General features: G+C 43.7%; 1 protein-coding gene across 1 annotated transcript; it reads left to right on the top strand.

Annotated features, from left to right (window-relative positions):
* The first annotated feature begins 7,232 nt into the window (after positions 1–7,232).
* On the top strand, positions 7,233–35,990 carry LOC132394801 (carcinoembryonic antigen-related cell adhesion molecule 3-like). The gene is made up of 8 exons (XM_059971208.1): positions 7,233–7,245; positions 14,080–14,226; positions 19,219–19,334; positions 19,429–19,609; positions 24,595–24,984; positions 25,414–25,569; positions 34,606–34,637; positions 35,535–35,990. The coding sequence occupies exons 1-8, from the start codon at positions 7,233–7,235 to the stop codon at positions 35,631–35,633; spliced, it is 1,134 nt and encodes a 377-aa protein (XP_059827191.1). The 3' UTR covers positions 35,634–35,990.
* The last annotated feature ends 16,681 nt before the right edge of the window (positions 35,991–52,671 follow it).

Consider the following 52,671-nt stretch of genomic DNA (forward strand, 5'->3'; position numbering starts at 1 on the left):
GAACTTTGTGTCAGGGATTTGGGATGTGCGGGAAAGCAGATAAATGCAAGTTATGATGTTTGTTTATTAGATACACTCCAGATGATGTATCAAAGACCTAGTGTACTTGTAGGCAAATTGATGAAGTTTAATATAGGCGGAAAAATACAAAGTGGAACTCGCATACTTTAAAAACTCGCAAATGTCTCCAATGGACACATTTCTTACCATTGCAGATTCAGATGAGGTGAGCGGATAGTAGCAGTTTTCCCTGGTGCAGGAATGAAACAGAACAAAAGGCGTGAGTTCATGTTTGGAGCCGGGTTCTTCAAGGTTAAAAGTCTGCAGGATGGACTCAGCTGCTCGGCCTGCATCTATGGAGGCAGGTCGACGTTTGTTTCTCTCCACACGGACTTCTCGGCCTCACCCCGGATTCCAGCATCTCCAGTTGCTGTGTTTCTATTCAAACATTAAGTAAAAAGCAGTTTTTTGACACAAAGCTCTTGAAAATCTAGAAGAATTCCATTAACCCCATTCCTGCCAACATAACCCCTCCCCTCTCCACACACACACACACACACACACACACACACACACACACACACACACACACATACATGGAAACACACACGAGCATACAAGTGTCTGCCAGTGTTTCTCTGTCAGACAGCTGAACATCCTAAGGTCCACTTCTCTTCATGTTAATTATGAATCTCGAACAATCTGGACCGGCAGGGATAGAAAGAGGGAGACACCCAAAATACACAAGGTGCAAAATCAGCATCCCCCAGAGAAGGAAGGATTCAAATGGGGGACAGGGGCCACAGTGATTGACAAAGGAAGTCAGAGATTGCATAGCATTAAAAAAAAGGAAATATGACAGAGCTAAGGTGAGTGGGAGGACAGATGATTGGGAAGTTTTTAAGGAACAACAGAACTTAAATAAAAAGACAATACGGGGAGGAAAAAATGAGGTACGAACGCAAGCTAGCCAGGAATATAAAGGAAGATAGCTAAAGCTTTTTCGGTATGTGAAGAGAAAGAAGATAGTTAAGAAAAATGTTGGGCCCTTGAAGAATGAATTGGGTGAAATTGTTATGGGAAACAGAGAAATGGCAGAAGAATTTAATGTGTACTTTAGATCTATTTTCACTAAGGAAGACACAAGCAATCTCCCAGATGTATGGATGGGCCAAGGACATAGGGTGACAGAGGAAATGAAACAGAGTGACATTCAGAAGGAAACGGTGATGAAAAGACTGACGGGACTGAAGTCTGACAAATCCCCAGGTCCAGATGGTCTGCACCCTAGGGTACTAAAGGAGGTGGCCCTGGAAATTGCGGATGCATTGGTAATCATTTTCCAATGTTCCTTACATTCAGGATCAGTTCCTGAGGATTGGAGAATGGCTAATATTATCCCACTTTTTAAGAAAGGAGGAAAGGAGAAAAACAGAGAACTATCGAACTGTCAGCCTGACATCGGTGGTGGGAAAGATGCTAGAGTCCATCATTAAGGATGAAATAGAGGCATATCTAGATAGCAGTGATAGGATTGGGCTGAGCCAGCATGCATTTGCCAAGGGTAAACTTTGCTTGACTAATTTGTTGGAGTTTTTCGAGGATGTAACCAGGAAGTTAGACAAGGGAGATCCAGTGGATGTAGTGTACCTCGATTTTCAGAAGGCATTTGATAAGGTCCCACATAGAAGATTGGTGGGTAAAATCAAAGCTCAGGACATCGGGGGGAAGGCATTGACATGGATAGAAAACTGGTTGGCAGATAGAAAGCAAAGGGTAGCGGTGAGTGGGTGTTTCTCGGAATGGCAGGTGGTGACTAGTGGGGTGCCACAGGGCTCGGTATTGGGACCACAGCTGTTTACCATTTACGTTAACGATTTGGATGAAGGCATAGAAAATAACATCAGCAAATTTGCTGATGATACTAAGCTGGGTGGCAGTGTGACATGTGATGAGGATGTTAGGAGAATTCAGGGTAACTTGGATAGGCTGGGTGAGTGGGCAGATACTTGGCAGATGGCGTTTAATGTGAATAAGTGTGAGGTTATCCACTTTGGGAGTAAGAACAGGAAGGCAGATTATTCCCTTAACGGTGTAGAGTTGGGTAAGGGAGAAATACAAAGAGATCTCGGAGTCCTTGTTCATCAGTCACTGAAGGTGAATGTGCAAGTCCAGCAGGCAGTGAAGAAGGCTAATGGAATGTTGGCCTTTATTACAAAGGGAATTAAGTACAAGAGCGAGGAAATCCCCTTGCATTTGTACAGAGCCCTGGTGAGAACACACCTGGAGTATTGCATACAGTTTTGGTCTCCAGGGTTAAGGAAGGACATCCTGGCTGTAGAGGAAGTGCAGCGTAGATTCACGAGGTTAATTCCTTGGATGTCTGGACTGTCTTACGCAGAGGGGATAGAGAGACTGGGCTTGTACATGCTGGAATTAAGGAGATTGAGAGGGGATCTGAAGATTATTAACGGATTGGACAAGATAGAGGTAGGAAATATGTTCCAGATGCTGGGAAAGTCCAGTACCAAAGGGCATGGTTTGAGGATAAGGCGTAGGTCATTTAGGACAGAGTTAAGGAAAAACTTCTTCTCCCAGAGAGTTGTGGGGGTCTGGAATGCAGTGCCTCGGAAGGTAGTGGAGGCCAATTCTCTGGATGCTTTCAAAAAGGAGCTAGATAAGTATCTTATGGATAGGGGAATCAAGGGATATGGGGACAATGCAGGAACCGGGTATTGATAGTAATTGATCTGCCATGATCTCAAAATGGCGATGCAGGCTCGAAGGGCCGAATGGTCTACTTCTGCACCTATTGTCTATTGTCTATAAACTGCAGATGCTGGGATATGAACCCTTAGAATGTGGTGTCAACCAATCTGGAAAGTGTAATTGGGAGAAGGTTCTAAAGGGAGCCAAGTGCAGACAGATTTGTGACAGACACTGGCGGGGATTGTGGTGTTCTTGGCGGGAGCTGTACAGCGGTCAGGACGGAAGATTGCTGAGGATACCATGGTAGGTTGAGTCCCCGTTACACATGGTGCTTTGTGCAGGTGAATAGTTTCAAAGAGGAAGGGCCAATACTCCAGAGAGAACGCCCGTATGTTCGAGCTGAATGGCAAACAACGTTGGGCATGTGGTTAGTAGTGACTATTAATGTGGTATTAACTATTGTTGTTAACAATCTGATTTTTAACGATCCCATCTGACCGGTACAGCCTGACAACACAGTCTGGCATTTATGGACTACCTGGTAAGCAGATTATTGCCAACTACCCAGGACGCTACCTGTTGCGTCTGATCTCCAGTTGCGGCCGTTTCATTCAGGCAACTTAAAGTTCTCAACGAACTCCGGGTTGGAGGAGTTCCTCGGAACCAACATAGTTAGCAAACTGTGTGTCTGTCAAAATCCAGAAGAAAGGGCGGTTAAAAATGTCCAATGGTGATTTAACCAGGAATATTAAGAAAAGATGGTTAATGTACTCAGCAGGTCATGCAATTCACGTAGAGAGATGAAGATGTACAGTTTCAGGTCGACAATTGAAACATCAGGAGCCAGGCCTGGAGGCAAAAACTGAACTAACGTCTCAGGTCAATGATGGATAAACTCAGCAGGTCAGGCAGGACACATGGAGAGAGAAACTGTTAAGCTTTCAGGTCCAGAGGGGAAACAGACAGGAGTCAGTTTGCAGAGTGAAACAGAGTCAAGTCTCAGGTCAACCTCAACAGGTCGGGCAACAACTGTGGAGATAGAAACAAGGTTAACGGTTCAGGTTCACCACACTTTAAGAGAACGTTTCTTGGACATCAGCAGAATGGTCTGTCAGGTAAGCAAGGGGGAGAATTTTTAGGGACGGTATACTGATGTTGTAAATTTGCATATTCGAAAAATGCGACCCCGGGTTCCAGCAGTACATGGTAAACTCCCAGCGAAGGGATGCTTTCCTCTTGCCACTCACTTTCCACGTCTTGGCGCTGGTGGTCTGGGAATCGGGAGGAAGTTACAGCTTGTGATTCTGCTGGGAGCTCAGAGAATTCGACCGTTGTAGGTAGGATTTAAGCCTACCTGGTCAATACCTGTGGAGGAGGGGGACTGTGCAGGCACGAGTGACGTCAGCGTCGAGCGCGCACTTTAAAAGACAGGACTTCTCTTCAGAGCGGGCAGCGGAGTCCGTGGAAGCAGAGTCCTGGGCTTTGGCTAAGTGGGCTTCGGCGTAAGGGGACTTCAGTAAGCCTGTGTGATTGCTCGCTGAGGGGTAGAAGGTAAGGTCGCTCTGTGCTTTTTAGACTTCTTCTATTAATCCAGTTCAGGTATGGGGGAGACAGTCAGAGCAGTGGTGTGCTCCGTATGCAGTATGTGGGAAGTCAGGGTCAACACAGTTGTCCCGGATGACCACACCTGCAAAAGGTGCGTCCAGCTGCAGCTCCTATCAGCCCGAGTTAGGGAGTTGGAGCTGGAGCTGGATGAACTACGGATCATTCGGGGGGCAGAGGCAGAGATAGATAGGAGTTATCAGGAGGTAGTCACACCAAAAATCCAAGAAGACGACAGATGGGTGACGGTCCAGAGAGGCAGGGGGAGCAGGCAGAGAGAGCAGAGCACCCCTGCGGCCATTCCCATTAACAATAAGTATACCGTACTGGATACTGTTGATGGGGATGACCTACCAGGAATGAGTTGTAGTGGTCCTGCCTCTGGCATAGAGGTTGAACCCTCAACTAGAAAGGGGAGGAGGGAAGAGAAGAGAGCGATAGTTTTAGGGGATTCTATAGTCAGGGGGGCAGATAGGAGATTTTGTGGGGCAGATCGGGAATCTCGGATGGTATGTTGCCTCCCTGGTGCCAGGGTCCGGAACATCTCAGATCGGGTGCAGGCTATTCTTGAGAACGAGGGTATGAACCCAGATGTAGTGGTCCATGTAGGGACCAACGATGTAGGTAAGGTGAGTGAGGGGGTCCTGCTTAGAGAGTTCAGGGAGTTAGGAGTGAAGCTGAAAGGCAGGACCTCCAGGGTGACAATCTCGGGATGGCTAACTGTGCCACGTGCGAGTGAGGCGAAGAATAGAATGATTATGCACATTAATACGAGGCTGAGAGCATGGTGCAGGAAGAAGGGTTCAGGTTTTTGGATAATTGGTCTTTGTTCCAGGGACATTGGGATCTGTTTCGAAGGGACGGTCTACATCTGAACTAGAGGGGTACTAACATTCTTGCAGGAATGTTTGCCAGTGCTGCTCGGGGGGGGGGGGGGGGGGTTAAACTAGATGCGCAGGGGGCAGGGATCCAGATTACGAGAGAAAATGATATGATGAAGGATAAGGGACAAGTGGGGAATACACGTTTCCCAAATATTAATTGTGTAAAGGAGAAAGGTGAGACAGAACATGTGTTGTAAAAGTTACATGTACAGAGGGTTGGTCAAAAGGAGCATGGGGTTAAATGTGTAGAAGGTTTGGGTGATCTTGAGAAGGTCATCACAATTCAAGGTGCAATTAGCCCGATGGAAGTTCAAGGAGCTGGGTTAGGTACAATAGACAGTGTTTTAAGCAAAGAGAGGAGGAATGGGCTAAGAATTCTATACTTGAATGCACGTAGTGTCCAAATAAGACAGATGAGCTTGAAGCTCAGATGAAAATGGGGAACTACGATATTGTTGGGATAACGGAGACATGGCTGCAAGGGGATCAGGCCTGGGAATTGAGTGTACCAGGGTATACGTGCTATCGTAGAGACAGAAATATGGGAAGAGTGGGTGGGGTGGCCCGGTTGGTGAGGAATGAGATTCAGTCCTTAGCAAGAGGTGACTTGGGAACAGGGGAAGTAGAGTCTGTGTGGATTGATCTGAGGAACAGTAAGGGTAAAAAGACCCTAATGGGTGTTGTGTACAGGCCCCCAAACAGTAGCGTGGATATTGGGTACAAGTTGATTAGGGAGTTAACATTGGCATGTGCTAAAGGTAATGCAGTCGTTATGGAAGATTTCAACATGAAGGTGTACTGGGAGAATCAGGAAGGTGCTGGACCCCAGGATAGGGAGTTTGTGGAGTGTCTAAGGGATGTATTTTTGGAAGAGCTTGTGCTTGAGCCAACCAGGTACGAGGTTATTTTGGATTTGGTGATGTGTAATGAACAGGAATTGATAAGTGATCTTGAAGTAAAGGAGCCATTAGGAAGTAGTGATCATAACATGATAAGTTTTTATCTACAATTTGAGAGGGATAAGGGCAGATCAAAGGTGTCAGTGTTGCAATTAAATAAAGGAGACTACGGAGCCATGAGGGAAGAGCTGGCCAAAGTTAAATGGGCGGATGCCCTGGCAGGAAAGACAGTGGATCAGCAGTGGCAGATATTCTTGGGGATAATACAAAAGATGCAAAAGCAGTTCATTCCAATGAGAAAGAAGGATTCAAAGAGGGGGAAGGGGCCACAGTGGTTGATAAAGGAAGTCAAAGATTGTATAGCATTAAAGAAAAAGAAGTATGACACAGCTAAGGTGAGTGGGAGGACAGATGATTGGGAAAGTTTTAAGGAACAGTAGATCTTAACTGAAAAAGCAATACGGAGAGAAAAAATCAGGTATGAGCTCAGTCTAGCCAGGAATATAAAAGGGGATAGCAAAAGCTTTTTTAGCTATGTGAAGAGAAAGAAGATAGTTAAGAACAATGTTGGCCCCTTGAAGAATGAATTGGGAGAAATTGTTATGGGAAACAGGGAAATGGCAACAGAATTTAATGCATACTTTAGATCTGTCTTCACCAGCAAGGGCACAAGCAATCTCAAGATGTATGGAAGGGCCAGGGTCATAAGATATCAGAGGAATCGAGACAGACTGACATTAGGAAAGAAACTGTGATGAGTAGACTGGTAGGACTGAAGGCTAATAAATCCCCGGGTCCAGATGGTCTGCATCCGAGGGTTCTAAAACAGGTGGCTCAGGAAATTGCGGATGCATTGGTAATCATTTTCCAATGTTCCTTAGATTCAGGATCAGTTCCTGAAGATTGGAGAGTGGCTAATGTTATCCCACTTTTCAAGAAGGGAGGGAAGGAGAAAACGGAGAACTATCGCCCTGTTAGCCTAACGTCAGTCGTGGGGAAGATGCATGAGTCCATTATTAAGGACGAAATAGTGGCACATCTTGATGGCGGTAATAGCATTAGGCCGAGCCAGCATGGATTTATCAAGGGCAAATCATGCTTGACTAATCTGTTGGAGTTTTTTGAGGGTGTAACAACGATGTTAGACCAGGGTAAGCCAGTGGATGTTGTGTACCTGGATTTTCAGAAGGCATTTAATAAGGTGCCACATAGGAGATTGGTGAGTAAAATCAGAGCTCATGGCATTGGGGGCAGGGTTTCAACATGGATAGAAAACTGGTTGGCAGATAGAAAGCAAAGGGTAGCAGTGAATGGGTGTTTCTCGGACTGGCTGGAGGTGACTAATGGGGTACCACAGGGCTCTGTATTGGGACCACAGCTCTTTACAATTTATGTCAACGATTTAGATGAGGGCATTGAAAACTATATCAGCAAGTTTGCTGACGATACTAAACTGGGTGGCAGTGTGACATGCGAAGAGGACGTTAGGAGAATACAGGGAGACTTGGATAGGCTGGGTGAGTGGGCAGATACTTGGCAGATGTCATTCAATTTGAAGAAATGTGAAATTATCCACTTTGGAAGCAGGAACAAGAGGGCAGCGTATTGTCTGAACGGTGTAGAGTTAGGTAAGGGAGAAATGCAAAGAGACCTAGGAGTCCTAGTTCATCAGTCAATGAAGGTGAATGAGCAAGTGCAACAGGCAGTGAAGAGGGCAAATGGAATGTTGGCCTTTATTACAAGGGGAATTGAGTACAAGAGCAAGGATGTCCTTTTGCATTTGTACAGGGCCCTGGTGAGACCACACCTGAAATATTGTGTACAGTTTTGGTCTTCAGGTTTAAGGAAGGACATTCTGGCAATTGAGGAAGTGCAGCGTAGATTCACTAGGCTGATTCCTGGGATGGCAGGGCTGTCTTACGCAGAGAGATTGGAGAGATTGGGCTTGTACACACTGGGATTGAGGAGATTGAGAGGGGATCTGATTGCAACGTTTAAGATAATTAAAGGATTTGATAGGATTGAGGCAGGAAATATGTTCCAGATGTTGGGAGAGTCCAGTACCAGAGGGCATGGATTGAGAATAAGAGGTCAGTTATTTAAAACAGAGTTGAGGAAAAACTTCTTCTCCCAGAGAGTTGTGGAGGTGTGGAATGCACTGCCTCGGAAGACGGTGGAGGCCAATTCTCTGGATGCTTTCAAGGAGGAGCTAGATAGACATCTGATGGATAGGGGAATCAAGGGATATGGGGACAAGGCAGGGACTGGGTATTGATAGTGAATGATCAGCCATGATCTCAGAATGGCGGTGCAGACTCGAGGGGCCGAATGGTCTACTTCTGCACCTATTGTCTATTGTCTATTGACCCCATCTGTGTAAAAAAGGTCTCGAGATAAAGGTTACTGTGTAATGCTACGCTGGCAAGGCTCCTCAGCATGGGAAGACAGAGCAACTATACTATTAATATCGATCAGTGGAGCACAGAAATAAACTCTTCGTCTCACAATGATATTCTCCAAATATAAACAGGGCCACTGCAGCGCATCCACGCATTAAGTATGAATACTGTATATAAATTTTACTGGTATTTGAAATATGTGACAGTTTTCCTTCAGAAAAAAAAGATTCTACGAGTTTATGGGATTTCGCCTAGAAATTGGTAAATGGTCTGTTATTGTCACATATACCAATAAACAGTGAAAGGATTTTATTTTGCATGTCGTTCACCTGATCATTCCATACTTAAATACTGTATGGTCGTAAAAAAGAAAAACAACAGAATGGAAAATACAGTGTTGCAGTTACCGAGAAAGTGCTGTGCAGATAAACAAGTAACTTGTAAAGATGAGGTAGACAGAGCGATCTAGGGTACATTTTTAACAGACAGGAGTTCCACTCCAGAGTCTGACAGCAGCAGGGAAGAAGCTGCCCTTGAGTCTGGTGGTATGTGTTCTCAAGCTTTTATATTTTCTCACCGATGTAAGTGGGGTGAATTGAGAACGCCCAGCGTAGGGCGGGCCCTTGATTACGATGGCTACTTTACCGAAGTCACGGGAAGTGTAAAATCGATGTAGAGGTGAATGGTTTTCGGAACAGTTTAGAAATCCAAATAAGCGAAGATTTAAATCGTGCTGGTGCCTGTATTCTGCGAATCGGAGGTCCAGAGCTGTGTAATTTAATAGGCCCCTGCTCCCCTTCCCTACTCTATTGTCTGCTTTGCTTTACTGTATGGGGAACACCCGGGCCTGAATCGCGACCTTGCGATCCGGAGAACGTTTCATCGCCTGAGATGAACTGGAATGATCTTGCAAGTTCCGCCTATAAGACCATAAGATCATAAGATATAGGAGTAGAATTTGTCTATTTGGCACATCAACCTGCTCCGGCATCGTATTATGGCTGATTGAATTATCCAGCACTCCCAATCTCCTGCCTTCTCCCCGTATGCCAAACAAGAATCTATCAACCTCTGCCTCAAATATACATAAAGACTTGGCCTCCGCGGCTCCCTCTGCCGAAAAATTCATTATGTTTCCACCCTAGGGCTAAGGAAATTCCCACTCACCTCCGTTCTAAAAGGACACCCCTCTGTTATGGTTTTAGACTCTCGAACCAGAGGAAACATCTTCTCCACATCACTCTATTAAGACCTTTCAGTGTTTGATAGGTTTCAATGAGGATACTCCTCATTGTTCTAACGTCAACTGAATACGTGCCCAGAGGCATCAGACGCTCTTTATATGACAAGCCATTGAATCATGGAGTAGATTTTGCGAAGTTCCTTTAAACCTTCTCCAGTTTCAACACATTGTTTCAGAGACAAGAGGACCAGGCCTGCTCACAATACTCCGCGAGACCTTACCAGTGCTTTATAAAGTGTTCACATTACATCCTTTCTTTGACATTCTTGACCTCTTGAAAAGAATACCAGCATCGTATTTGCCTTCCACGTCACAGGCTTAACTTGCAAATAAACCTTTAGGGAATTGTGCACAGGGAATCCCAAGTTCCTTTGCGTCTAAGTATTTTTGTGTATTTTCTCTCCATTTAGAGAATGGTCAAGCGTTTATTCTCTTCTTTCAATGTGCATTACCATACACTTCCCTACACTGTATTCCGTATTTTCTTTATCAATTCTAATCTGTCCAACTCCTGCTTTAGTCCCTCTACTTCCTCAAACTACCTACCCCTCCACCTATCTTCATATCGCCTGCAAACATTGCAACAAAACCATCAATTCCATCATCCGAATTATTTACATATAACGTAAAAGTAATTGGTCCCAACACACACTCCTGTGGACAACCATTATTCACCAGCTGCCACTCAGCAAAGGCTCCACTGTTTGCCTGTGCTAATCAGACACTGATTTATCCATACTGCAATTTTTCCTGTAATACTATGGGCTCTATTTTGTTAAGCAGCCTCGTGTGCAGCATGTTGTTCAAAGGTCTTTTGAAAATCCAGGTACAGTACACTAAATCAACCGAGTCTCCTTTGTAGATCCTGTTTGTTACTTCTGCAAAGAATTCTAACAGATTTGTCAGACAAGATTGTCCCTTCAAGAAACCATGCTGACTGAGGCCTATTTTATGATGTGCTTCCAAGAACTCTGACACCACATTTTTATAATCGAGCAACCCACATAAAATGCTGTTGCTTGGATTTGTAGCATCTGCAGGTCGTCTCTTAATTGTCCTTTGTAATCGAATCCAACATCTGCTCAGCTACTGAAGTCAGTCCTTATAGTTTCTGTTCTATTGCCTCTATCACTTTTTAAAGTATCGAGTGATATTTCAATTGTCCAGCCTTCCCGAACCATTCCAGTATATTGTGAGGCTTGAAAGATCATTACTAATGCCGCCACGAACTCCTCAGCCACCTGTATCAGAACTCTTGCGTGTACACGATCTAGTACAGGTGAATTATCTACCTTCAGTTATGGTAAATTCACATACTTCTTACACTCTGGCATCTGAAACTTCCATCATAATGCTAGTTTCCTCCACAGTGAAGACTGGTGCAATATACTTAATCAGTTCATCCGCTATTTCCTTGTACCCTATTACGACCTCTCCAAAATCGTTTTCCAGCAGTTCAATATACACTCTCGTCTCTCTTTTACACTTTCTGTATCTGAAGAAACTTCTGCTATGCAAGCTAACTTTATCGACTAGCTGACTTCCGTATTTCACGTTTTCCATCTTAATAAATGTTTCATTGCCTTCGGTTTAAAAGGTTCCCAATCCTCTAAGTTCCAACTAATGTTTCCTCTATTATATTCTGTCTGTTTGGCTTTATGTTGGCTTTTTCCTCTCTTGAGTTCCATGGTTGTATCATCTTTCATTTAGAATTCTACCTCCACTATGGGATGTGTATGTCCTTCTGAAATGCTTCCAGATATTCCAGCCATTGCTGATCTGCCGTCATCATTGCCAGTGTTATTTTCCAATCAATTCAGGCCAACTCTTCACTCATGCCTCTCTAATTCCCTTTATGTTACATCCGAATGTAACTTCCCCTTCTTAAGTTTCAGGGTGAAGTAGATCTTATTATGATCACTTGACCCGCAGATCGTACCTTAAGCTCTCTAATCAATTCTGGTTCATTGCACAATACCCATTACAGAATTGCTGATCGTATAGTGGGCTCAACCATTAGCTACTCTAAAAGCCATCACGTAGGCACTTTAGAAATCCCTCCTCCTGTAACCTAGCACCAACTTATATATCTGCATATCGAAGTCCACAATGATTCTTGTAACATTGTCCTTTTGGCATGCATTTTTAAGCTCCCTTAGTAATTTGCAGGCAACATCCTTACTACTGTTTGAGGGATTTGTATACAACTCCCGTCAGGGTCTTTTGCCCTTAGAGTTCTTTAGCTCTATCCGTAGTGATTCGACACATTCCGACCCGATGTCACACAGCAACGCATCCCTGTCTGCCTTCTTGACTGTCTTTTCGATATAATATGTATCCTGAGGCATTCAGCTAACAACTATTATCTTTAACCCATGATTCAGTAATACCTACAACATCATACCTGCAAATTATACCTTATTTCATACACCGCGCATATTCAGACACAACACCTTCATTCCTGTGTTCTCCCTTTTCGAATTTGCCGAACCATGCTCAACTTTTTGATTCCTAACTTTTCATGAACTCTTACCAACATCGGCCTCCAAAAACGTTCTACTAAGTTTCCGAGCACTCTGGTTCCCTGTAAATCAAGTTTATCTGATTTCCCACTACGCAGCATTAACAAATGTGGCCGCAAGGATGTTAGTCCCCCGCCAATTCAGGTGCAAAGAAGGAGAGACCAATGATTCAAAATTATCACCCTCTCCTTCCTAGACCAATTTCTTAGTCATTAAACTGTATCATTTTCCTAGTATTGACCTCACTAGCACGTGGTCTTGCCCTTTGATTTAGCACCGAACAACCTGAAGTCCTATGCAAGACATTTCACTTGTCTTTCCCATGTCATTGGTCCCTACATGGATCATGACTTCTAGTTCTAAACTCTGCCTCTTAAGAACACTAAGGTCTCGATCGAGATATCCTGGGTCCTGGCACCCTGGATGCAATATACGATCCCGGAGTCACGTTCTCGCCCTCGGAAACTCTTGTTTAACGAATCCGCTATCACCATAGCGTGCCTCTTCTTCCCGCATGCCGTCTGAGTCACAGAATCGGTGCCAGAGAATCGACCACTGTGATTTTAGTCTGTTAGGCCATTTGCCCCAACTGTATCAAAAGCGATATACTTGTTCTTGAAGGGGGTAGCCACAGGAGTACTCTGCACAGGCTCCTTAACTTCCTTTCTCTTCCTGACTCTCTCCTAGATTTCTCTATCCTGCAACTTCGCTGTAACTGCCTCTCTTTGCATCGAATCTATCACCCCATCAGCCTCCCGAATGATTCGGAGTTCATTCAGTTCCAGCTCTGACTCCTTAATCCGTTTTGTTAGAAGCTTCAGCTGCATACACTTCACACAGTTGTAGAGGTTGGGGATACTGGAGGTCTTACTGCCTTCCCACATCCCACATGAGGAGCATGGCACTACCTTGCCTGTCATTTCTACCTCGCTGAGCAAATACTGTATAAACAATAGAAAGAAAATAAAGTTGAGCTTTGCTTTCTCTGAGTAAAGCCTCTCTCCGCAAAAGCCTCGACGAGCTAAGGCCGTAAGATGAACACTGACTATTTCCATTCCGGCGAGGGCCACAGCGAAGGCGGCACGCTGCACATGCCCCAGCCTTCCTTTAATTTGTTCCTTCTATTTAATCCCAAACGCCGGTAAACCGCCGGTCAAAGCTGTTTTCTGTGGCCACGAACTACTTCTGCCTTTTATCCTCGGACGGTGGAACTGAAGTGTCCTCCCCTCCAGACCTCCAGTGTTCTGATTGGCAACTATTCAAAGCACCATGTGAAGTTAAAACCTGGTCCAGAGTGTGTTGCATCGAGTGCACCTATCCAACTCTTCAATCTGTCTTTTCCACAGATTACGTCATTATCTTATTTTTTTTCGGGAGTCGGTAGAGAAAGGTGTTCTTCTCATTATCTATGCTGATGAAATATCTCGGTCGGAAAACACAATTGTTTTTTCCCTTCCTTAAGTTCTTCCTTGATTGTTGAGCTCCTCCTGTATTGTGTGTGTGTGTGTGTGTGTGTGTGTGTGTGTGTGTGTGTGTGTGTGTGTGTGTGTGTGTGTGTGTGTTGTTATTCTGTTGGAGTCCGTGGAAGCCTTGTTACTGTGAGCGTCCGTGAGCGAGAAGTGAACGGCATCGTTGGACAGTCTGCCCTTCTCCCCGGTTCCTGCTGCACACCCACCCTCTGCTCCTTGCAACAGGTGGAGTGGTATTTGTACCCCGGCCAATCCGCGCTTGTGCAACTGACCAGACAGTGCTCTCCACTTCCCGACGGACCCGGTTGTAATTGTTCAGATCCCCCCCCGTTTATCACTCCTTCCCACAAAGGACGAGTCCACCTCTACCCCGACAATGGATCCTTGTTGCTGTGGGATTTACGGTCCAGTGACAGCGGAGTGTACGTGATCACCGTTTACTGCGGTGGGAACAACACCGTCAGAGACAATGTGTCATTAACGGTCCACAACGGGGCAGGTAAGAAACCACTGAGCAGGGTGAATGAAGTAACAATTCTAAATTGTAATCGGGCTAATGAAAATAGATTATTAAATGGAGGGTAAAGCAATCGGAATCCCCTTTGGTGTCGATTCTATCATAAGCCTGATGTCGAAATCTGGGCGCTGAATACCAAGAGGTAAAGGGGCGATAGATGAGAAAGCGCGAGTTTTACCCCATCCATTTTCACCCCGTCGAGGCTATTGACCGAATTAACGAGAATGTTCGGTAATTGATGGAGTTTATCAGGTAAATGTGTCGGCGAACACATTACGAAATTGGTTAATTTCCCGTTACTAATGTATTATCATCGCGAAATCTAACATAAATTATTAAAGTAATTCCCCGTTAGTGGGCCTTTGGGTCGTGTTTATCAGGATAATTTTATTTTTAATTCAAGGAAAACGCAATATAAAAGCAAGGAGATAATCCTGAGTCTTTATAAGACACTAGTCACGCTACGTTTGGACTGTTGTCAATAGTTTTGGGCCCCATATTACAGAAAGGATGTGTTGTCATTGGACAGAGTTCATGAGGATGATTCTGGGAATGAAGAGGTTAACATATGAGGAGCGTTCGGCAGATTTGGGCCTGTATTAACTGGAATTTAGAAGATTGTGGGAGGATCTCATTAGAACCTACTGAATGTTGAAAGACTAGACAGGGTGAGTGTGGAGAGAAAGTGTTCTATGCTGGGAGTACCCAAAACTAGAGGGCACAGCCTCAACATTGAAGGGTGATTTTTTACAACAAAGGAGGTTTTTTTAATGGAATTCTCTGCCACAGAGTGTGATGGAGGCCAAGTCCATGGGTATATATATGCTAGAAGTTGATAGTTTCCTGATGAGTCAGAGAATCAAAGGATATGGCAAGAAGGCAAGTTTATGAGGTTGAGTGTGATCTGGGATCAGCCATGATGGAATTGCAGAGCAGACTCGATGGGCTGGATGGCCTAATTCTGCTCCTATGTCTCATGGTATTATGGTCTACCCCATCTGAAATAACAGTATGCTAACACAGGCTGATCCTTAAAGACTAACTGAATTATTCCCAACTGTCCCAAAAAGAAGCTACTCATTGCGTCTGATCTCCAAATGCTGCAGTTTCATTCAGACAAATTAAGATTGCCAACTAACATCAGGAATGAGAAAATACCCTTCCTCAGAACCAACATAGATAAAGAACTATGTGTCTGTACAGATCCAGAAATGAGAGTGGTAAATAAAAAGTGGGAAAGTATATATGGAACTGGAGGAAATAGCAAAAGTACTTAATGAATACTTAATCGATACTATGTAGTGATGATTTGCAGCAGACTGAAAAACTTGAGCATGTAGATATTAAGAAAGAGGATGTGCTGGAACTTTTGGAAAGCATCAAATTGGATCAGTCGCCGAGACTGGGTAAGATGTATCAAAGGCTACTGTGGGAGGCGAGAGGGGTGATTGCTGAGCCCCTGGTGATGATCCTTGAAACATCAACAGGGACGGGAGTGGTCCCGGAGGATTGGAAGGTTGCGGATATTGTTCCTTCATTCAAGAAAGGGAGTAGAGATAGCCCAGGAAATTATAAAGCAGTGAGTCTTACCTCAGTGGCTGGTAAGTTGATGGAGAAGATCCTGAGAGGCAGGATTTATGAACATTTGGAGAGGTATAATATGATTGTGAATAGTCAGCATGGCTTTGTCAAGGGCAGGTCATGCCTTACGAGCCTGATTGAATTTTCTGAGAATGTGATTACACACATTGATGAAGGAATAGCAGTAGATGTGCTATATATGGATTTCAGCAAGGAATTTGAGAAAGCAAAGAGGCATGGGATCCAAGGGGACATTACTTTGTGGATCGAGAACTGGCTTGCCCACAGAAGCCAAAGAGTGGTTGTAGAGGGGTCATATTCTGCATGGAGGTCGGGCACCAGTGGTGTGCCTCCGGGATCTGTTCTGGGACCCTTACTCTTCGTGCTTTTTTATGAAAGACCTGGATGAGGAAGTGGTGGGATGGGTTAGTAAGTTTACACAAAGATCGGAGGTGTAGAGGGCTGTCAGAGGTTACAATGGGACTGCTAGGATGCAAAACTAGGCTGAGAAGTAGCAGATGGAGTTCAACCCAGATAAGTGTGATGTAAACACGAGGAAATCTGCAAATGCTGGAAATTCAAACAACAACACACACAAAATGCTGGTGGAACACAGGAGGCCAGGCAGCATCTATAGGGAGAAGCGTTATCGACGTTTCGGGCCGAGACCCTTCGTCTGGACTGGTCTCGGGTCGAAGGGTCTTGGCCCGAAGCGTCGACTTGTGTGTGTAAGTATGATGTAGTTCATTTTGGTAGCTCAAATATGTTGGCAGAATATAATAAGACCCTTGACAGTGTGGAGGATCTGTGGGATCGTGGGGTCCGAGTCCATAGGATGCTGAAAGCTGCTGTACAGGTTGACTCTGTGGTTAAGAAGGCGTATGGTGTATTGGGTTTCAGCAATTGTGGAATTTAATTTAGGAGCCCAGAGGTAATGTTGCAGCAACATAGGACCCTGGTTAGACCCCACTTTGAGTAATGTGCTCAGTTCTGGTTGACTGACTACATGAAGGATATGGAAGCCATAGAAAGGGTGCAGAGGAGATTTACAAGGATGTTGCCTGGATTGGGCAGCATGTCTTGTTAGAATAGTTTGAGTGAACTCGGCCTTTTCTCCTTGGAGCAACGGAGGATGAGAGGTGACATGATAGAGGTGCATAGAATGATGAGAGGCATTGAACATGTGGATAGTCAGAGACTTTTACTTAGGGCTGAAATGGTTGCCACATGAGGACACATGTTTAAGGTGCTGGGGAGCAATTACAGAGGAGGTGTCAGGGCTAAGGATTTTACTCAGAGAGTGGTGAGTGTGTGGAAAGAGCTGCCAGCAACGATGGTGGACGCGGATATGATAGGGTCTTTTAAGCGACTTTTCGATAGGTACATGGTGCTTAGAAAAATAGAGGGCTATAGGTAAGCCTAGTAATTTCTAAGGTAAGGACATGTTTGGCACAATATTGTGGGCCAAAGGGTCTGCATTGTGCTGTAGGTTTTCTATGTTTCTAAATGCCCAGCCGTGACTTACCCAGGATTTAATAACAAAAGATGGTGGGAATGGTCCGAAGGTCAGGTAATACATGTGGATAGAGGAGCTGTTATTTTTTCAGGTCAAGAATAGAATCATTCAGGAGTCAGATACAAAGACAGAAACAGAATTAATGTGTCAGGTCAAGTATGGATATAATAGGCAGGTCAGGCAGTATGTGTTGTAGGGAAATAGTCAATCTTTCAGATCGAGAATGAAAACATACAGCAGTCAAGTGAGCACAAAGAAACAGACAATGTCTCAGGTCAAACATTGAACATCTCAGCAGATCGGTCAGCATCTGTGGAAATAGCAACGGGTTTATGGTTCAGGTTCGCCACGTTTTAAGAAAATGTTTCTGGGACATCAGCAAAATGGTCAACCAGGTGAGGAGGAGAACGGATTTTTATGGAGGGTCGACTGATGTTGTAAGCCTGTACATTCGAGAAGTGCGACGCTGGGCTTCAGCCGTAAATGGTGAACGTCCAGCAGGAGGGGTGTCTGCCTTTGGCCACACTTGCTCCAAGTCGGGGCGCTAGTGGTGTGGGTATTCGGAGCCGGATTCGTCTGTGTAAGAAGGTTCTCTGAAGAAAGATTGCTGTGCAATGCCATGCCATCAAGCCTCCCCGGCATGGGAGGATAGAGCAAGTATGCAGCTAACATAGATCGGAAACAGCCCCTTCGCCTCATAATGATTTCTACAGAGATAAACGAGCCCCCCTGCAGCGCACCAACGCGTTAACTGTGAATATGAAAAATATTGCCGGTATTTGAAATGTACAGCAGTTTTTATTCAATGTTTGTGGGATTTCCCTGGTAATTGGTAATTAGTTCGTTATTATCACATGTAAAGATAAACAGTGAAAAGCCTTTGTTTCGCTTGCCATCGACGCTGTCAGATCAGTCCATAAACAAGTACTTCAAGGTGATACAAAAGGAAAATGACATACTGAAAAATATAAAGTTACGGTTACAGAGAAAGTGTGGTGCTAACTAATTCATTAAGTTGGAAACACCATGAAGAGGTGGAATGAGAGACGTAGAGTCCATTTTTAGCCGGAAGAGTTCCACTCCAGAGTCTGAATAACGGCGGGGAAGAAGCTGTACTTGAGTTTGGTGGTTTGTACGTGTTCTCCGACTTTTGTATGTTCTGAACAACGTAAGCGGAGAGAAGTGAGAACGGCTAGGGTAGGAGGAGTCCTTTATTGTGTTGGCTGCTTTCTCGCGGCTGCTGAAACTATAAAGTCGATAGACGGGAAGCTGGTTTTCATATAGGCTAGAAATCAAGACAGGTGGAAACTTAAACCGGGCAAGTGTCTGCATTCTACAAAGCTGGGGTCTCCTCCTATGTACCCGACAAGGCCAGAGTTTCCCAGTCCCCATTCCCACCCCCTTGGTTTATTGTATAGGAAGCACTCCGGACTGTACCGTTACTTTGTGATCTCGGGAATATTTCACAGCCGGAGATGCACTGGTTATGTAAAGTTACAAATTACTCCCAGAGTAACTGAATGCAGAGAATGCACCTGCCCAACCCTTCTCCCTACACAAACCTCCACACCACCCTTTCCATGGGCTGTATTTATTATCTTATTGTTCGGGGGGGGGGGGGGGGCAGCATGAAGGCGTTCTGCTCTTCATCTGTTCGGATGAAGGATCTTGGTTGGAAAAGTTGACTGTTTATTCCCCTCTATAAATGTTGCCTAACTTGTTGAATTTCTCAGTACGCTTTGCGCGTTATGTGTTGATCACAGATGCTGTCTGTGATTACAATCAGACTTACCCCTTTGGGAAAGATGGGTTCTGGAGCTGGGGTGGCCTCGTTTAGTGTGAGTGAGACTCATTTATGGGTTGTTATTCTGTTGCAGTCTATGGAAGCCTTGCCACCGTGAGCGTCCGCGGGCGAGAAGTGAACGGCATCGTTGGACAGTCTGCCCTTCTCCCCGGTTCCTGCTGCACACCCACCCTCTGCTCCTTGCAACAGGTGGAGTGGTATTTGTACCCCGGCCAATCCGCGCTTGTGCAACTGACCAGACAGTGCTCTCCACTTCCCGACGGACCCGGTTGTAATTGTTCAGATCCCCCCCCCGTTTATCACTCCTTCCCACAAAGGACGAGTCCACCTCTACCCCGACAATGGATCCTTGTTGCTGTGGGATTTACGGTCCAGTGACAGCGGAGTGTACGTGATCACCGTTTACTGCGGTGGGAACAACACCGTCAGAGACAATGTGTCATTAACGGTCCACAACGGGGCAGGTAAGAAACCACTGAGCAGGGTGAATGAAGTAACAATTCTAAATTGTAATCGGGCTAATGAAAATAGATTATTAAATGGAGGGTAAAGCAATCGGAATCCCCTTTGGTGTCGATTCTATCATAAGCCTGATGTCGAAATCTGGGCGCTGAATACCAAGAGGTAAAGGGGCGATAGATGAGAAAGCGCGAGTTTTACCCCATCCATTTTCACCCCGTCGAGGCTATTGACCGAATTAACGAGAATGTTCGGTAATTGATGGAGTTTATCAGGTAAATGTGTCGGCGAACACATTACGAAATTGGTTAATTTCCCGTTACTAATGTATTATCATCGCGAAATCTAACATAAATTATTAAAGTAATTCCCCGTTAGTGGGCCTTTGGGTCGTGTTTATCAGGATAATTTTATTTTTAATTCAAGGAAAACGCAATATAAAAGCAAGGAGATAATCCTGAGTCTTTATAAGACACTAGTCACGCTACGTTTGGACTGTTGTCAATAGTTTTGGGCCCCATATTACAGAAAGGATGTGTTGTCATTGGACAGAGTTCATGAGGATGATTCTGGGAATGAAGAGGTTAACATATGAGGAGCGTTCGGCAGATTTGGGCCTGTATTAACTGGAATTTAGAAGATTGTGGGAGGATCTCATTAGAACCTACTGAATGTTGAAAGACTAGACAGGGTGAGTGTGGAGAGAAAGTGTTCTATGCTGGGAGTACCCAAAACTAGAGGGCACAGCCTCAACATTGAAGGGTGATTTTTTACAACAAAGGAGGTTTTTTTAATGGAATTCTCTGCCACAGAGTGTGATGGAGGCCAAGTCCATGGGTATATATATGCTAGAAGTTGATAGTTTCCTGATGAGTCAGAGAATCAAAGGATATGGCAAGAAGGCAAGTTTATGAGGTTGAGTGTGATCTGGGATCAGCCATGATGGAATTGCAGAGCAGACTCGATGGGCTGGATGGCCTAATTCTGCTCCTATGTCTCATGGTATTATGGTCTACCCCATCTGAAATAACAGTATGCTAACACAGGCTGATCCTTAAAGACTAACTGAATTATTCCCAACTGTCCCAAAAAGAAGCTACTCATTGCGTCTGATCTCCAAATGCTGCAGTTTCATTCAGACAAATTAAGATTGCCAACTAACATCAGGAATGAGAAAATACCCTTCCTCAGAACCAACATAGATAAAGAACTATGTGTCTGTACAGATCCAGAAATGAGAGTGGTAAATAAAAAGTGGGAAAGTATATATGGAACTGGAGGAATAGCAAAAGTACTTAATGAATACTTAATCGATACTATGTAGTGATGATTTGCAGCAGACTGAAAAACTTGAGCATGTAGATATTAAGAAAGAGGATGTGCTGGAACTTTTGGAAAGCATCAAATTGGATCAGTCGCCGAGACTGGGTAAGATGTATCAAAGGCTACTGTGGGAGGCGAGAGGGGTGATTGCTGAGCCCCTGGTGATGATCCTTGAAACATCAACAGGGACGGGAGTGGTCCCGGAGGATTGGAAGGTTGCGGATATTGTTCCTTCATTCAAGAAAGGGAGTAGAGATAGCCCAGGAAATTATAAAGCAGTGAGTCTTACCTCAGTGGCTGGTAAGTTGATGGAGAAGATCCTGAGAGGCAGGATTTATGAACATTTGGAGAGGTATAATATGATTGTGAATAGTCAGCATGGCTTTGTCAAGGGCAGGTCATGCCTTACGAGCCTGATTGAATTTTCTGAGAATGTGATTACACACATTGATGAAGGAATAGCAGTAGATGTGCTATATATGGATTTCAGCAAGGAATTTGAGAAAGCAAAGAGGCATGGGATCCAAGGGGACATTACTTTGTGGATCGAGAACTGGCTTGCCCACAGAAGCCAAAGAGTGGTTGTAGAGGGGTCATATTCTGCATGGAGGTCGGGCACCAGTGGTGTGCCTCCGGGATCTGTTCTGGGACCCTTACTCTTCGTGCTTTTTTATGAAAGACCTGGATGAGGAAGTGGTGGGATGGGTTAGTAAGTTTACACAAAGATCGGAGGTGTAGAGGGCTGTCAGAGGTTACAATGGGACTGCTAGGATGCAAAACTAGGCTGAGAAGTAGCAGATGGAGTTCAACCCAGATAAGTGTGATGTAAACACGAGGAAATCTGCAAATGCTGGAAATTCAAACAACAACACACACAAAATGCTGGTGGAACACAGGAGGCCAGGCAGCATCTATAGGGAGAAGCGTTATCGACGTTTCGGGCCGAGACCCTTCGTCTGGACTGGTCTCGGGTCGAAGGGTCTTGGCCCGAAGCGTCGACTTGTGTGTGTAAGTATGATGTAGTTCATTTTGGTAGCTCAAATATGTTGGCAGAATATAATAAGACCCTTGACAGTGTGGAGGATCTGTGGGATCGTGGGGTCCGAGTCCATAGGATGCTGAAAGCTGCTGTACAGGTTGACTCTGTGGTTAAGAAGGCGTATGGTGTATTGGGTTTCAGCAATTGTGGAATTTAATTTAGGAGCCCAGAGGTAATGTTGCAGCAACATAGGACCCTGGTTAGACCCCACTTTGAGTAATGTGCTCAGTTCTGGTTGACTGACTACATGAAGGATATGGAAGCCATAGAAAGGGTGCAGAGGAGATTTACAAGGATGTTGCCTGGATTGGGCAGCATGTCTTGTTAGAATAGTTTGAGTGAACTCGGCCTTTTCTCCTTGGAGCAACGGAGGATGAGAGGTGACATGATAGAGGTGCATAGAATGATGAGAGGCATTGAACATGTGGATAGTCAGAGACTTTTACTTAGGGCTGAAATGGTTGCCACATGAGGACACATGTTTAAGGTGCTGGGGAGCAATTACAGAGGAGGTGTCAGGGCTAAGGATTTTACTCAGAGAGTGGTGAGTGTGTGGAAAGAGCTGCCAGCAACGATGGTGGACGCGGATATGATAGGGTCTTTTAAGCGACTTTTCGATAGGTACATGGTGCTTAGAAAAATAGAGGGCTATAGGTAAGCCTAGTAATTTCTAAGGTAAGGACATGTTTGGCACAATATTGTGGGCCAAAGGGTCTGCATTGTGCTGTAGGTTTTCTATGTTTCTAAATGCCCAGCCGTGACTTACCCAGGATTTAATAACAAAAGATGGTGGGAATGGTCCGAAGGTCAGGTAATACATGTGGATAGAGGAGCTGTTATTTTTTCAGGTCAAGAATAGAATCATTCAGGAGTCAGATACAAAGACAGAAACAGAATTAATGTGTCAGGTCAAGTATGGATATAATAGGCAGGTCAGGCAGTATGTGTTGTAGGGAAATAGTCAATCTTTCAGATCGAGAATGAAAACATACAGCAGTCAAGTGAGCACAAAGAAACAGACAATGTCTCAGGTCAAACATTGAACATCTCAGCAGATCGGTCAGCATCTGTGGAAATAGAAACGGGTTTATGGTTCAGGTTCGCCACGTTTTAAGAAAATGTTTCTGGGACATCAGCAAAATGGTCAACCAGGTGAGGAGGAGAACGGATTTTTATGGAGGGTCGACTGATGTTGTAAGCCTGTACATTCGAGAAGTGCGACGCTGGGCTTCAGCCGTAAATGGTGAACTTCCAGCAGGAGGGGTGTCTGCCTTTGGCCACACTTGCTCCAAGTCGGGGCGCTAGTGGTGTGGGTATTCGGAGCCGGATTCGTCTGTGTAAGAAGGTTCTCTGAAGAAAGATTGCTGTGCAATGCCATGCCATCAAGCCTCCCCGGCATGGGAGGATAGAGCAAGTATGCAGCTAACATAGATCGGAAACAGCCCCTTCGCCTCATAATGATTTCTACAGAGATAAACGAGCCCCCCTGCAGCGCACCAACGCGTTAACTGTGAATATGAAAAATATTGCCGGTATTTGAAATGTACAGCAGTTTTTATTCAATGTTTGTGGGATTTCCCTGGTAATTGGTAATTAGTTCGTTATTATCACATGTAAAGATAAACAGTGAAAAGCCTTTGTTTCGCTTGCCATCGACGCTGTCAGATCAGCCCATAAACAAGTACTTCAAGGTGATACAAAAGGAAAATGACATACTGAAAAATATAAAGTTACGGTTACAGAGAAAGTGTGGTGCTAACTAATTCATTAAGTTGGAAACACCATGAAGAGGTGGAATGAGAGACGTAGAGTCCATTTTTAGCCGGAAGAGTTCCACTCCAGAGTCTGAATAACGGCGGGGAAGAAGCTTTACTTGAGTTTGGTGGTTTGTACGTGTTCTCCGACTTTTGTATGTTCTGAACAACGTAAGCGGAGAGAAGTGAGAACGGCTAGGGTAGGAGGAGTCCTTTATTGTGTTGGCTGCTTTCTCGCGGCTGCAGAAACTATAAAGTCGATAGACGGGAAGCTGGTTTTCATATAGGCTAGAAATCAAGACAGGTGGAAACTTAAACCGGGCAAGTGTCTGCATTCTACAAAGCTGGGGTCTCCTCCTATGTCCCGACAAGGCCAGAGTTTCCCAGTCCCCATTCCCACCCCCTTGGTTTATTGTATAGGAAGCACTCCGGACTGTACCGTTACTTTGTGATCTCGGGAATATTTCACAGCCGGAGATGCACTGGTTATGTAAAGTTACAAATTACTCCCAGAGTAACTGAATGCAGAGAATGCACCTGCCCAACCCTTCTCCCTACACAAACCTCCCCACCACCCTTTCCATGGGCTGTATTTATTATCTTATTGTTCGGGGGGTGGGGCAGCATGAAGGCGTTCTGCTCTTCATCTGTTCGGATGAAGGATCTTGGTTGGAAAAGTTGACTGTTTATTCCCCTCTATAAATGTTGCCTAACTTGTTGAATTTCTCAGTAAGCTTTGCGCGTTATGTGTTGATCACAGATGCTGTCTGTGATTACAATCAGACTTACCCCTTTGGGAAAGATGGGTTCTGGAGCTGGGGTGGCCTCGTTTAGTGTGAGTGAGACTCATTTATGGGTTGTTATTCTGTTGCAGTCTATGGAAGCCTTGCCACCGTGAGCGTCCGCGGGCGAGAAGTGAACGGCATCGTTGGACAGTCTGCCCTTCTCCCCGGTTCCTGCTGCACACCCACCCTCTGCTCCTTGCAACAGGTGGAGTGGTATTTGTACCCCGGCCAAATCCCGCTTGTGCAACTGACCAGACAGTGCTCTCCACTTCCCGACGGACCCGGTTGTAATTGTTCAGATCCCCCCCCGTTTATCACTCCTTCCCACAAAGGACGAGTCCACCTCTACCCCGACAATGGATCCTTGTTGCTGTGGGATTTACGGTCCAATGACAGCGGAGTGTACGTGATCACCGTTTACTGCGGTGGGAACAACACCGTCAGAGACAATGTGTCGTTAACGGTCCACAACGGGGCAGGTAAGAAACCACTGTGCAGGGCGAATGAAGTAACAATTCCAAATTGTAATCGGGCTAATAAATAAAAAGAGATTATTAAATAGACCGTAAAATATTCGGTATCAACTTTGGTATCGCTTCTATGGCAAGCATGATGCTGAAACGGTGGTGGTGAATATCGCGAGGTAAAGGGGCGATAAATGAGACAGCGCAAGTTTTTCATATCAGCGTTGTACATTTTCACTCTGTCGAGGTTATTTAACCGAACTAACCCAAGTGTTCTTTAGTTCAGGGAGTTTATCTCCTAAATCCATTCTCGACCACATTACCAACCCAGGCTCTTTTCCCTTTACTAATGTATTTGCCAAAGCGAAACCTATCGTAAATTACTGAAGTAGTTCCTCGTTACTCGTCCTTCTGGTCGTGTTTATCAGAGTAACTTTACTTTAGAAAAGGCGAATTCGACTTCCTCAACTACTAATGGACAACTTATGACAACGGCAAAGGACTGGAGGCTTTTCCATCTGTACAGAGCTGCGCTGTTTTTCCTCGTCATAATCCTCTTCGTGATCTCGTTGGTGCTGTCGATGACAAGGAAACAAATGGGTAAGTGAAGGATTGCGCGATGAAGCTATCAGAAAGTGATAAAGAACGAAAGATGATACTGGGCGATAGGAATGGTATGGAAGAAGGCGAATGGTAGGTCTGTGGGAAACGGGAAGGCAAGCGGCGAATTGAAGACAGTAGGTTCTTATTGTCCAGTGATGAATGCAGTAAACGGTATTAAAGTACAAACAAGAAGGACGAATTTAGGTTATTATTGAGGTTTGAATATTGATCTGTTTCTGGTATCAATCTGATTAGATTAACCAATGATTTTGAAATAGAGTTAGGAGATATTGTGGCCGCAAGACCATTAAGAGATGGGGTATTCTTAGTGCCTTTTAATGCTAGTAAGTAATACAAAAGAGCATTTGGATCAAAAGTTGTGGGAACCAGGAATGTAAAGCGCAGGATTACATTAAACGGCAGTGGTGTTGGGGCATAATGTCTGCAATGCCGTTAAATGTATCCATGGATCATGTTAAAAATAATTCAGTCGGGGGAAAAGCTCAGAAGGGCTTCGTGGTGGCAAAAGAACAAATAGTTTATCGCTTTTGATTTAAAAAGATGGGCAAAAGTCCCCTGATAAGAGTGAAGTTAGGCTATACGAGTAATATGGTTTCAGACTATGTGTCGCCCATCTGAGAATTTTTAATTGTAGAAGTGTGGCTATGTAGCAGCTGTGAGAAATGGTAAAAAGCCACGTCGTGGAGAACATGATTATGGTAATTGTGGAGCTGGAATTAGGCCAAAATGTATCAAAGGTGGAGGAGAGCTTTGCTTATGCAGGGTGTCCTGTATATGATAAACCTCGAAAAGTGCAGCGTGGGCATATCATATGCAGAAGTTCTTCACAAAACAGGTGTCAGTGGCAATAGGATCTATTAACATCCAGAATACAGATAGGTTACAGTCAGTATCTGAAGTGCAGGATTTTATAACATTGGATTCGTTGACTCTTGATAAACTAAAATTAGTTAATTTATAGTAGATGTGGTATATTATACTGCAGAAGCTAAAAACTGGTCAAAAAATAAATTTACAGCGGCAGAAGTACCTGAAGATGAAAGACTTAACACTAAAGATTATTAAAAGAGCTTAACCAGGAGTGTTAAATAATATTCAGTTTCAATGAAGAGATCATGATGATCTCTGTTTTTCGGTTTTAAGTTTTTTTTTTCTTTTTCCTTTTATCAGAATGGAATGCTATAATCTGGTTAGGTAATGGTCAGCGCATTTTAATGCTCATTGTACTATGTGGGGTTGTAGTGACACAATTCTGAAAGGGAAGTTGGAGGAAGAATTTCTGCAAGAAAATTATTTGGTGTGCTTGAATGATACTCTTATTTCTATTTGTTGCGTCATGATTTTCTGCAGTCACAAATGATGGTGTCTGGCACAGCGGGCCAGGGAGCATCTCTGTAAGGAAAGGAACCGTCTCAGCCCAAAAAATAGACAAAACATTTCCCCCATAACTGTTGCCTAAGTCACCAAGATAGTCCAACATTTTGTGTGCATTCATCTAGATTTCCAGCGTCTGTTGTTGCTCTGTATCATCGCCTTCTGTAGGACTTGTATAGGATTCACTTAGTTTTCAACTGAAACACTGCACAATGTCAGAAGAAATTCTGCTGATGACTAAACTGTCTTGCGACAGGTTGTAAAGCAGACGCAACAGAAAAGATTGACCATTCTAATGGAGCTTCACGCGAAGAGCTGGATGAGGTAAGTGGGCAATGAACTGGAAAGTGGTCAAATCACTGACAAAAATATAATCTGCATTTCACTTGTGTCTAGTATTTTGGCCATTATTGAAAGAATCGTGTCTTCATTCTAGGCCCCAGTTTGCGAGATGGACTAGTTTAGTTTCGGAAAGTCTGAAAGGTCTTAAAGTGATACGGCAGGAAAACAGGCTTGTCACCAACCGAATCTGTAATGACCACAGACAATCTACATTCGTCCCAGTTTGTTTTCTCTGTCCATATTCTCATTAACTCTTCCTCCCTCCACCCACTGTCACTCACATACATATGGGGAGAAATTTATTGTCATGTTCTGGTCCAAAGTCCACATTCTGGTTCATGGTTCGGTCAATGGACTCTGGACTCCGGGTGCTCCGGCTGTCCCTTGTTTCAGTTGGACTGAATCACAAGCACCTGAAGTTCATCTTGGGGGCTGGGTATATAGGTGGCCCTGGGATTGACTGTGGTTGGGGGGTCGTCTTGTCAAGACTCCCTGGGAACAAATGGCCAGTGGAAGGCTAGAACAGCCACTTGCCATCTTTAGAAAAGCGTTGGAGAACCATTGCTTCTTGGAGCCTTGCTGTCGGTAGTCGGAACGGTCATTGTGGTATGGATTCGGCTGTTTCCCGGGCCAGCTGGGTGGCCGTCAGCCGCTTCGAGCTAGGTAGGGATCCGGTTGTTTCCGTAGCTAGCCAAGTTTGCTGGCCGTAACTTCGACTCGGAGCAACCCCGATGCGGAGATGGAACTGTCTGTCATTCTTCGGTGTTTGTCTCTTCCTGTCCTCGCCTCCGCGGGGAAAGTCAGGCCGTTCTGCCGTTACCCGACGGATGGACCTGCCTCACCTTGGTGTGGAGTGAAAGTTGAGTCCCGGCTTGACGAAGGATAAGTCCCAGCTCTATGTCTATGTACTACCCAGTCTCATGTTAGCGTCTTTTTAAAAAGGAGTCCCGGCTTGTCGAAGGATTAGTTCTGGCTCTATGTTGATGTATAGTTCCTAGTCTGCCTCCAAGCTCCAGACTCTGAGTTACCCAAGCCTTAAGCTCCAAGAACCCAAGCCTCAAGCTCCAGGAACACAAGCTCCAAGACCCCAGCCTCAAGCTCCAAGACCCCAGCCTCAAGCTCCAAGACCCCAGCCTCAAGCTCCAAGACCCCAGCCTCAAGCTCCAAGAACGCAAGCCGTAAGCTCCAAGAACACAAGCTTCAAGACCCCAGCCTCAAGCTCCAAGAACCCAAGCCTTAAGCTCCAAGAACCTAAGCCTCAAGACCACAGCCTCAAGCCTCAAGACCCCAGCCTCAAGCCTCTGGCCTCCAGACCCCAGCCTCTAGCCTCAAGACCCCAGCCTCAAGCCTCAAGCCTCAAGAACCCAGGCGTCGTCACGTCTTTGCCTGGTTTGAGGTCCGAGCCCGAGTCAAGAACCAGGTTCTGGGTCCTTGTCCAATCTCAGGCTCCTTCTTCCCAACCCTTGGCCCTGGTTCTTCTTCCCTAGCCTAGTCTGCGACCTGCCCCGTCCTTTAATTTTGTCCAGTCCTGTTCCTAGTACTTCAGTGTCTGGGTCCGTGCCCAACGCCCCCTTATAGTGGTCAATATAACCAGCCATCTACACGTCTTTTAGAATGTGGACTAATGGCAGGAAACCAGAAGTATTGATGGAAAACTATGTAATCATAAGAACATAAGAAATAGAAGTAGGCCAAATGGCTCGTCAATCGTCCTCCGCTATTCAATAAAATCCTAGCTGATATGACTATGGACTCAGCTCCACCTAACTGCCTTTATCCCATAACACATAATTCCCAGCTATAGGTTTAGATTATGTTTTGTTAATTACCAAACACAAAAGATATTCGCCATATACGTTTGCGTGTATTAGGAATTAGGTAGCCTCTACTGTTCCCCTGAGCAGAGAATTCTATAGATTCACTTGAAAAAACAGTTTCTTCTTACTTCCATCCTCCATTGATTTCCATGATATAATCTCTCTGCATTGGTTAACGAATCCTACATACATTAGACCTACTGCATACAATTTTATCTTAAGGATAAGTTTTTTTAGGTGACACCTGATGGAATGCCTTCTGAAAGTCCAAGTATTCAAAGTCCATCTGTTCGCTTCAATGCATTCATTTAATCCTCAAAATATACTCCAGTAACTTTGTCAAACAGGACCTTTCCTTCTATGATGCTATGGTCTTAGAGAAACGTTTGTATCTAAACATCTTGTTATTTCATTAATGATAGCTTCAAATATTTTCTTGACTACCATCTATAGGCCAACTGGTCTATAGTCACCCTCCTTTAGCCTACATACTGTTTGTTAAACGGTCGTGTGACTATCACTGACTTCAAATCTTCCAGAACCTACCTGGTGTCCGGAGAATTTTGTAAAATTCCCTCAAACGTCTGCTATTAATCCCGCCATTAGTTTCAGCACCATAGGATTCATCCGTTCAGAACCAAGGCACGTATAAACCTTCTGGCCCACTTGTTTGTTCATCGCCTCCTTAAAATGACAGCAATTGTATTGTGGTCTTGCCATACAATCATATCCATCACATCTCCTTTGGTCATGTTTGATGCGTCATTCCCTGTGAAGACTAATACAAAGAGAAAGGCAGAAAGAACATGGAAACTCCACACCGCAGAACTGAGAGAGGGGTGGAGACAAGTGGACTGAAGCTTTACAGCTGCAGCATTGTGCCACCCTAAACCAAATCCCAGTGCTCTTCTTCCCAATGTGAATGTCAACCCTGGAGAAATCAACACTGATGCTATAAAGGAACTCTTTAGGCTTCACTTTTAGCATGTGTGCATTCTGGTCATCTCACTCCAGAAAAGCTTTAGAGGTGTTGAAGAGAGCGCAGAAATAGTTTACTAGCATGCTGTCTGGATTGGAGGACACATGCTACTTGGAGAGGTTAGACAGCTTGACTTGCTTTCTCTGGAATGTCAGAGGTTTATAGGAGTTTTTAAAGTTATAAGAGGCATATATCAGGTAGGTGCCCAAAGTCCGTTTCTCACACCAGAAATGTTAATTTCTGGAGGGCATGCATTTAAGGTGAGAGGGAGAAAGTATAAATGGGATATGAGGGGCAAGGTTTTACATAGAGAGTGTTTGATGCCTGGAACTCTGGGGCGTTATTAGGTATCAGCTATTTTAGTGATGTAGGAGGCCGTTAGATAGACAGGATAATGTGCAGAAAATGTGCTGGGCATGAAGGAATTATAATATACAAGAGACCATCAAACCCGAATGAGTCAACGGCGGTGGAAGTAGACAAACAATTTGCTTTGTTCTTGCCATGTGGCTAAAGAAATGGAGGGTGCATTTTGAGAAGCAGCTCCGTAAATTCATTTTTTTTTCCAGCTGTCTAGTTGACTGCTTTTGGAATAGTGCTATATAGTGAATGCCCTGATGCTCCTAATAACCTAATGAACTAGAGATTATTTCCAAATGAGAAGGTATTTTTGAGCTGTTTCTTAGCACGAAAGGACATATAGGTTTATGAATATGAGGAGTCTGTGTCTAACCTGACGAACTCGAGCATGGTCCTGGCTGATTCAGAACAACAAGGCATTGTTGTTACCTGCAGAAGAGTAACGATTCGATGCTTGCTTGGACGAGTATAAATGGGAAACTGATCTGCATTAGCAAGTTAGAAGAAAGCGAAAGAGTTAGAAAGATAACGGTTGAACTGAAAAGGAAAGAACATAATAATGAACAGCTTCAAATTGAAGGCGGCAATAACTTCGAATAGGTTAGGGGCCGGGAGATGAAAGGCCAATCACTTGCCACGGAAGGTCACTAATTAATGTATAGAGAGGTTTCAAAGCGGAGGAGTGGTTTGAGTACGCATGGTTACGGAGGAAATAGTGGAATTCGTGCTTTCTGCTGTTGACCTGTTTTTAACCCGGTTACCTTGATATCAGTTCAGAGATGATAAAGAGCAAGCTTTGATTACCCAAGAGTTGCGTAGTGTATTGTCTAACCTAGACAGGTTGATGATTGGTGAAGAGAATGCAGCGTTCCTGGGTGCTCTTCAGAAAAGCATAGAGTCTTCGTATTCTGTTGAACACCCACGGGAACAGGAGGCTATTTAAATGAAAAAAAAGGAAAGGGCAAGAAGAACCCAGGGACTCGGAGAATTGGAGATATTGCTTTCACATTTTTTGAGAAAATGGCCAGATTAGGACAAGTGTATAGGAAAGGTTGAAAGTAGAGGATGAGCAACCCTGTGCATGTCTTGTGGAAAACAATTAGTGAACCGAATCCAAAGGAATTAGAAGAGATCTGAAGGAAAATAAAAGTTATAATGAGATGAGTGCTGCAAATCAAATTGAAGTGCAGAGAGAAAACCAGAAACTGATAGGAGACATGTGTAAGTGGATGGGAAGAGTTTGCTGGAGGGGAACCAAAGAGCTGGAGAGAGAGAGATGAGAAAATAAAATAAAATTCTGATGGCGCATATTCAGGCAAATTGAATGAACGTCAGTCAGTTTCAGGTTCATTGTGAACACGTCAAACGAGTAAATGGGAAACGTGAAGAGGACTGTAAATAGAGCACTCAGAAATGTAAAGGAATGGAAACGTCAGTGTTAGGATTTACCGATTGCTATGAATGCCGTGGAACTATCGGTGCTTGAAGAGAGAGGCCGTGCACCGTTCTTCAAACAGATCGAAAAGCTGAAAGGTGAACTGTCAGATCAGAGAGGAGAGATGTGTGTATTTGCTCTGGGTACGGACGGTGATAGTGATGTAGATTGGGGTGATTTTGCTTATGAAGGGTCATACTATAATAGTTAGGACGATGGGGAAAGTGGCCCGCCACTCACTGGATTTTTCCATGATGGTGTCCGTGGTAACAGGGAGAGTTCTGGAGACATCAGAAACATGGGAACCGTTTGGAACACCGTATATTACCCGTTTTGACGAGGTAGAATTCAGTGTTTTAGCTGCGAATATTCCAAAATGCGGACTGAGCGATGATCCTCTAGGACATCTCCAGTGCATCAGCAGCAAAGGATAATACATTATAACGCACAGATTGACAGCAGGGGTCCCATTGTGTAGCACGCCTATTATAGGACGGAATTCACAGAAGAGGAAGCCTCTCTTTGACGTGCAAACAAAACAGAGGGAGTTGGAAATGGGACAAGAGGTTATGAGTTCAGTACACCAGCCGAGACCTTTTACAATTCCGAGATTTGTAAGTCTATATGATGTTGTCGGTTGAGCCAGATCATCAATTCATCGAATTCCGACAGTTCTAAGTAAGTTAGGGTGATATCATAATAACCTGCGTAAACCTTTTCAAGCCAACTCGAACTCCTCTGGTAGTTGTGGTCTATAAGGCTCTTTGTCATAGAATGCACTGGGTGGAGATGTCGTTTTTAGATTTATATTTGAGGCAATTGATGGTTATGAAAATGAAGTGGCAGTTGTCCCGTCAGATGGGCAGCCGTTTTTAGTTTGCACCTGGAGGCTAACGATAGTTCACTTCATACTCAGCATCGAGGAGGGAAGGTTAAGAGAAGTCTTTCTCTGCATCACCTAAGTCAAAGCAGAAACAATGGATAAGAAACTGGTACGAAACTGCATTCATCACCAGGTGTTCTTGAAACAAAGCGGGAAATTGCAGGGTTAAATGCAGAGGAGATATCTGATAATTAGGTAAGTACGGAAGCTGCTCTTGATGTTTTTCTTTCCAGGTATTCGGGAATAACTGGTGTTGGAATGCAATTATTGAGTTTCCTCGTGAGTATCGTGGCTCTATTGAAAGTCGCATGTACAATAAAGTGTATTACGTGTTGCCTATTTGTATATTGAGCTGGATAAATGAAAGGTATGAAGACGATGGTGGCAACAAATGGTCTATTCTCAATATACACGGAGAAGTCTATTTCCATTCAATCAGATGCCATGGTGATAGACTGCGTGAATGTGGGAGGTGAAATTCGCAAATAAATTTGTGATGAACTCAGAACAGATTTTGTAAAGGAAATGAGACTGATATCTGTTTATAATCGTGGTAGAGTAACGGGAATATGACGAAAAGATGGGAGTACTAGGATAACGGTGGGAAGTCATATTTTTTATGGTCTTGCTAAAGTGGGAAAAAGCTAATATCTCAAACACGTGCATTATGGTACTGTTGAAGTGGAAACAAATCAGAATGAGATAATTGGTTAGCATGTGCCATAGGCCATTCAATCCCAGTTGCTCTGGAGCGCAAAGATCATCCCTATAAACTTTACGCGATGATGCAGTCGACCAAAACTGATACCACAATCATTGCCGTGCCAATTGTTAATATTCCTTTGTTTGGTGAGATTCAGACGGTTGTAAGGGGAGCAGGACTTATATTAGGAGAACTGTAGAACAAATTATTCTACTAGCTCTATATAGACATCTGCACGAATTGCTCAACTTGACATCACTCCAAAGTCCCAGCTGGTGTCGAATAAGCCTTTAGGATTCTTTCTAACGTGCATTAATTGATAATTTTTACTCACTCTGAATTTAAAACACGAGAGAAGCAATGAGAAAGGCTTATTAAACTCATGGGATTAAGAGACACAGCTGGAGTTTACACTGTAAATACGCTAGAGAATGCAGAGCTGATCTCACAATTGTATTCTGTGCAAAAATGAAAACAACACATTTAAATTGGAATTATCAGTATATGGGGAGAGTTAGCAATTACGGTCGATAACAAGTGTATGTAGTTTAAAAATGCTCCAACTTTTGTGCCCCTTGGGAAATGTGAAATTTCTGATTATTGGCAAGAGTGCACAATAAACCAATCAGCACGTCAAGAATGCTGTTTGTACAAACTATGCTTCTTGGTTTCTTTTAAATTGGAGAACATGGTACAATTAGAGATTCGCAGGGTTCCCAAATGCATTTCGAATGAAGAGTTAAAGAAATGGTTTGGTACTAACACCGGGCTCTCACTTTCGGGGATTCACCTTGACAAATCACCTCTGTGGTAAATGTAAAAATAGGTCTGGAGCACTGTATATTGGAGCTTGCCTTCATATTCCATACCACAGCAACAACCGAACAACACATTATGCAATGTTCATAATGTTGGGAAATATAATTAATTGAGTTTATATTTCACTTACTAATCCTTTTACGTACGCTATTAAGTAGAGATAATCTACGAAGGGGGCAAATCTGGCTTCCTGTCATTACAAACAAGAATATGGATTTTGCCCGGAGGATTTAGTTGAGATTAGAGTAACCGATTGTGGGTTTGTTTCATATAACAATTATTCTCCATCTATTTTGACAGGCAATACCAGGACGTTCCATAAAATTTCTTTGGTGAGTGATACTTATTAAACTGCTACTTCTAGCTCTAATTACAAGAGGTGTTATTTAGTTTGCAGTTCGATTACTCGAATGTTGTGGTTTGCAATATTTTGAAAAATTGCATTTTGACTGGGAATGTTAACCAAACCATTGTAAAAAGAAAAATGTATTCAACTGAATGTACTACATACAATATGTCAATGATACTGCAGATGGCTTACATAGATATAATCCTATTGCTCGTTAACCTGTCACTTATTCTACTGCAGAATAGTTATGAACCAGAATGCAGTTGTTATCAAACGATGGGATGAACTATTCAAAACTATTAAAGATCAAGTGGATTTAGCTGATGTTGCTTTGCAGAATCTATCTTTTTGGTTCAAATTTTGGAACTGTGGTCTAAATATTATTGTAGGAGTCGTATTATTTTACATGTTATTATTATTCTTCTCTTCGTTCTAAAGATTATTCAAAGTATTATCCTGATTGGTTTTCGATGGTAACTTAAACGGCGTTAGTGCTTTTGTGTAAAATAACATTCCCCATCAGTCTCTTGTAATTTTTTTCTGACATTATACCACGATGTTATCTTTGAGTATTATGTACTTCTATCTAATATTTTATTAACTGCTGTTAAATGCCCAATATATGCTATGAAATTAGATATACTTTATCATGCTTCTTTGATACGTTTTGTACTGGTAATATATATTTAAATATGCTAGAAATTTGATGTTACTTTTTAATCTAATCTTTTTAGTCTAAGGTATTTTGTTAGTATGTTTATCAGTATTATTTAACACCCATAAATGAAATTAGAAGGACGATGATGCCCAACATCTTCGGAAGCAACTCTATTGCTCTCTTTGATATCTCTTTTTTTCCGTTTTCAATTCTATATTGAAGACCTCGTGTTACATGCTGACCTCGGACCTCGGTGCTCGCTCTCGGGGCCTCATGACCGACTGCTTTTCGACAAGCCAAAGATCCGACCTTGAAGACTAGTACGCCTTCAGTGTGCCTGAGGCGGGCGGATTCAAGGTCGGTGCCGACACCTGATACTTCGTGGGAGACGGAAGATCGTAGGCAGCCAGCTGGCTGCTGGCTGTGTGCCCGGAGACCCGAGTTCTTTGGGGACAGATTACTGAAAAAGCGACGGAACACCATAAAGCAGCGAATTGCTTTGTCTCCCCTGTCACTGTGAAACAGGGACACTTCTTTTTTCCCTTTAGAATAGAGAGAGAGCCTGCGGAGGGTCGTATTCCGGTGAACGTGTAATCTTTGGGGTACTGCAAGTCTGTGTCTTTGTTGATGATTTGCTGCACGCTTGAGTGCTCGATGGGACCTGCTGATGCTTTTTTGCTGGTGGGGCAGTTGCTGCTGCGTGTGCGTGGAGTGGGGGGGGAGGAAGCTGGGGGAACTTTGGGTTTCTAATATTTAACTGTCTTTCATTCTTTGGGGCTCGCCTCCATTTTTGTGAATGTTTGCGAAGAAAGAGAACTTCAGCATGTATATTGCATACATTTTCTTGACATTAAATGTACCTTTTGAAGCCTATTGAATGCTATATATTCCTTTTATACTGTATTAACTCAGACATATAAACAACAGTGTGATTCCCAGAAATATCTGTCGATTAAATAGGTGGAGGCGAGAGAGATGTTAGCCATAGAGAAATTAAAATTTGGAAGGAAGCATCAAATTGAATGGGTAAAGAACAATAGAAGCAGACAAAGTAGATGTTCTTTCTGTGTGTTTGGAAAATCGTGTTTGCCATTTTGTGAAATTACTCTGTACACTTAAGTTTGTGAACTGTTTGATGAACTGACTCTTGCTCTGGTATAATTTATTCAAAGTAATTCAATATGGAACAAGGAGTTTCTGCCAATGATCTGCTAAACTTAATACACCTGCTCACCTAACACCCATCAGCCTCCACGTCCAGCACATAATTTTCTGTAATTTCCGCCTTCTCCACAGGGATCCCACCACGGTGCACATCTCACGACTCCCCACCCTATCTCCCTATCACGTTCTGTTTTCCACGGGGATAGTTCCCAACGTCACTCCCTTGTCTATTCGCCCCTCCCTAATGATCTCCCTCCAGGGACTTATCCTTGGAAGCAGATTAAGTGCCATACTTGCCCTAACACCTTTTCCCTCAGGACCATTCAAGACCTTAAGCAGTCCTTCCTGGTGAGGCAACGCTTCAGCTGTGAGTCTGTTGGGGTACAGTATCAGGTGCTCTCGTTGTGGTTTCCTGTATATGGGAGGGACCCGACGCTGATTGTAAGACCACTTCACCAAGCACCTACGCTCTGTTCGCCAGAAAACAACCAGGATCTCCTGCTGGGCATCTATTTCACGTCTACTTCCCATTCCTATTTCTACATGCCAGTTCCTGGCCTCGACGACTGTCACAATTAGGCCGCATTCAATTTGGAGGAGCAACACCGTATATTCCTACTGGCTAGACTCCAACATTATGGCATGAACATCGATTTCTCGAACTTCCCGTCATTTCCTACCCCTCCTTCACTATTTTTCATCCCCATTTTCCTCTCTGACTTTATCTGCATGCCAGCCTATCCCATGCATATGGTGCTCCTCTCCCTTCCCTTCTTCCACAGCCTTCTGTTTTGCCCTATCGGATTCCCTCTTCTCCAGCACCTTTTCTCTTTCACCTTCCTGCTCCATGCATTACCACTCCCCCTCTCCCGGTTTCACCTAGTACCTACTACCTTGAACTTTTTCCTTGCTTCATCACATCTTTTTAAACTGACCTCATTTATTTTTCCAGTCCTGAAGTATGGTTTCGATATGAAACCCTGACTTTTTATTCGTTTCACTAATCTGACCTGCTGAGATTTCCAGCATTTTGTGTGGATTAATTTGATGTCTAACAGCTGCAGCTTTTCTCCTCTCTATTGTTCAGAATTAACCTCTTTATCTCCGCCCAGTGTGTGGCTGACCTATTTTGACTGGTTTGAATAGAACTAAAAAAAATCCCCAAAGCAGGAACGTTTGTAGCCAGTCAAATGATGTCGAGTCAATGAGATTAATATGCAGCATTTTTATTTATAAGGTAACAATAAGAAATTTAGTCGCTTCAAATACAAAACATCGAGATCTCCGGAGATGAGCAATCGCAAGAAAGTCACGCCTTTCAGGGTTTGGCAGCAGTATGATCAGCCAAGAGGACAACGAGTGATCCGTTATTTCAGTGTTATAAATTGGAGAAGTGGCCTGCTTGAGCATTGGTACAGAGGAAACAGTTGAATTCATGTTTTCAGTTAGTGGCACAGGATCAACATAATTATTTTGATATTTGTGCAGGGAAAATAAATTCCACACTGGGATTAATTAAGCATTGCCTGACCTCGAACGACTGATGTTTGGTTGGCAAGATAGCTCAGGTACCTTGGTGAGACACACACACAAGTTGCGAAAGGTGTTTGCTGACTGTTCAGCACGCCAGATATCTGCATGTATACTCGTTTTGGGTGTCTGTATACTAGCATACTTGATTTTGAGAGTGTTTGTGCATTTGTACGAATAAGGCTGAATCTTTGGGTAACAGATTTTTATGTGGAAGCGATTACAATAGGCATAAGAGACACAAAAGTGTAAGATTGCAGATACATACTCTGTGTCTTTTAAGTTTGTACTGTTTAATGTTTAACCATTTTTTACATTTTTTTCTGCAGATTGGGAATTAGTGTGGAGATATTTGAGTGAGAGGTTATACTTAGATATATCTCCTATGATCATACCTGTTGATTTCAGACTGCTTCAGGTCGACAATCCTGATGACGGACCCTGTCGATGATGGTATTATTACGTCCACAAGCCATTCATCATTGTGATAAAGTAGAGAATTTTGGCTGAGCTGCCCTCAAAGTCACTTATGGGAATTCAAAATTTGGGTCAAATTGATGTAATGATTGAATTTCGCCAGGTGCACCACAGTGATATACATTAGTTCGTTCAAGTGAAATGCCCGAGGAAAATATGGGACTGTCCGGCCCAGTGGGAGTACGATGCTACATGAGCAACTACTAGGAACGCTTCTTTAAGGAGAAAATGTGGTAGCGACTTGGAATGGGAGATGGGGAGCGGTGAGAGGCAGTGGAGAGTTTTGTATGTGTTTCAGAGAGCAGACGTAACTGCCATAGATTACGCAATCTGTAAATATCGAGCATATACAATGTTGGACAAAATCCATGAGAGATATGACTTATTCTACCTGAGAATGCCGAAGGACAGCCTGAGTTAGCCCACCGGAAAGATTTAGATTTGGGGATAGCAGAGGGTTCGACCTGCCCAGAGTTAATATCATAGGCACGGGAGATCGACCAGAGGAGGGGGAAGAAAAGTTGTATAGTGGATGGAGCTGCTGTGAAATCAAACGAATTTGCTTTGTGTGTGAGCAAACAGGACACCTAGCAAGAGAGTGGCAGAACAGACGTAGAAAGGCAAAGGAACTAATTTGTTACATGTGTGGCCTCTCATTCCCTACCGAATGCTGAAAGGACTAGATAGGGTGGATGTAGAGACGATATTTACTATGGTAGGGGTTTCCCGAACTACAGGGCATGAGTGAAAATTGAGAGGCGAACGTTTTGAACAGAGGTAAACATAGGTTAGTACAGGACAGTACAGGCCCTTCGGCCCACAATGTTGTGTCGACCCTTACTGCTATATTTCTACACTACTTTTGATTGGTGCGACTCTGACGAAACACAAATTCCCACTTGATCAATAAATTATTTCTATCTATCTGTCTAAACCCTGCCTCCTGTATAACCCCCCCCCCCACATTAAATTCCTCCATATACGTGTCTAGCAGTCTCTTAAACTTCAGTAGTGTATCTGCCTCTACCGATGGTTCAGGCAGTGCATTCCACGCACCAACCACTCTGAGTGAAAAACCTTCTTCTAATATCCCCCTTGAACTTCCCTTCCCTTACCTTAAAGCCATGTCCTTTTGCATTGAGCTGTGGTGCCATAGGGAAGCGGTCGCTGGCTGTCCACTCTATCTATTCCTCTTAATATCTCATATACCGCTATCATGTCTCCTCTCATCCTCCTTCTCTCCAAAGAGTAAAGCCCTAGCTCCCTTAATCTCTGATCATAATCCATATTCTCCAAACCAGGCTGCATCCTGGTGAATCTACCCTTTTCAATGCTTCCACATTCTTACTATAGTGATGTGACCAGAACTGGACACAGTACTGCGAGTGTGGCCTAACCAGACTTTTATAGAGCTGCATCATTATCTCCCGACTCGGAAACTCTATCGCTCGATTTATGAAAGCTAACACCCTTTCATAAGTTTTTATAACTATCCTATTACCTGTGAGGCAACTTTCAGGGATCCGTGGACATGTACCCCCAGACCCCTCTGCTCCTCCACTCTACCAAGTATCCTGGCATTATCTTTGCCTTGGAGCTTCTCCTTCCAAAGTGTACAACCTCATACTTCGGCGGGTTGAACACCATTTGCAACTTCTCAGCCCATTTCTGCATCCCGTCAATGTCTCCCTGAAATCTTCGGCAATCCTATACACTATCCACAACACCACCAACATTTGTGTCATCTGAAAACTTGCTAACCCACTGCTCTACCCCAACAATCAGGTTGTTAATAAAAATCACGAAATGTAGAGATCCCAGAACCGATCCTTGTGGGACAACACTCGTCACAACCCTCCAATACGAATGTACACCTTCCACCGCCACCCTCTGCTTTCTGCAGGCAAGTCAATTCTGAATCCAGCTGGTCAAACTTCCCTGGATACCATGCCTTCTGACATTCTGAATAAGCCTACCGTGCGGAACCTTGCAAATGCCTTACCAAACTCCATGTAGATCACATCCACTGGATTGCCCTCATCTATATGCCTGGTCACCTCCTCAAAGAACTCTATCAAGCTAATTAGACTTGATCTTCTCTTCACAAAGCCATGCTGAATGTCCCTGATCAGACCATGATTCTCTAAATGCCCATAGATCCTCTCTCTGAGAATCTTTCCCAACAGCTTTCCCACCACAGACGTGAGGCTCAGTGGTCTATAATTATCCTGACTATCTCTACTACCCTTTTTGAACAAGGCAACAACATTCGCCTCTCTCAATCCTCCGGTACCATTCCGGTGGACAACGAGGACATAAAGCTCCTAGCCAAAGGCACAGCAAGCTCTTCCCTCACCTCATAGAACCATATAACCATATAACAATTACAGCACGGAAACAGGCCATTTCGGCCCCTCTAGTCCGTGCCGAGGCTTACTCTCACCTAGTCCCACCGACCCGCACTCGCCCATAACCCTCCATTCCTTTCCTGTTCATATACCTATCCAACTTTACTTTAAATGACAATACCAATCCTGCCTCTACCTCTTCTACTGGAAGCTCATTCCATACAACTACCACTCTCTGCGTAAAGAAATTACCACTCGTGTCACCCTTAAACTTTTCCCCAACTCTCAAATCATGTCCTCTTGTTTGAATCTCCCCTACTCTCAATGGAAAAAGCCTATCCACGTCAACTCGATATATCCCCCTCATTATTTTAAACACCTCTATCAAGTCCCCCCTCAACCTTCTACGCTCCAAAGAATAAAGACCTAACTGGTTCAACCTTTCCCTGTAACTTAGGTGCTGAAATCCAGGTAACATTCTAGTAAATTTCCTCTGTACACTCTCTATTTTGTTGATATATTTCCTATAACTCGGTGACCAGAACTGCACACAATACTCCAAATTTGACCTCACCAATGTCTTGTACGTTTTTAACATTATATCCCAACTCCTATACTCTATGCTCTGATTTAGAAAGGCCAACATACGAAAAGCTTTCTTCACCACCCTATCCACATGAGATTCCACCTTCAGGGAACTATGCACCATTATTCCTAGATCACTCTGTTCCACTGCATTCCTCAATGCCCTACCATTTACCATGTATGTCATATTTGGATTATTCCTACCAAAATGTAGCACCTCACACTTATCAGCATTAAACTCCATCTGCCATTGCTCAGCCCACTCTTCTCACTGGCCAATCTCTGCAAGCTTTGTAAACCTATTTCATTATCCACAATGCCACCTATCTTAGTATCATCTGCATACTTACTAATCCACTTTACCACCCCATCATCCAGATCATTAATATATATAACAAACAACATTGGACCCAATACAGATCCCTGAGGCACACCACTAGTCAGCAGCCTCCACCCTGAAAAACAGTTATCCACCACTACTCTCTGGCTTCTCCCATCTAGCCACTGTTGAATCCATTTTACTACTTCGATATTAATACCTAACGATTGAACATTCCTAACTAACCAAATCTGAAGAGTGATAGCAGACAACTGCAGGAATCATAAAGTTGTGATAGTAGGAGATTTTAATATTCCACAGATTGATTGGGACTCCCATACTGTTAAAGGTCCAGACCGTTTAGAGTTTTAAAATGTGTTCAGAAATGTTCTCTATATCGATATATAGCGTTAACTACCAGAGAGGATGCAATATTAGATCTCCTTATAGGAAACGAGTTAGGACAAGTGACAGAAGTGTGTGCAGGGGAACACTTTGGTTCCAGTGATCATAACACCATTGGTTTCAACTTTATCGTGGATATAGATAGATGTGGTCCTCGGGTTGAAGTTCTAAACTGGAAAAAGGCCAAATATGAAGAAATGAGAAAGGATCTAAAAAGCGTGGATTGGGACAGGTTGTTCTCTGGCAAGGATGTGATTGGTAAGTGGGAGCCCTTCAAAGGAGAAATTTTGTATGTTCCTGGCACGATTACAGGCAAAGTGAATAATAATAATAAGGAACCTTGGTACTCAAGGGATATTGGGACTCTGATAAAGAAGAACAGAAAAATGTATGACATGTATAGGAAACAGGGAGCAAATAAGGTGCCTGAGGATTATAAAAATTGCAAAAAATTCCTGATAAAAAAATCAGGAGTGTTAAAAGAAGACATGATGTTGCTTTGGCAGTCAAGATAAACGATAATGCAAAGAACTTCTACACGAAAATTTGAGCAAACGGATAGTAAGGAATAAAATTGGTCCTCTTGAAGATCAGAGTGGTTGGCTATGCATCGAACCAAAAGAAATGGGGGAGACGTTAACTGTTTTTTTTTTTGCGGCTGTATTTACTAAGGAAACTGGCATAGAGTCAATAGAAACGAGGCAAACAAGTAGTGAGGTCATGGAACTTATAGAGATTGAAGAGCATGAGTTTCTTGCTATCTTGAGGCATATCAGAGTAGATAAATCCCCAGTACCTAGCAGGGTATTCCGTCGGACCTTGAGGGAGACTAGTGTTGAAATTGCAGGGGCTCTGGGAGATATATTTAAAATGTCGTATCTACGGGTGAAGTGCCGGAGGATTGTGGGGTAGCTCATGTTGTTCCTTTGTATAAAAAAGGCTCTGAAAGTAATCCGCGAAATGATTGGGCAGTACGTTTGACGTAAATTATTGGAAGGAGCACTACAAGTACTTGGATAGACAGGGACTTATTAGGGACGTGGGAGGTCATGTTTAACAAATCTGTTAGATTTTTCGAGGAGGTTACCAGGTAAGTGGATATAAGGAAGGCAGTGGATATTGTCCTCATGGATTTCAGTAACGCCTTTGACATGGTCCCGCATGGGAGGTTAGTTAGGAAGATTCAGTCTCTAGTCATACATGGTGAGGTAGTAAAATAGATTAACCATTGGCTCAGTGTGGGAAGCCAGAGAGTGGTAGTGGAGGATTGCTTCTCTGAGTGAAGGCCTGTGACTAGCGGTGTGCGACAGGGATCAGTGCTGGGTCCATTGTTATTTGTCATCTATATCAACGATCTGAATGATAATCTGGTAAATTGAATCAGCAAATTTGCTGATAATACAAAGATTGGAGGTGTAATGGACAGTGAGGAAGTTTACCAAAGCTTACAGAAGGATTCGGACCAGTAGAAAAATGGACAGCTGATGTTTAATCGAGACAAGTGGAAAGGTCTTGCATTTTGGAAGGACAAACCAAGGTAGAACATACAAGGTATATGGTAGGGCACTGAGGAGTGCAGTAGAACAGAGGGTCTAGGAATACAGATACAAAATTCCCTAAAAGTGTTGTCATAGGTAGATAGGGTCGTAAAGAGAGCTTTTGGTACATCGGCTTATCTAAATCAAAGTTCTGTGTATAAGATTTAGGATTGTTATGGAGAGGTAATATAAGGCATTGTTGAGGCGGAATTTGGAGTATTGTGTGCAGTTTTGGTCTCCAAATTATAGGAAGGATATTAATAATGTTGAAAGAGTGCAGAGAAGGTTTACAAGGATGTTGCCGGGATGTGAGAAACTGTGTTACACAGAAAGTTTGAATTGGTTGGGACTTTATTCCCCGGAGCGTAGAAGGAAGAGGGGAGATTTCATAGAGGCATATAAAATTATGATAGCGATAATAGAGTGAATGCAAGCAGGCTTTTTTTTCCACTGAGGCTGGGGGAAAAAAACAGAGGACATGGGTTAATGGGGAAGGGGGAAATGTTTAAAGGGAACATGGGGGTTGCTTCTTCGCACAGAGAGTGGTGGGAATGTGAATTGAGCTGCCAGATGAAGTGGTAAATGCGGGGTCACTTTAAACCATTCAGAAAAACGTGGACAGGTACATGGATCAGACGTGTATGGAGGGATATGGTCCAGGTGCAGGTCAGTGGGACTAGGCTGAAAATGGTTTGACACAAACAAGAAGGGCCAAAAGGCCTGTTTCTGTGTTGTACTGTTCTATTGTTCTATCGACTGCATGTCCATAGTACATTTCCCTGCAGAAACATCATCCCAATTCACACCCACGTTCCAGCTTTATAGCCTCATAATTTGCCCTTCCCCCATTAAAAAATGTCCTGTCCTCTCTGATTTTATCCTTTTCCATGATAATGCTAAAGGCCAGGGAGCAGTCGTTATTGTCCCCCAGATGCTCAACCACTGAGAGATCTGTGACCTGACTCGGTTCGTTACCTAATACCACCCCCCGACCCCCGCCAGCCGGCCTGTCAACATACTGTAACAGGAATCCGTCCTGCCCCGTCTAAACCATTGGAGTTAATCAGTTGCCAAACAATATTAGGGACGTTAAAGTTACCCATGATAACAATCCTGTTATAGACAATGGACAATAGACAATAGGTGCAGAAGTAGACCATTCGGCCCCTCGAGTCTGCACCGCCATTCTGAGATCATGGCTGATCACTCACTATCAATACCCAGACCCTGCCTTGTCCCCATATCCCTTGATTCCCCTATCCATCAGATAACTATCTAGCTCATTCTTGAAAGCATACAGAGAATTGGCCTCCACCGTCTTCCGAGGCAGTGCATTCCACACCTCCACAACTCTCTGGGAGAAGAAGTTTTTCCTCAACTCTGTTTTAAATAACTGACCTCTTATTCTCAATCCATGCCCTCTGGTACTGGACTCTCCCAACATCTGGAACATATTTCCTGCCTCAATCCTATCAAATCCTTTAATTATCTTAAACGTTTCAATCAGATCCCCTCTTAATCTCCTCAATTCCAGTGTATACAAGCCCAATCTCTCCAATCTCTGCGTAAGACAGCCCTGCCATTCCAGTTATGTTTGCACCTTTCCAAAATCTGCCTCCCAATCTGCTCTTCGGTATCTTTGTTGCTACCAGGGGGCTTATAGAATACTCCCAATAGAGTAACTTCTCCCTTCCTGTTCCTGACTCCCAGCCATACTGACTCAAAAGAGGATCCTGCTACATTACACACACGTTCTGTAGCTGTAATAGTATACCTGACCAGCAATGCCAACCCTCCTCCCCTTCCCCCCGCCCCATCTCTTTTAAAGCACTGAAATCCAGGAATATTGAGAATCCATTCCTGCCCGCCAAGTCTCTGTAATGGCCACGACATCATAGTTCCAAGTATGCATCCAAGCTCTCAGTTCATCACCTTTGTTCCTGATGCTTCTTGCATTGAAGTACGTACCCATTAGCCTTTCTACCATACTACCTTTACACCATTTATAGAATCATAGGAAATAGTTGCAGGAATAGGCCATTCGTCCCTTCGAGCCTGCACCGCCATTCAGTATGATCATGGCTGATCATCCACCTCAGAACCCTGTACCTGCTTTCTCTTCATACTCCCAATCCCTTTAGCCACAAGAGCCATATCTAACCCCCACTTAAATATAGCCAATAAACCGGCCTCAACTGTTTCCTGTGGCAGAGAATTCCACAGATTCACCACTCTCTGTGTGAAGAAGTTTCTCCTCATCTCGGCCCTAAAAGGCTTCCCCTTTATCCTTAAACTGTGATCCCTCGGTCTGGACTTCCCCAACATCAGGAGCAATCTTCCTGTACCTAGCCCATCCAATCCCTTTAGAATTTTATATGTTTCAATAAGGTCCCCCCCTCAATCTTCTGAACTCCAGCGAGTATAGGCCTAGTCGATCTAGCCTTTCTTCATATGAAAGTCCTGCCATCCCAGGAATCAATCTGGTGAATCTTCTTTGTACTCCTTCTATGGCAAGAATGTCTTTCGTCAGATGAGGGGACCAAATCTGCACACAATACTCCAGGTGTGGTCTCACCAAAGCCTTGTACAACTGCAGTAGAACCTCCCTACACCTGTACTCGAATCCTCTTGCTATAAATGCCAAAATACCATTCGCCTTTTTCACCGTCTGCTGTACCTGCATGCCCACTTTCAATGACTAGTGTACGATGACACCCAGATCTCGTTGCACCTCCCTTTTTCCTACTCGGCCACCATTCAGATAATAATCTGTTTTCCTGTTCTTGCCACGAAAGTGGATAACACTGCCTCACAGTTAGCACTGCCGCCCAGCTTTGTGTCATCCGCAAACTTGGATATGCTGCATTTAATTCCCTCGTCTAAATCATTAATATATATTGTAAATAACTGGGTTCCCAGCACTGAGCCTTGCGGCACCTCACTAGTTACTGCCTGCCATTCTGAAAACGTCACGTTTATTCCCATTCTTGCTTCCTGGCTGCCAGCCAATTCTCTGTCCATCAATACCATACCCCCAATGCCGTGTGCTGTAGGTTTGCATACTAATCTCCTGTGTGGGACCTTATCAAATGCCTTATCAAATGCCAAATTAACCAGATCCACTGGTTCTCCACTATCCACTCTACTAGTTACATCCTCAAAAAATTCTATAAGATTCTATTCTGTTCTATTCTATTCGGCATCTCTTTCCTCAAAGCTTCTTTATATGTTAGATCTGGATTTACTCCATGCACTATACTTACCGTTCTCGCATTAACTTCATCCTCCTCCACCTCACTATCTTCTCTAACACTCTGGTTCCTCTCCCCCTGCAAATCTAGGTTAATCCACCCGGAGCAACACTAGCAAACCTTCCCGCAAAGATGTTTGTCCCCTTCAAGTTCAAGTGCAACCCGTCACGCCAGAACAGGTCCCATCTTCCCTGGAACAAGGAGGATTTTTTTAAGCCAGAAGCCAGTGAATATGTGGAATGCTCTGTGACACACTACGGTGGGGGCCACGTTATTTCGTATAATTAATGCAGAAATTGATCGTTTCCTAATTGGTCAGGACATCAAAGGATATGACGAGACGTCAGGTGTAAGGGGCTGAGTAAAATCCGGGTTGAGCAAAGATGGAATGGCAGAGAAGACTCGATGTGCTGAACGGCCTAATTCTGCTCCTATGTCTTATGATCTTGTGGTCGTATGCCATAGTTGCAGGCAGTGTCCTAAAAAGGACGAAGATGTGACAGTCACACGCCAAAGCAGGCAGAGTCCACAGCAGCGTCCATTGCTGATCAGCGTATAGAGAGTGAGATCATCTTCGCTGTCAAGCAAACGGCTGGCAGCATCTCTGTTGCTAGTGGTGGTCACACAACCAAATGAACAAGTTTTTTTTTAGGGGTCCGGTAATACGATATATTAGTGAGGTCTTCAGTATCGACAACTCTCTACCTGTGCTCAAGACTGGAAAGTCAATTTACATTAAGAGCGCTGGAGCTAAAACTATGAGGGCAGAGTAAAGTGAGTCTCTGGTTCTTGAGATAGAGCGAGTGTAGATCTCTGCAGGCAATTCTAACAAAAGCAATTGCCGCTGCTGGTGCCCTGAATGATTTTTAATACTTGCAAGAAGCGCCCGCAGCTCCAAATTTTTCCAATGTTGAATACATGTATGCGACACTTCATTAGCGAAGAGTAAACATGCATCCATCGGTCCCCAGTCCCAAACTGCCATAAACAATCCAGGAACTCCTTCCCTTAGATTTTTTTCCATGAACCCCCACCTCCCTAATGTGTCAAGTTACCATAATAAACATAGTAAACGCGCGAAACAGAATACAAAGCAATTAGAAAAGAGATGCATTCCCCTACTGGAATGTTGAAAGAATCAAGGTACTGTCATGACGATAGGCATTCTAAATAAGACGGGTGCTGCTATAAACTAAAGAAAGGGAGAAATACCATGGACAATATAGGGATATCAAACATGTCTGAACCACAGGCCGGATAGCATGGCTCACAGAGACACTACAACCCCAAAGCAGATATACCTGACAGAACAACGATGATGAATCATATCAGGATGCCCCAGGGTAAGAGTCAAACACAGTCAAGAGTGATAAAGGAAGTGCAGGTGCCTGCACAGGGAGAAATAATTAAAGAAAGGATACACAAAAACGAGGATGTATGTTGCAGAAAGGGAATGAGAGTGCAGATCATGGAGCAAAGACGGCAACAGAAGAACATGATACATCAGTAACAAACTGCTAGAGACAGTTTTGTAAGACTCTATGAGCAAAAAGGCAGCAGCATCTTGCTGATCAGTGAAAGTCAGGAGAGGAGAAAATAGCCCTCCCACAACTGGATGATCAAGTCATAGTGAAGGAGCTGCCTGAAGATGGAGGGTTTTCCCCCGTATGGATAGGGTCCCGGATGACGCATCTGACAAATGACCCCAGCGAGACAGCCACTGGAATCGCTGGAATCAGGTTAAACCGTATGACGGTCCTTCATGCGCCTTCACAGGCAGACCAAAGGATTAAGTTAATCTACTAACAGTGTCACAACAGGGAAACGAAGTTTTATACACCAGGCTGCTGCGAAGTATCTGACCACTCCTGATGGAATTATGGAATTAGACTCACAGATGTAAGAAAACGCAAATACAGAAGAAAGAGAGGGAGGGAGAGAGAGAGAGAGAGAGAGAGAGAGAGAGAGAGAGAGAGAGAGAGAGAGAGAGAGAGAGAGAGAGAGAGAGAGAGAGAGAGAGAGAGAGAGAGAGAGAGAGAGAGAGAGAGAAGAGAGAGAGAGAGAGAGACAGAGAGAGAGAGACCGAATGGTGAATACATTTTAAAGTGTAACAGTAGCTAAAACTATGAGGGCAGAGTAAAATGAGTCTCTGGTTCTTGAGATATTGCGAGTGTAGATTTCTGCAGTCAATTCTAACCAAAGCAATTGCCGCTGCTGGTGCCCTGAATGATTTTTAATACTTGCAAGAAGCGCCCTCAGCTCCAAAGTAGCTGCGGAGATCAGAACAGAAAGATATTGGGCATGGAGGAAAGAAAAAATGCAGGGTTGTGGGGTAGTGTGGGTTTAGTACTTTTTTTGAAGGATTATATGGGTCGGCACAACATGGAGTGCTGTAATGTTCTATGGTTCTATGGTTCTTTGGTAAAATAGATGGGACAGAATCCGAGGTAACACAGAGACATCAGGTTCCACACACTCGATAGACCGAAAAGGAGAGAATAAATCTCACATCGAGCTTGGATGCCAGGCACTTCAGCTGAATGTGTAGTGAACACAAATAAGCTGTGTCCTTTCAGTGGTTGGGCCAGCAATCGAAAGGACACAGGGGAGGGGATACCACCAGGCCAACTCCTAGCAGCTATCCAAATAAAGACAAGCCAAAATCCTCCTGCAGGTCGATCAAAAATACTAGTTGTCAGGATCATTCTGATGTATTCTATGATATCATAAAAAATGAACTGTTGCCTGTCTAACTGAATCAAATTTACTTTCATCTTTCAGACAGCTAGTTATGGATGTTAGATAGTGTAGATGTAGGCACATGTAGGTTGCTATTTGGGGGAAGGATCGGAAGTGATGGGCATTTTCGTTACTCCACTATTCAAACCCTCCTTAAAGTTTGGACATCCCGGGACAGATTTCTGTTTAGACTCCAAGAAGAGAGTATATTAAGGAGTAATCGAGAGTTATGTGAATATAGCAGATACAATTTCAAACAAGAACCTGCCTTCTATTCATGATTGTAAATGTATGTAAGTTCTGCAAGTCTTCAGTATATTTCCTTGTCATTGCAAACAGCAAATTGAAGCTTTTGTTAATTGTCTTACATAAAGGAAGGCAGTTGCCTAAACTATTTGCACTATTGTGACTTCAGTGCGAAGTATCAGACCAGGCAGATATTGTCACTTTGAATATCAACCAAGTATCGGCAATCAATAGTTCTGAGCACTTACCATATTTGTGTACAGAGAGACCGTTCAGGTAACATTGAATATAGATGCTGTCTCTCTGTCACAGAAACATAGAAACATAGAAAAACTCCAGCACAATACAGGCCATTCGGCCAACAAAGCTGTGCCGAACATGTCCCTACCTTAGAAATTGCTAGGCAAACTCATAGCCCTCTATTTTTCTAAGCTCCATGTACCTATCCAAAAGTCTCTTAAAAGACCCTGTTGTACCTGCCTCCATCACCGTTGCTGGCAGCCGATTCCACGCACTCACCAGTCTCTGAGTAAAAAAACTTACCCCGATATCTCCTCTGCACCTACTCCCCAGCACCTTAAACCTGTGTCCTCTTGTGGCAACCATTTCAGCCCTGGAAAAAAGCCTCTAACTATCCACACGATTAATGCCTCGCATTATCTTATGCACCTCTATCAGGTCACCTCTCATCCTCCGTCGCTCCAAGGAGAAAAGGTCGAGTTCACTCAACCTATTCTCATAAGACATGCTCCCCAATCAAGGCAACATCCTTCTAAATCTCCTCTGCACCTTTTCTATAGTATCCACATCCTTCCTGTAGTGAGGCGACCAGAACTGAGCACAGTACTCCAAGTGGGGTCTGACCGGGGGTCCTATATAGCTGCAACGTTACCACTCTAATCCGAAATTCATTTCCACGATTGATTAAGGTCAATACACCATACACCTTCTGAACGACAAAGTGAACCCGCGCAGCTGCTTTGAGCGTCCTATGGACTCGGACCCCAAGATCCCTCTGATCCTCCATACTGCCAAGACACTTACGATTAATATTATATTCTGCCATCATATCTGACCTACCAAAATTAACCACCACACTTATCTGGATTGAGATCCATCGTCTGTCCTTTTAAAAACGGGCTAAAGTTTTGTTTGTTCTGATAGAGTTCATGCCCATGCACTTTCCGACGCTATTTTTAATGGACGCTTCTTTGCCCATCATCCTAATCTGTTCAAATCGATCTGCAGTCACATTGCTTTCTGAACACTACCTAGCTCTCCACCAGTCTACGTATGGTCCGCAAATTTGGCCACAAAGCCCTAAATTTCGTTGTCCAAACCATTGACGTATGAGGTTAAAAGGATTGGATCCAACAGCGACCCCTGAAGTGTTACTCAAGTCACCGTCAGCCAATCAGAAGAAGGCTTCCTTCATTCCCACCGATTTCTTCAGACCTTTCAGCTTCCCAAGCAGTTTCTCCCGAGTAATATGAAGTGCAATCACTTTTGCCTCTGCCAAGCTCGAAATTTCTGGCACATTGCTGGCATGTTCCACAATGAAGACAGAAGCAAATTATTTGTAAGCAAAACAGCTAATCTTCCATTCAAGTGAGTATCTTTCCTGTAACCTCATGGGTTGTTAAATTGTTAATCAGCCTTGTCAAAGGATTTCTTAAAATCCAAGAGCACAAATTCCACCAATTCTTCATTGTCTACCCTACATGTTACTCCTTTAAAAACTTTCAACAGCTTTGTCAAGCCAAGTTTTCCCTTAAGGGAACTATGCTAACTTTGTTTTATTTTATCATGAGCCTCCAAGTAGATAAGATACTTAATCACAGCTTCTAAAGTTTTCTCAACATCTGGGACCAGGCTAACTAGCCTATAATTTCCTTTCTCTTGCTTCCCAACCTTCTGAAAGAGTTGGGTGACATTTGCAATTTTCCAGTTCCCCGGAACCATGTCAGAATCCAGATCATTAAGCATGCTTCCATAATCACTACTGCTATCTCGTTCATAACCCTAGCATATAGACCATCAAGTCCAGGTGACTTATGTAACTTCAGACCATTCAGCTTCTAACATACCTTCTCCCGAGTAATAGCAATTACCCTCACTTCTGCCCCCTGCCAATCTCGAACTTCTGGCACACAGCTGGTATCTTTGATAATGAAGACGGAAGAAAAATACTTAATTGATTCGCACATCACTTCCATCGCCTCTATAACTGCCTCTCAAGAGTCCTTATGCAGCAGTCTGATTTCTATTCTCGACGCTCTGTTACTCTCCATATGCCTGAAAAACAGAACCGCTTGCTAACTATGATATTATTGGCTAGCTTTCCTTCATTGTTCATCCTTTCTCTCCCTTTAGCTTTTATTTGCTCTCTGTTGATTTTCAAAGCTTCTCAGTACTCTACCTTCCCACTAACTGTTGTTCTATTATATGCCCTTCCGTTTCCTTTTATATTGTCATTGATTTCCCTTGTCAATCACGGTTGCTTCATCACGCATTAGAATGCCTATTCTTCTTTGGAATATATCTATCTTTCACGTTCCGAATATTTGCAAGAAACTCTAGCCATTGCTCTTCCGCCATCGTCCCTGCCAGTTCCCCCTTTTAATTAACTTTGGCAAATCTCATGTTTTTCATAATTCCCTGTTCTCCTCTCTAATATTGATGCAACTGGATTCTCAATCTCAAAGTGCAAGTCTAGCAAATTACAATCATCACCACCTAAAACTTCCAAATCAAATC

Source organism: Hypanus sabinus, chromosome 5, assembly GCF_030144855.1.
Source record: "Hypanus sabinus isolate sHypSab1 chromosome 5, sHypSab1.hap1, whole genome shotgun sequence".
Lineage (NCBI taxonomy): Eukaryota > Metazoa > Chordata > Chondrichthyes > Myliobatiformes > Dasyatidae > Hypanus > Hypanus sabinus.

Excerpts from the sequence above, each read along its gene's own strand:
- LOC132394801 (XM_059971208.1), top strand. Across the intron at positions 14,227-19,218 it reads AACGGTCCACAACGGGGCAG|TCTATGGAAGCCTTGCCACC; the intron begins GTAAGAAACCAC and ends ATTCTGTTGCAG. Across the intron at positions 25,570-34,605 it reads GATGACAAGGAAACAAATGG|GCAATACCAGGACGTTCCAT; the intron begins GTAAGTGAAGGA and ends CTATTTTGACAG.